This window comes from Telmatherina bonti (genome assembly GCF_933228915.1).
Source record: "Telmatherina bonti genome assembly, chromosome: 1".
Classification (NCBI taxonomy): domain Eukaryota; kingdom Metazoa; phylum Chordata; class Actinopteri; order Atheriniformes; family Telmatherinidae; genus Telmatherina; species Telmatherina bonti.
Window position 1 is genome coordinate 46052261 of NC_136619.1, and position 72089 is coordinate 46124349.

Sequence of the window (72089 nt, forward strand, 5' to 3'; positions counted from 1 at the left end):
TATTACGTAAATGAAAGAAGGCTGTTTTAGTAACCTGCTTAATATGTGGACCAAAGGACAGGTCAGGGTCAAATATTACTCCAAGGTTTCTCACTGTAGCACTGGAAGCTAAAGTAATGCCATCCAGGTTCATTACAAAACTGGAAAATTTAGCTCTGAGTTTTTCAGATCCAACGAGAATTACTTCAGTCTTATCTGAGTTTAAGAGGAGAAAATTTCTAGACATCCAAGTCTTTATGTCTATGAGAAAATTTTGTAGCCTATTGGGCTGATTTGTTTCATCTGGTTTAAAGGATAAGTATATTTGAGTATCATCTGCATAACAATGAAAGTTTATTACATGCTGTCTAATAATTTTGCCTAAAGGGAGCATATATAGCGTGAAGAGTATTGGTCCAAGTACAGAACCTTGAGGAACTCCATCAATAGATGTCTTTCAACCAGAAAGTGGGAAGATCCATTCCAGGCTTCACCTGACGACCTTATACAACTTCCCAGCAGTAAGAATTAAACAACACAAAAACACTTCTGGGGTTAATCGTGAAAACCTCATAAAAATAAAAACAATGGATCTAATAAAATCTGAAAATAAGACAATAAAGTGTGGCCTACTGAATATTAGATCCCTCCCAAATAAGTCTTTATTAGTCAATGACTTGATAGGTGATCACCACATTGATTTATTCTGTCTTACGGAAACCTGGTTACAGCAAGAGGATTATGTTAGTATTAATGAAGCTACGCCAGCTAACTATTTAAACTTTCACATTCCTAGAACTACAGGCAGAGGAGGAGGTGTTGCAGCTATTTTTAAGTCAGAATTATTAATTAATCCTAAGCACAAAACTAACTATAAATCCTTTGAATTCCTGACATTAAATTTATCTCATCCAAAATGGAATTGAGAGAAACCGCTGCTTTTAGCATTAGTGTATCGCCCACCTGGACCTTACTCCGAGTTTCTGACCGAATTCTCTGATCTCTTGTCTGAGTTAGTGCTGACTACTGATAAGGTCATTGTACTAGGTGATTTTAATATTCATGTTGACCATGAAAATGATAGTTTAAACATTTCCTTTAGCTCTATTCTAAACTCAATTGGGTTTTCACAAAATGTCCATGGTGCCACTCACTCTCATGGTCATACTCTTGATCTGGTTCTAACATCTGGTATTGAGACTGATAAGCTCAAAGTATTTCCTCAAAACCCTGTCTTGTCCGATCACTTCCTATTAACCTTTGAATTCACTTTATTTGATTACTCACTGACCAAAAATAAATTCTACTTTAGTAGATGTTTATCAGACAATAATATTACAAAATTTAAACAATCAATTGAATAAATTTTTTTCCCCTCTACCATGTGTTAGCATGACTGAGAGTCCCCCTTTAAGCCTTACTCCTGCTCAGATTGATCAACATGCTGATACTATAACAGCTTCAATGCGTACAACCTTGGATAATGTTGCTCCCCTAAAGAAGAAGAAATTAGGTAAGATTATGAAGGCTCCCTGGTTTAATTCCCAGCTTCGAGCTCTAAAACAGGCGTCTGTTCATCTCTTAAAGACAGCTTGTAGCTTGGCTGCTCTGTAAGTAGTCACCACGGAGTTGTGTGCGAATGAATGTGTATATATATATATATATATATATATATATATATATATATATATATATATATATATATATATATATGTATATATATATATATATATATATATATATATATATATATATATATATATATATATATATGTGTGTATGTATGTATGTGTGTGTGAAAATGTACACATATTGACCCATTTTAGAATTTTAGTTGAAATATTAAAACTGCCAGCCATGTTGATTCAACTACTGTTTAATTTCTGATATTTTATTATACTCTTGTATTATTGGCTGTTCTGTGATGTCGGACAACAGATGGAAATGTGCATTTCGCTAAATCTGGGAAATTTACAGCTATTTTTGCCTGTTTGTCAACATGCACTGTCCTGTTCAAATAACTGAATAAATGCTGAAAAGATAAACACTGCAGGGAAACTTAAGCCTCATGACGCGGTCTGTTCCATGTTTGTCTTTGGACAGACATGCAGGACAAATTACTTGTCTCCGTCCTCTTGCTGTCCCGTTTGAAGTGGACAAGATTTTCCCCGACGACAGAAGTTTTACTTTATTTCACCAAATCATCCGCTGCAAGGTATGCTATTGAGTGTCCTCCTCCTCTGTTACTATGGTGACGCATTCATATATCATCATCCTCTGTTACTATGGTGACGCGGTCATATATGCTCCTCTGCATCCATGGTGTCGATCCGCATTGTTCTGGAGATGTTTTTCTTCTGGTTCTAGTGAAAACCTCAACATGGCGGCTGAATCGTAGGAGTCGGCCACGCTCTGGGAGGTTTGTCCTTTATATTGTCTGTCTGGCTGAAGATCATCTCAACTGAAATGTGGTTGAAGGAAGCTGGTTTGTTGTCTCATCCATATTTTACTCTGTGAGCAGAAAACACGAGATTTCACTTTCACATGTTTAAACTTTCCTCCAAGTCTCAACCAGCTCTGAAAAACAAACCTTGTATGGAGAGTCAGGGTGGACATGAACCTCAACACGACTCCCTCAGGGTGTGTCTCCTATGGATCATTTAGCCTGAAGAACTCTGTTCAGTCCCTGTCCTTCTAAAGGACGAACCCATGTGACCTGCTGCTCATCCTGTCTCCATGGAAACAAGCTCTGATTTATGGCTTCCATGACAACAAATGGATAAATATTCTGTTCCTGCTCAGTTGATGAAGTGAGGCGTCGTCACATCACTGAGCTGTTTTCATCAGTTTCTATTGTTGCGGTGGAAGATGCCTTCCACCCGTCCAACCATCCGTCTGTCCATCCGTCCATCCATCCGTCTGTCCATCCGTCCATCCATCCGTCCGTCCATCCGTCCATCCATCCGTCCCTCCACCCGTCCAACCATCCGTCTGTCCATCCGTCCATCCATCCGTCTGTCCATCCGTCCATCCATTCGTCCATCCATCCGTCCCTCCACCCATCCAACCATCCGTCTGTCCATCCGTCCATCCATCCGTCTGTCCATCCGTCCATCCATCCGTCTGTCCATCCGTCCATCCATCCATCTGTCCATCCGTCCATCCATCCGTCTGTCCATCCGTCCATCCATCCGTCTGTCCATCCGTCCATCCATCCGTCCAACCATCTGTCCAACCATTTGTCCGTCACTAAAGTCAGTAAAGAGAAATAAAATAAATTGATTCAGAGCAGTTCACTCCAGCTGGTAAAAGATATTACTGCACATAATAAGTCTCATGTTGTCCTGTCTATTTCACAGGTGTGACAGGAACGTCTTCAGACCTCGTCAGGGACAGTAAGGGACAATCAAAGACAATCAGGGACAATCAAAGACAGTCAGGGACAATCAGAGACAATCAGGGACAGTCAGGGACAATCGGAGACAATCAAAGACAGTCAGGGACAATCAAAGACAGTCAGGGACAGTCAGGGACAATCAGAGACAATCAGGGACAATCAGGGACAATCAAAGACAATCAGGGACAATCAGGGACAATCAGGGACAGTCAGGGACAATCAGGGACAATCAGAGACAATCAGGGACAATCAAAGACAGTAAGGGACAATCAGAGACAATCAGGGACAATCAGGGACAATCAAAGACAATCAGGGACAATCAAAGACAGTCAGGGACAATCAGAGACAATCAGGGACAATCAAAGACAGTCAGGGACAATCAGAGACAATCAGGGACAATCAGGGAAAATCAGGGACAAACAAAGACAGTCAGGGACAATCAGAGACAATCAGGGACAATCAGGGACAGTCAGGGACAATCAGAGACAATCAGGGACAATCAAAGACAGTCAGGGACAATCAGAGACAATCAGGGACAGTCAGGGACAATCAGAGACAATCAAAGACAGTCAGGGACAATCAAAGACAGTCAGGGACAGTCAGGGACAATCAGAGACAATCAGGGACAATCAAAGACAATCAGGGACAATCAGGGACAATCAGGGACAGTCAGGGACAATCAGGGACAATCAGAGACAATCAGGGACAATCAAAGACAGTAAGGGCAATCAGAGACAATCAGGGACAATCAGGGACAATCAGAGACAATCAGGGACAATCAAAGACAGTCAGGGACAATCAGAGACAATCAGGGACAATCAAAGACAGTCAGGGACAATCAGAGACAATCAGGGACAATCAAAGACAGTCAGGGACAATCAGGGACAATCAAAGACAGTCATGGACAATCAGAGACAATCAGGGACAATCAGGGACAATCAGGGACAATCAAAGACAGTCAGGGACAATCAGAGACAATCAGGGACAATCAAAGACAGTCAGGGACAATCAGGGACAATCAAAGACAGTCATGGACAATCAGAGACAATCAGGGACAATCAGGGACAGTCAGGGACAATCATGGACAATCAAAGACAGTCAGGGACAATCAAATAAAGTCAGGGACAATCAGAGACAATCAGGGACAATCAAAGACAGTCAGGGACAATCAGGGACAATCAAAGACAGTCATGGACAATCAGAGACAATCAGGGACAATCAGGGACAGTCAGGGACAATCAGGGACAATCAAAGACAGTCAGGGACAATCAAAGAAAGTCAGGGACAATCAGAGACAATCAGGGACAATCAGGGACTGTTGGGGAAAATTGTTATGAGTTTGGTTTGAATTAAGTATTAGACATATATGCATTGATTTGCTGTGATCCTGCTGTGTTTTGTGTCAATGCACAAAGCTTTCTTTAAGTCATATGATCCTTGTCTGGAATGTGCAGACAAAGTCTGAGACAGGAAGAGTTTCCTGCAGGGCATCGGTTTTTGTCAACTGCTTGGTTGACCAGTTGTCTAAAGGTTAGAGGTTAAAGGTAATAAAGTAATATAGTGAGTGATTGATGCTTAGTGAGTTCAGTTTAGTCTTAAATAAGAGATAATGATTGTTTCATATGGTCTGCCCAGCAACTAGGAGGAGTTAAGCATGGTTTATAATCGGGTGTTACTTCAGCATCTGCAGAGAGCGTTCTCTCTCCAAGCTCCAGCGTGTGCTTGTATTAGTTTATAATAAAATGTTCATTGTAAGAAGACAGTTGACTCTTAGATGTATTACAACTTCTCAAGACCAGAGTATTTTCCACCACAGTTTTTGGGGGCTCGTCCGGGATCCTGCGTCAGTCCGCCCAGGTTGGGGATAGACGGGTTGGCCACCTGAATCCACAGATTCATCCTAAGAACCTCAATTAGAGAATTTCAGAGGACAGGACGTCTTTCTCCCACCCGTGGTCGACTACGCCAGGACTCCTTCTGAACCAGTGTGAAAAGGCAATGGTGAGAAGTGTTATTCTAAATTTATATTAATTTTCAGACTCAAACTGGAGTCAAACATTACTAGAAATTTATCACAAATTAATAATCAATATCTTAATTAATAATCACAATATTTTTCTGTTTTGTGGTCAATTGTCTTCATTATTCTCATTGTGACAGGGATTCTCCTCCTCACCTCCTCATCGAAAGAATAACTCAAGGGATAAGAGAATAACTTAAGACGAGATCAGGTTGACGTCATAAATAAAATCCTGTGAGTTTAAGTTAAGTTTAGGTTAAAGTTTAAGTTAAAAATCGTGAGTAACAAGACCAAGTCGTAAGTGCTGTGAGCTAGACGTAGCAAGACCAGACCAGTAAATCTTGTGAGTTACAAGACCGAGACCAGTAAATTAGTCAGTAAGTCCTGTGAGCTCGAGAAGCAAGACCAGGCCAACCTTGAGTTAGAAGACGGAGAGGAAAGCCATCTTGAGTGAGGAGGAACAGAGAAGAAACTGTGTGGGCTGGTTTCTGGAGACATTGAGAATTTTGCCTGATAATTCTACAAAGGTGTGGGATTGACCCTCTGTGTACATCCGCTGCAAACAGAACTAGTTCCTTTGCAGTAGGAGGTTGATGTACAGCACCATTAAAGAGTTGAAATCTCTGTCTTCATGTGAGGGAAACTGGGGTGGTTGTGTAAAATTTCCTGTGTTAAACTTGATTGGACTGATTGTGTGGAGAATTAAAACCACGTCTTGTGAAGCCACACCGGACTCTCGCAGGAGAGCCTAGAAGCTTGTGTGGGGGTAGACAAACGTGGGGGCACGACCCATTCACATGCATTCATCCAACTGTTGAAGTGAATTGTTTGTGTAAAATCTAATTTACTGCAGTAAAAAAAAAAAAAGAAAAAAAAACAAACAACAAAAAATGTATGAGAGAAGGAAGTGAGGAAAAGAGTGTGTTCATTAAAGGCCTTCTGCTCACTGAAGGAGATGATGTCATAGCATGTTAGGCAGAAACAAACATAAATCCTGTGTAAAATAGCTGCTTGTGCTTTTCTTCCTAAAGCTTTTATAAGAGCATAAAAGCCACTCCCTGTATGAATGTGGAAACCTTTTCCTGAGGAAAAGTATTCTTTATTATCACCTGAGAACATTTTAAAGAGCAACAACATATTAAGAATGAAAAATCTGAAATGTGAGAGATGTGATTTATAGTATTAGGAACTTACTATGTTAAATTACTGTACATTGTGTAGGCAATAAGCTTAGGTTTCTGTCTGTTCCCTTTCAGACATTCATAAGGTGATTTTTATTCCTTTACTACTGCAATTATTCATTTATGCCTAGCATGTCTAAATAAATTTAGATAGACTGGAAATAAATAATGCAGCTGAAGGATGCTGAAACTAAGCATAATGTTAGGAAAAAAGAGAAAATTCTTGACCTTAAAATAGGAATGGTGAACCAACGTAACTTTGCTAGAGTAAATTTCTCTTGCAATAAATTCACTTTAGCTAAATGTGAGCTAACGGCGAGAAGAGAAGTTCTCAGAACAAGTGTATCTTCTTAGCAAGATCATGTTCAGCTTTCCCAGGAGAGAACTGAGTTATGAATCCACTGATAATATAGTCTCTCACACACAATTACAATGTAATATTCAAGTTACATGATGTTCACAGCACAGAACATGGTCCACATAATATGTTCGCCTCAGGATTCAGAAGAAAACTATTATAATTATGAGGCTATGATCTTTATTTTCCCCTTACTGGAGAAGAAAATACACCACATGACCAAATGGTTCAGTCTCAAAAGCTCGTCTGCTGTATGGTGTTGGACACATTGCAGCGTTCCCTTCTAAACACTTGTCAGCATGCAGCTTGGTCCACAGGGTCCTAAAATTGTCTATCCTGCCTGAAGGGGATTCAGAGGAGGGGCTGGGGGAGAGTGAGTTCTTGATCCGGGTCACTGCAGAGTTCTGGGTGTCACACATGTGGTCAGTCAGGAGAATGGAGCAGAAACGGTCCCTACAACCTACAGCATCATTCCACCTCCCTTCTGTGTCAGCTCTGAGTCCTGGAGCAGAACCTGATATGCAGATGTGGCTGCATGGACCCGGCCGCTGCTGATGGGGCCCGGAGATCCCAGAACCAGAGGGTCTGGCAGAGCCCTGTTGGTTGTGACTGTGAACAGTGTGGATATGGCTCCTATGGTGGACATGTGAGCTGGATTTTCACCTTTGACCTCTGGAGGTGATGGATCCTCCTTGTCCTCAGACTGTGTTTCAGTTGTGGGATTTTCTGGAAGTAAAAGACTAACGAATGTGGCCGGCAGGCAGCACAAGATCCCACCCCGACTACAGAGTCAGATGATGTTTTCTGGAATAAGCTGCACCCTGATTCTGTCAGAAAGACTGTTGTGTTCACTCAGTTCTCTGTGGAAAACCTGGATCTCCTTCCTTGAACTTTTGCCTACTTTCTGATCCTTTACATGTTACTCTTAATTAATTACACATATGAATCTGATTTATCTACCAGGAAGCTTTGATGAACATGTGTTGGGCACTTCCTGGCATGAATTTCTGATTGTATGCTGATTGGAGGGGAGCATGGTGGCTGTGGCGTGTCTGACTCCTGAGCAGATCGAGTGATACAAGCTGAATGATTATCCACAAGACCAGGCCAAGAAATGAGGCCCTACAACCAAACATTTACTCACTGTTTCTGGTTAGCTTTATACCACATTTATGAGCATGTATAAAATTTCGCACCCCTGCAGACTTCTGCAAGTGAACAATGTCACAGACATCTCTGCTCTGCTGCAGGGAAGCTGAACAGTTCATACAGACAAGTTAACTTCTGGCACGCTGTGCCTTATAAAAAACAAACAAAAAAAAAAAAAGTGATGAATACTAAGTTTTTAATGTTTGAGACAGAATAGATGTCAAAAGAGAAAAAATAAGCCGCTGTATGACATTAAATAAGAAGGTAGCTTTGTAATTTCCTGACTTCAGCGAATGCAACACAAGTACAACAATCTCCGTGTTTTATTTGCTGACAGCTGGTGTTTTATCCCTAATCTGAATTCATTATTTTGAATTAAAGCAGATATGCTCAGCGGTTAAAATACACATCAGATGACTTTTGTTTAAAGAGTAGAAGCAACTCTTGCGATGGCTGCCAGTAAACAGACCAGTCTCTTAGTTAACACGCTTAATAAGTAAACAAACAAGTCATTTAAGCCCTGTATGTCCTCAAAATAACATGAATATGAGGCAGATTATTTGTAACAGTATTGATACTTCCAAAGTTAACTATGCTAAACCGTTAGCCTTGGCCTTTTCTGTTACACACGTTTGCATTAAAATCATTAAGGAAGAAGTGCTGCTGTGAGTGTGTGCACGTACATGTGTGCGTCGTGTTGTTGTAGATGAAAACAGCTTTGCCATCAGTATTAGAAGTTTGTTTCTAAATGCTGCTTTAGTTCAAATGTAGATAGAAAACAAACAGCTTTATTATGACCTGAAGGTCTCTGGCTGTTCAGTACCTGAAGTCCAGCTGTTAAAGATGGGTTTACATCTTGTTGCTTTATGCTTATGCTTATGTTTACAATATATTTGGAATAGAAAGCCAGTCTTATTATGATCTCAGTTTTGTGTGTGTTGCTCCTGAATGGGTCTGTTGGAGTCTAAGAGAGACAAACCAGAGTAAACCATGAGACTAAACTAGACTACATTACTGATTAAATCAACAGTTCTGAATGAGCTTTATTTAATATATGCAGAGATTCTTCAGTGTGGTTCTGCTTCTGTCATTTAGCAGACATGACATAAACAACACGAGCAGTAAATCAGAAAGGAGATTCCAGCATGGATAAGTGTTGGTCAGACCGCTGGGAGTCCAGTTTGACACATGTCCTGCTATGCAGTACTAGAGGATTTTTTCTGGTTGTTGGTTAAGATGAGACGACCTGATAGGAACTTTGCAATAATTAATTAAATGAATTTGGTTACTTTGAATGATTACCTACCAGATAAACGAGTGGCCCTAACTGTTGCTTTGTATTGTTCATGTTTTACTCCATGACTGTTTAGCTGAAACTGACTATCCTCTGCACCCCCCAGGCCTGGCCCCTGACCGACCTCTAGTTGACCCTGACTTGATTTTCCTTTTGATGCTGTTTGCTCTGACTGTGACGCGGTGGAGGCTGCAGCTCTCCCGTCTCAGTTCTCGTTACTTGAGCTTACTCTTTAGCTGAAAACAAGTCCATGTTTTGGCGCTCTCTTATGAATGACTTTCTGGATGCCATTTTCCTGAATGTTTTCCTCCCACAGGTTGCAGACGGGGAAATTTCCTTCTGGCTCTCTTTTCAGGTCTTCCTTGGACCAAAAGTACTTTTTCTGGTTCTGATGTACATGCGCATGCGTAACATGGAAACATGGGCCTTTTTGTGATTCTTTTTGCAGGACCCTCACCCAAGTGGGCATGGTTCCTTCCAAGACTGCCTGTTCAGACACAGCTCTGTGTGAAAGTAATGTTTTAACATACTGTCCTAACCTCATAAGAACCCTTTTCAGGCATTTGCACACAGGTGAAAGCTGCCCTTCATGAATCAGCATCTACGCAGCTCTATTCACTTCAGCCTGGAGATTTGTCCTGATAAGAAGCTTTAAACATCAGCGCTGGAACCAACATCGATGGTTTAGGCCATTTCAGGTTTTCCTGACGACCCAGACAGCGGTAAAGGTCGCAGAGTGAGCTGCTTGGCACTACAGATTGCTTGAACCTCCTGAAGCGCTTCAGTCTGAAATTACAGAAGAATAACGCACTATTGTAATTTCTGAAAGATTCTTTTAAAACCTTATAGGCATGAGGCTCCTGATGTTTTAAGAATGTTGTCTTCTGTATGTATTTTTGCGTTCTGATAACAATTTCTCTTCTTATTGTTGGTCCTGTAGGACCAAGAGGAGGGAGAGTGTTGGAGAAATTATTATGAGTTTAGTTTGTATTAAGTATAAAATCAAAGAAAGTCAGGGACAATCAGAGACAATCAGGGACAATCAGGGACAATCAAAGACAGTCAGGGACAATCAGAGACAATCAGGGACAATCAAAGACAGTCAGGGACAATCAGAGACAATCAGGGACAGTCAGGGACAGTCAGGGACAATCAGAGACAACCAGGGACAATCAAAGACAGTCAGGGACAATCAGGGACAGTCAGGGACAATCAGAGACAACCAGGGCCCATCAGGGACAGTCAGGGACAATCAGAGACAATCAGGGACAATCAAAGAAAGTCAGGGACAATCAGAGACAATCAGGGACAATCAAAGACAATCAAAGAAAGTCAGGGAAAATCAGAGACAATCAGGGACAGTCAGGGACAATCAGAGACAATCAAAGACAGTCAGGGACAATCAGGGACAATCAGAGACAATCAGGGACAATCAGGGACAATCAAAGACAATCAGGGACAATCAAAGACAGTCAGGGACAATCAGAGACAATCAGGGACAATCAAAGACAGTCAGGGACAATCAGAGACAATCAGGGACAATCAGGGAAAATCAGGGACAAACAGACAGTCAGGGACAATCAGAGACAATCAGGGACAATCAGGGACAGTCAGGGACAATCAGAGACAATCAGGGACAATCAAAGACAGTCAGGGACAATCAGAGACAATCAGGGACAGTCAGGGACAATCAGAGACAATCAAAGACAGTCAGGGACAATCAAAGACAGTCAGGGACAGTCAGGGACAATCAGAGACAATCAGGGACAATCAAAGACAATCAGGGACAATCAGGGACAATCAGGGACAGTCAGGGACAATCAGGGACAATCAGAGACAATCAGGGACAATCAAAGACAGTAAGGGCAATCAGAGACAATCAGGGACAATCAGGGACAATCAGAGACAATCAGGGACAATCAAAGACAGTCAGGGACAATCAGAGACAATCAGGGACAATCAAAGACAGTCAGGGACAATCAGAGACAATCAGGGACAATCAAAGACAGTCAGGGACAATCAGGGACAATCAAAGACAGTCATGGACAATCAGAGACAATCAGGGACAATCAGGGACAATCAGGGACAATCAAAGACAGTCAGGGACAATCAGAGACAATCAGGGACAATCAAAGACAGTCAGGGACAATCAGGGACAATCAAAGACAGTCATGGACAATCAGAGACAATCAGGGACAATCAGGGACAGTCAGGGACAATCATGGACAATCAAAGACAGTCAGGGACAATCAAATAAAGTCAGGGACAATCAGAGACAATCAGGGACAATCAAAGACAGTCAGGGACAATCAGGGACAATCAAAGACAGTCATGGACAATCAGAGACAATCAGGGACAATCAGGGACAGTCAGGGACAATCAGGGACAATCAAAGACAGTCAGGGACAATCAAAGAAAGTCAGGGACAATCAGAGACAATCAGGGACAATCAGGGACTGTTGGGGAAAATTGTTATGAGTTTGGTTTGAATTAAGTATTAGACATATATGCATTGATTTGCTGTGATCCTGCTGTGTTTTGTGTCAATGCACAAAGCTTTCTTTAAGTCATATGATCCTTGTCTGGAATGTGCAGACAAAGTCTGAGACAGGAAGAGTTTCCTGCAGGGCATCGGTTTTTGTCAACTGCTTGGTTGACCAGTTGTCTAAAGGTTAGAGGTTAAAGGTAATAAAGTAATATAGTGAGTGATTGATGCTTAGTGAGTTCAGTTTAGTCTTAAATAAGAGATAATGATTGTTTCATATGGTCTGCCCAGCAACTAGGAGGAGTTAAGCATGGTTTATAATCGGGTGTTACTTCAGCATCTGCAGAGAGCGTTCTCTCTCCAAGCTCCAGCGTGTGCTTGTATTAGTTTATAATAAAATGTTCATTGTAAGAAGACAGTTGACTCTTAGATGTATTACAACTTCTCAAGACCAGAGTATTTTCCACCACAGTTTTTGGGGGCTCGTCCGGGATCCTGCGTCAGTCCGCCCAGGTTGGGGATTGACGGGTTGGCCACCTGAATCCACAGATTCATCCTAAGAACCTCAATTAGAGAATTTCAGAGGACAGGACGTCTTTCTCCCACCCGTGGTCGACTACGCCAGGACTCCTTCTGAACCAGTGTGAAAAGGCAATGGTGAGAAGTGTTATTCTAAATTTATATTAATTTTCAGACTCAAACTGGAGTCAAACATTACTAGAAATTTATCACAAATTAATAATCAATATCTTAATTAATAATCACAATATTTTTCTGTTTTGTGGTCAATTGTCTTCATTATTCTCATTGTGACAGGGATTCTCCTCCTCACCTCCTCATCGAAAGAATAACTCAAGGGATAAGAGAATAACTTAAGACGAGATCAGGTTGACGTCATAAATAAAATCCTGTGAGTTTAAGTTAAGTTTAGGTTAAAGTTTAAGTTAAAAATCGTGAGTAACAAGACCAAGTCGTAAGTGCTGTGAGCTAGACGTAGCAAGACCAGACCAGTAAATCTTGTGAGTTACAAGACCGAGACCAGTAAATTAGTCAGTAAGTCCTGTGAGCTCGAGAAGCAAGACCAGGCCAACCTTGAGTTAGAAGACGGAGAGGAAAGCCATCTTGAGTGAGGAGGAACAGAGAAGAAACTGTGTGGGCTGGTTTCTGGAGACATTGAGAATTTTGCCTGATAATTCTACAAAGGTGTGGGATTGACCCTCTGTGTACATCCGCTGCAAACAGAACTAGTTCCTTTGCAGTAGGAGGTTGATGTACAGCACCATTAAAGAGTTGAAATCTCTGTCTTCATGTGAGGGAAACTGGGGTGGTTGTGTAAAATTTCCTGTGTTAAACTTGATTGGACTGATTGTGTGGAGAATTAAAACCACGTCTTGTGAAGCCACACCGGACTCTCGCAGGAGAGCCTAGAAGCTTGTGTGGGGGTAGACAAACGTGGGGGCACGACCCATTCACATGCATTCATCCAACTGTTGAAGTGAATTGTTTGTGTAAAATCTAATTTACTGCAGTAAAAAAAAAAAAAGAAAAAAAAACAAACAACAAAAAATGTATGAGAGAAGGAAGTGAGGAAAAGAGTGTGTTCATTAAAGGCCTTCTGCTCACTGAAGGAGATGATGTCATAGCATGTTAGGCAGAAACAAACATAAATCCTGTGTAAAATAGCTGCTTGTGCTTTTCTTCCTAAAGCTTTTATAAGAGCATAAAAGCCACTCCCTGTATGAATGTGGAAACCTTTTCCTGAGGAAAAGTATTCTTTATTATCACCTGAGAACATTTTAAAGAGCAACAACATATTAAGAATGAAAAATCTGAAATGTGAGAGATGTGATTTATAGTATTAGGAACTTACTATGTTAAATTACTGTACATTGTGTAGGCAATAAGCTTAGGTTTCTGTCTGTTCCCTTTCAGACATTCATAAGGTGATTTTTATTCCTTTACTACTGCAATTATTCATTTATGCCTAGCATGTCTAAATAAATTTAGATAGACTGGAAATAAATAATGCAGCTGAAGGATGCTGAAACTAAGCATAATGTTAGGAAAAAAGAGAAAATTCTTGACCTTAAAATAGGAATGGTGAACCAACGTAACTTTGCTAGAGTAAATTTCTCTTGCAATAAATTCACTTTAGCTAAATGTGAGCTAACGGCGAGAAGAGAAGTTCTCAGAACAAGTGTATCTTCTTAGCAAGATCATGTTCAGCTTTCCCAGGAGAGAACTGAGTTATGAATCCACTGATAATATAGTCTCTCACACACAATTACAATGTAATATTCAAGTTACATGATGTTCACAGCACAGAACATGGTCCACATAATATGTTCGCCTCAGGATTCAGAAGAAAACTATTATAATTATGAGGCTATGATCTTTATTTTCCCCTTACTGGAGAAGAAAATACACCACATGACCAAATGGTTCAGTCTCAAAAGCTCGTCTGCTGTATGGTGTTGGACACATTGCAGCGTTCCCTTCTAAACACTTGTCAGCATGCAGCTTGGTCCACAGGGTCCTAAAATTGTCTATCCTGCCTGAAGGGGATTCAGAGGAGGGGCTGGGGGAGAGTGAGTTCTTGATCCGGGTCACTGCAGAGTTCTGGGTGTCACGCGTGGTCAGTCAGGAGACTGGAGCAGAAACGGTCCCTACAACCTACAGCATCATTCCACCTCCCTTCTGTGTCAGCTCTGAGTCCTGGAGCAGAACCTGATATGCAGATGTGGCTGCATGGACCCGGCCGCTGCTGATGGGGCCCGGAGATCCCAGAACCAGAGGGTCTGGCAGAGCCCTGTTGGTTGTGACTGTGAACAGTGTGGATATGGCTCCTATGGTGGACATGTGAGCTGGATTTTCACCTTTGACCTCTGGAGGTGATGGATCCTCCTTGTCCTCAGACTGTGTTTCAGTTGTGGGATTTTCTGGAAGTAAAAGACTAACGAATGTGGCCGGCAGGCAGCACAAGATCCCACCCCGACTACAGAGTCAGATGATGTTTTCTGGAATAAGCTGCACCCTGATTCTGTCAGAAAGACTGTTGTGTTCACTCAGTTCTCTGTGGAAAACCTGGATCTCCTTCCTTGAACTTTTGCCTACTTTCTGATCCTTTACATGTTACTCTTAATTAATTACACATATGAATCTGATTTATCTACCAGGAAGCTTTGATGAACATGTGTTGGGCACTTCCTGGCATGAATTTCTGATTGTATGCTGATTGGAGGGGAGCATGGTGGCTGTGGCGTGTCTGACTCCTGAGCAGATCGAGTGATACAAGCTGAATGATTATCCACAAGACCAGGCCAAGAAATGAGGCCCTACAACCAAACATTTACTCACTGTTTCTGCTTAGCTTTATACCACATTTATGAGCATGTATAAAATTTCGCACCCCTGCAGACTTCTGCAAGTGAACAATGTCACAGACATCTCTGCTCTGCTGCAGGGAAGCTGAACAGTTCATACAGACAAGTTAACTTCTGGCACGCTGTGCCTTATAAAAAACAAACAAAAAAAAAAAAAGTGATGAATACTAAGTTTTTAATGTTTGAGACAGAATAGATGTCAAAAGAGAAAAAATAAGCCGCTGTATGACATTAAATAAGAAGGTAGCTTTGTAATTTCCTGACTTCAGCGAATGCAACACAAGTACAACAATCTCCGTGTTTTATTTGCTGACAGCTGGTGTTTTATCCCTAATCTGAATTCATTATTTTGAATTAAAGCAGATATGCTCAGCGGTTAAAATACACATCAGATGACTTTTGTTTAAAGAGTAGAAGCAACTCTTGCGATGGCTGCCAGTAAACAGACCAGTCTCTTAGTTAACACGCTTAATAAGTAAACAAACAAGTCATTTAAGCCCTGTATGTCCTCAAAATAACATGAATATGAGGCAGATTATTTGTAACAGTATTGATACTTCCAAAGTTAACTATGCTAAACCGTTAGCCTTGGCCTTTTCTGTTACACACGTTTGCATTAAAATCATTAAGGAAGAAGTGCTGCTGTGAGTGTGTGCACGTACATGTGTGCGTCGTGTTGTTGTAGATGAAAACAGCTTTGCCATCAGTATTAGAAGTTTGTTTCTAAATGCTGCTTTAGTTCAAATGTAGATAGAAAACAAACAGCTTTATTATGACCTGAAGGTCTCTGGCTGTTCAGTACCTGAAGTCCAGCTGTTAAAGATGGGTTTACATCTTGTTGCTTTATGCTTATGCTTATGTTTACAATATATTTGGAATAGAAAGCCAGTCTTATTATGATCTCAGTTTTGTGTGTGTTGCTCCTGAATGGGTCTGTTGGAGTCTGAGAGAGACAAACCAGAGTAGACCATGAGACTAAACTAGACTACATTACTGATTAAATCAACAGTTCTGAATGAGCTTTATTTAATATATGCAGAGATTCTTCAGTGTGGTTCTGCTTCTGTCATTTAGCAGACATGACATAAACAACACGAGCAGTAAATCAGAAAGGAGATTCCAGCATGGATAAGTGTTGGTCAGACCGCTGGGAGTCCAGTTTGACACATGTCCTGCTATGCAGTACTAGAGGATTTTTCTGGTTGTTGGTTAAGATGAGACGACCTGATAGGAACTTTGCAATAATTAATTAAATGAATTTGGTTACTTTGAATGATTACCTACCAGATAAACGAGTGGCCCTAACTGTTGCTTTGTATTGTTCATGTTTTACTCCATGACTGTTTAGCTGAAACTGACTATCCTCTGCACCCCCCAGGCCTGGCCCCTGACCGACCTCTAGTTGACCCTGACTTGATTTTCCTTTTGATGCTGTTTGCTCTGACTGTGACGCGGTGGAGGCTGCAGCTCTCCCGTCTCAGTTCTCGTTACTTGAGCTTACTCTTTAGCTGAAAACAAGTCCATGTTTTGGCGCTCTCTTATGAATGACTTTCTGGATGCCATTTTCCTGAATGTTTTCCTCCCACAGGTTGCAGACGGGGAAATTTCCTTCTGGCTCTCTTTTCAGGTCTTCCTTGGACCAAAAGTACTTTTTCTGGTTCTGATGTACATGCGCATGCGTAACATGGAAACATGGGCCTTTTTGTGATTCTTTTTGCAGGACCCTCACCCAAGTGGGCATGGTTCCTTCCAAGACTGCCTGTTCAGACACAGCTCTGTGTGAAAGTAATGTTTTAACATACTGTCCTAACCTCATAAGAACCCTTTTCAGGCATTTGCACACAGGTGAAAGCTGCCCTTCATGAATCAGCATCTACGCAGCTCTATTCACTTCAGCCTGGAGATTTGTCCTGATAAGAAGCTTTAAACATCAGCGCTGGAACCAACATCGATGGTTTAGGCCATTTCAGGTTTTCCTGACGACCCAGACAGCGGTAAAGGTCGCAGAGTGAGCTGCTTGGCACTACAGATTGCTTGAACCTCCTGAAGCGCTTCAGTCTGAAATTACAGAAGAATAACGCACTATTGTAATTTCTGAAAGATTCTTTTAAAACCTTATAGGCATGAGGCTCCTGATGTTTTAAGAATGTTGTCTTCTGTATGTATTTTTGCGTTCTGATAACAATTTCTCTTCTTATTGTTGGTCCTGTAGGACCAAGAGGAGGGAGAGTGTTGGAGAAATTATTATGAGTTTAGTTTGTATTAAGTATAAAATCAAAGAAAGTCAGGGACAATCAGAGACAATCAGGGACAATCAGGGACAATCAAAGACAGTCAGGGACAATCAGAGACAATCAGGGACAATCAAAGACAGTCAGGGACAATCAGAGACAATCAGGGACAGTCAGGGACAGTCAGGGACAATCAGAGACAACCAGGGACAATCAAAGACAGTCAGGGACAATCAGGGACAGTCAGGGACAATCAGAGACAACCAGGGCCCATCAGGGACAGTCAGGGACAATCAGAGACAATCAGGGACAATCAAAGAAAGTCAGGGACAATCAGAGACAATCAGGGACAATCAAAGACAATCAAAGAAAGTCAGGGAAAATCAGAGACAATCAGGGACAGTCAGGGACAATCAGAGACAATCAAAGACAGTCAGGGACAATCAGGGACAATCAGAGACAATCAGGGACAATCAAAGACATTCAGGGACAATCAGAGACAATCAGGGACAGTCAGAGACAATCAAAGACAGTAAGGGACAATCAGGGACAATCAAAGACAGTCAGGGAAAATCAGAGACAATCAAAGACAGTCAGGGACAATCAGAGACAATCAGGGACAATCAGGGACAATCAGGGACAATAAAAGACAGTCAGGGACAATCAGAGACAATCAGGGACAATCAGAGACAATCAGGGACAATCAAAGACATTCAGGGACAATCGGAGACAATCAGGGACAGTCAGAGACAATCAAAGACAGTCAGGGACAATCAGGGACAATCAGGGACAGTCAGGGACAATCAGAGACAATCAGGGACAATCAAAGACAGTCAGGGACAATCAGAGACAATCAGGGACAGTCAGGGACAATCAGGGAAAATCAGGGACAAACAAAGACAGTCAGGGACACTCAGGGAAAATCAGGGACAAACAAAGACAGTCAGGGACAATCAGGGACAATCAGGGACAATCAAAGAAAGTCAGGGACAATCAGAGACAATCAGGGACAATCAAAGACAATCAAAGAAAGTCAGGGAAAATCAGAGACAATCAAAGACAGTCAGGGACAATCAGGGACAATCAGAGACAATCAGGGACAATCAAAGACAGTCAGGGACAATCAGAGACAATCAGGGAAAGTCAGAGACAATCAAAGACAGTCAGGGACAATCAGGGACAATCAAAGACAGTCAGGGACAATCAGAGACAATCAGGGACAATCAAAGACATTCAGGGACAATCGGAGACAATCAGGGACAGTCAGAGACAATCAAAGACAGTCAGGGACAATCAGGGACAATCAGGGACAGTCAGGGACAATCAGAGACAATCAGGGACAATCAAAGACAGTCAGGGACAATCAGAGACAATCAGGGACAATCAGGGACAATCAGGGAAAATCAGGGACAAACAAAGACAGTCAGGGACACTCAGGGAAAATCAGGGACAAACAAAGACAGTCAGGGACAATCAGGGACAATCAGGGACAATCATGGACAATCAGAGACAATCAAAGACAGTCAGGGACAATCAGAGACAATCAGGGACAATCTGGGACAATCAAAGACAATCAGGGACAATCAGGGACAGTCAGGGACAATCAGAGACAATCAGGGACAATCAGGGACAATCAAAGACAGTCAGGGACAATCAGAGACAATCAGGGACAATCAGGGACAATCAAACACAATCAAAGACAGTCAGGGACAATCAAAGACAGTCAGGGACAATCAGGGACAATCAGAGACAATCAGGGACAATCAGAGACAATCAAAGACAGTCAGGGACAATCAGAGACAATCAGGGACAATCAGGGACAATCAAAGACAGTCAGGGACAATCAGAGACAATTAGGGAAAATCAGAGACAATCAGAGACAATCAAAGACAGTCAGGGACAATAAAAGACAGTCAGGGACAATCAGGGACAATCAGAGACAATCAGAGACAATCAGGGAAAGGTCAGGGACAATCAGGGACAATCAAAGACAGTCATGGACAATCAGAGACAATCAGGGACAATCAGGGACAGTCAGGGACAATCAGAGACAATCAGGGACAATCAGGGACAATCAGAGACAATCAGGGACAATCAGGGACAATCAAAGACAGTCAGGGACAATCAGAGACTATCAGGGACAATCAAAGACAGTCAGGGACAATCAGAGATAATCAGGGACAATCAAAGACAGTCAGGGAATATCAGAGACAATCAGGGACAATCAGGGACAATCAGGGAAAATCAAAGACAGTCAGGGACAATCAGAGACAGTCAGGGACAATCAGGGACAGTCAGGGACAATCAGGGACAGTCAGGGACAGTCAGGGACAATCAGAGACAATCAGGGACAATCAAAGAAAGTCAGGGACAATCAGAGACAATCAGGGACAATCAGAGACAATCAGAGACAATCAGGAAAAGGTCAGGGACAATCAGGGACAATCAAAGACAGTCATGGACAATCAGAGACAATCAGGGACAATCAGGGACAGTCAGGGACAATCAGAGACAATCAGGGACAATCAGGGACAATCAGAGACAATCAGGGACAATCAGGGACAATCAAAGACAGTCAGGGACAATCAGAGACTATCAGGGACAATCAAAGACAGTCAGGGACAATCAGAGATAATCAGGGACAATCAAAGACAGTCAGGGAATATCAGAGACAATCAGGGACAATCAGGGACAATCAGGGACAATCAAAGACAGTCAGGGACAATCAGAGACAGTCAGGGACAATCAGGGACAGTCAGGGACAATCAGAGACAATCAGGGACAATCAGGGACAATCAAAGACAGTCAGGGACAATCAGAGACAATCAGGGACAATCAAAGACAGTCAGGGACAATCAGAGACAATCAGGGACAATCAGGGACTGTTGGGGAAAATTGTTATGAGTTTGGTTTGAATTAAGTATTAGACATATATGCATTGATTTGCTGTGATCCTGCTGTGTTTTGTGTCAATGCACAAAGCTTTCTTTAAGTCATATGATCCTTGTCTGGAATGTGCAGACAAAGTCTGAGACAGGAAGAGTTTCCTGCAGGGCATCGGTTTTTGTCAACTGCTTGGTTGACCAGTTGTCTAAAGGTTAGAGGTTAAAGGTAATAAAGTAATATAGTGAGTGATTGATGCTTAGTGAGTTCAGTTTAGTCTTAAATAAGAGATAATGATTGTTTCATATGGTCTGCCCAGCAACTAGGAGGAGTTAAGCATGGTTTATAATCGGGTGTTACTTCAGCATCTGCAGAGAGCGTTCTCTCTCCAAGCTCCAGCGTGTGCTTGTATTAGTTTATAATAAAATGTTCATTGTAAGAAGACAGTTGACTCTTAGATGTATTACAACTTCTCAAGACCAGAGTATTTTCCACCACAGTTTTTGGGGGCTCGTCCGGGATCCTGCGTCAGTCCGCCCAGGTTGGGGATAGACGGGTTGGCCACCTGAATCCACAGATTCATCCTAAGAACCTCAATTAGAGAATTTCAGAGGACAGGACGTCTTTCTCCCACCCGTGGTCGACTACGCCAGGACTCCTTCTGAACCAGTGTGAAAAGGCAATGGTGAGAAGTGTTATTCTAAATTTATATTAATTTTCAGACTCAAACTGGAGTCAAACATTACTAGAAATTTATCACAAATTAATAATCAATATCTTAATTAATAATCACAATATTTTTCTGTTTTGTGGTCAATTGTCTTCATTATTCTCATTGTGACAGGGATTCTCCTCCTCACCTCCTCATCGAAAGAACAACTCAAGGGATAAGAGAATAACTTAAGACGAGATCAGGTTGACGTCATAAATAAAATCCTGTGAGTTTAAGTTAAGTTTAGGTTAAAGTTTAAGTTAAAAATCGTGAGTAACAAGACCAAGTCGTAAGTGCTGTGAGCTAGACGTAGCAAGACCAGACCAGTAAATCTTGTGAGTTACAAGACCGAGACCAGTAAATTAGTCAGTAAGTCCTGTGAGCTCGAGAAGCAAGACCAGGCCAACCTTGAGTTAGAAGACGGAGAGGAAAGCCATCTTGAGTGAGGAGGAACAGAGAAGAAACTGTGTGGGCTGGTTTCTGGAGACATTGAGAATTTTGCCTGATAATTCTACAAAGGTGTGGGATTGACCCTCTGTGTACATCCGCTGCAAACAGAACTAGTTCCTTTGCAGTAGGAGGTTGATGTACAGCACCATTAAAGAGTTGAAATCTCTGTCTTCATGTGAGGGAAACTGGGGTGGTTGTGTAAAATTTCCTGTGTTAAACTTGATTGGACTGATTGTGTGGAGAATTAAAACCACGTCTTGTGAAGCCACACCGGACTCTCGCAGGAGAGCCTAGAAGCTTGTGTGGGGGTAGACAAACGTGGGGGCACGACCCATTCACATGCATTCATCCAACTGTTGAAGTGAATTGTTTGTGTAAAATCTAATTTACTGCAGTAAAAAAAAAAAAAGAAAAAAAAACAAACAACAAAAAATGTATGAGAGAAGGAAGTGAGGAAAAGAGTGTGTTCATTAAAGGCCTTCTGCTCACTGAAGGAGATGATGTCATAGCATGTTAGGCAGAAACAAACATAAATCCTGTGTAAAATAGCTGCTTGTGCTTTTCTTCCTAAAGCTTTTATAAGAGCATAAAAGCCACTCCCTGTATGAATGTGGAAACCTTTTCCTGAGGAAAAGTATTCTTTATTATCACCTGAGAACATTTTAAAGAGCAACAACATATTAAGAATGAAAAATCTGAAATGTGAGAGATGTGATTTATAGTATTAGGAACTTACTATGTTAAATTACTGTACATTGTGTAGGCAATAAGCTTAGGTTTCTGTCTGTTCCCTTTCAGACATTCATAAGGTGATTTTTATTCCTTTACTACTGCAATTATTCATTTATGCCTAGCATGTCTAAATAAATTTAGATAGACTGGAAATAAATAATGCAGCTGAAGGATGCTGAAACTAAGCATAATGTTAGGAAAAAAGAGAAAATTCTTGACCTTAAAATAGGAATGGTGAACCAACGTAACTTTGCTAGAGTAAATTTCTCTTGCAATAAATTCACTTTAGCTAAATGTGAGCTAACGGCGAGAAGAGAAGTTCTCAGAACAAGTGTATCTTCTTAGCAAGATCATGTTCAGCTTTCCCAGGAGAGAACTGAGTTATGAATCCACTGATAATATAGTCTCTCACACACAATTACAATGTAATATTCAAGTTACATGATGTTCACAGCACAGAACATGGTCCACATAATATGTTCGCCTCAGGATTCAGAAGAAAACTATTATAATTATGAGGCTATGATCTTTATTTTCCCCTTACTGGAGAAGAAAATACACCACATGACCAAATGGTTCAGTCTCAAAAGCTCGTCTGCTGTATGGTGTTGGACACATTGCAGCGTTCCCTTCTAAACACTTGTCAGCATGCAGCTTGGTCCACAGGGTCCTAAAATTGTCTATCCTGCCTGAAGGGGATTCAGAGGAGGGGCTGGGGGAGAGTGAGTTCTTGATCCGGGTCACTGCAGAGTTCTGGGTGTCACACATGTGGTCAGTCAGGAGAATGGAGCAGAAACGGTCCCTACAACCTACAGCATCATTCCACCTCCCTTCTGTGTCAGCTCTGAGTCCTGGAGCAGAACCTGATATGCAGATGTGGCTGCATGGACCCGGCCGCTGCTGATGGGGCCCGGAGATCCCAGAACCAGAGGGTCTGGCAGAGCCCTGTTGGTTGTGACTGTGAACAGTGTGGATATGGCTCCTATGGTGGACATGTGAGCTGGATTTTCACCTTTGACCTCTGGAGGTGATGGATCCTCCTTGTCCTCAGACTGTGTTTCAGTTGTGGGATTTTCTGGAAGTAAAAGACTAACGAATGTGGCCGGCAGGCAGCACAAGATCCCACCCCGACTACAGAGTCAGATGATGTTTTCTGGAATAAGCTGCACCCTGATTCTGTCAGAAAGACTGTTGTGTTCACTCAGTTCTCTGTGGAAAACCTGGATCTCCTTCCTTGAACTTTTGCCTACTTTCTGATCCTTTACATGTTACTCTTAATTAATTACACATATGAATCTGATTTATCTACCAGGAAGCTTTGATGAACATGTGTTGGGCACTTCCTGGCATGAATTTCTGATTGTATGCTGATTGGAGGGGAGCATGGTGGCTGTGGCGTGTCTGACTCCTGAGCAGATCGAGTGATACAAGCTGAATGATTATCCACAAGACCAGGCCAAGAAATGAGGCCCTACAACCAAACATTTACTCACTGTTTCTGCTTAGCTTTATACCACATTTATGAGCATGTATAAAATTTCGCACCCCTGCAGACTTCTGCAAGTGAACAATGTCACAGACATCTCTGCTCTGCTGCAGGGAAGCTGAACAGTTCATACAGACAAGTTAACTTCTGGCACGCTGTGCCTTATAAAAAACAAACAAAAAAAAAAAAGTGATGAATACTAAGTTTTTAATGTTTGAGACAGAATAGATGTCAAAAGAGAAAAAATAAGCCGCTGTATGACATTAAATAAGAAGGTAGCTTTGTAATTTCCTGACTTCAGCGAATGCAACACAAGTACAACAATCTCCGTGTTTTATTTGCTGACAGCTGGTGTTTTATCCCTAATCTGAATTCATTATTTTGAATTAAAGCAGATATGCTCAGCGGTTAAAATACACATCAGATGACTTTTGTTTAAAGAGTAGAAGCAACTCTTGCGATGGCTGCCAGTAAACAGACCAGTCTCTTAGTTAACACGCTTAATAAGTAAACAAACAAGTCATTTAAGCCCTGTATGTCCTCAAAATAACATGAATATGAGGCAGATTATTTGTAACAGTATTGATACTTCCAAAGTTAACTATGCTAAACCGTTAGCCTTGGCCTTTTCTGTTACACACGTTTGCATTAAAATCATTAAGGAAGAAGTGCTGCTGTGAGTGTGTGCACGTACATGTGTGCGTCGTGTTGTTGTAGATGAAAACAGCTTTGCCATCAGTATTAGAAGTTTGTTTCTAAATGCTGCTTTAGTTCAAATGTAGATAGAAAACAAACAGCTTTATTATGACCTGAAGGTCTCTGGCTGTTCAGTACCTGAAGTCCAGCTGTTAAAGATGGGTTTACATCTTGTTGCTTTATGCTTATGCTTATGTTTACAATATATTTGGAATAGAAAGCCAGTCTTATTATGATCTCAGTTTTGTGTGTGTTGCTCCTGAATGGGTCTGTTGGAGTCTAAGAGAGACAAACCAGAGTAAACCATGAGACTAAACTAGACTACATTACTGATTAAATCAACAGTTCTGAATGAGCTTTATTTAATATATGCAGAGATTCTTCAGTGTGGTTCTGCTTCTGTCATTTAGCAGACATGACATAAACAACACGAGCAGTAAATCAGAAAGGAAATTCCAGCATGGATAAGTGTTGGTCAGACCGCTGGGAGTCCAGTTTGACACATGTCCTGCTATGCAGTACTAGAGGATTTTTCTGGTTGTTGGTTAAGATGAGACGACCTGATAGGAACTTTGCAATAATTAATTAAATGAATTTGGTTACTTTGAATGATTACCTACCAGATAAACGAGTGGCCCTAACTGTTGCTTTGTATTGTTCATGTTTTACTCCATGACTGTTTAGCTGAAACTGACTATCCTCTGCACCCCCCAGGCCTGGCCCCTGACCGACCTCTAGTTGACCCTGACTTGATTTTCCTTTTGATGCTGTTTGCTCTGACTGTGACGCGGTGGAGGCTGCAGCTCTCCCGTCTCAGTTCTCGTTACTTGAGCTTACTCTTTAGCTGAAAACAAGTCCATGTTTTGGCGCTCTCTTATGAATGACTTTCTGGATGCCATTTTCCTGAATGTTTTCCTCCCACAGGTTGCAGACGGGGAAATTTCCTTCTGGCTCTCTTTTCAGGTCTTCCTTGGACCAAAAGTACTTTTTCTGGTTCTGATGTACATGCGCATGCGTAACATGGAAACATGGGCCTTTTTGTGATTCTTTTTGCAGGACCCTCACCCAAGTGGGCATGGTTCCTTCCAAGACTGCCTGTTCAGACACAGCTCTGTGTGAAAGTAATGTTTTAACATACTGTCCTAACCTCATAAGAACCCTTTTCAGGCATTTGCACACAGGTGAAAGCTGCCCTTCATGAATCAGCATCTACGCAGCTCTATTCACTTCAGCCTGGAGATTTTGTCCTGATAAGAAGCTTTAATCATCAGCACTGGAACCAACATCGATGGTTTAGGCCATTTCAGGTTTTCCTGACGACCCAGACAGCGGTAAAGGTCGCAGAGTGAGCTGCTTGGCACTACAGATTGCTTGAACCTCCTGAAGCGCTTCAGTCTGAAATTACAGAAGAATAACGCACTATTGTAATTTCTGAAAGATTCTTTTAAAACCTTATAGGCATGAGGCTCCTGATGTTTTAAGAATGTTGTCTTCTGTATGTATTTTTGCGTTCTGATAACAATTTCTCTTCTTATTGTTGGTCCTGTAGGACCAAGAGGAGGGAGAGTGTTGGAGAAATTATTATGAGTTTAGTTTGTATTAAGTATAAAATCAAAGAAAGTCAGGGACAATCAGAGACAATCAGGGACAATCAGGGACAATCAAAGACAGTCAGGGACAATCAGAGACAATCAGGGACAATCAAAGACAGTCAGGGACAATCAGAGACAATCAGGGACAGTCAGGGACAGTCAGGGACAATCAGAGACAACCAGGGACAATCAAAGACAGTCAGGGACAATCAGGGACAGTCAGGGACAATCAGAGACAACCAGGGCCCATCAGGGACAGTCAGGGACAATCAGAGACAATCAGGGACAATCAAAGAAAGTCAGGGACAATCAGAGACAATCAGGGACAATCAAAGACAATCAAAGAAAGTCAGGGAAAATCAGAGACAATCAGGGACAGTCAGGGACAATCAGAGACAATCAAAGACAGTCAGGGACAATCAGGGACAATCAGAGACAATCAGGGACAATCAAAGACATTCAGGGACAATCAGAGACAATCAGGGACAGTCAGAGACAATCAAAGACAGTAAGGGACAATCAGGGACAATCAAAGACAGTCAGGGAAAATCAGAGACAATCAAAGACAGTCAGGGACAATCAGAGACAATCAGGGACAATCAGGGACAATCAGGGACAATAAAAGACAGTCAGGGACAATCAGAGACAATCAGGGACAATCAGAGACAATCAGGGACAATCAAAGACATTCAGGGACAATCGGAGACAATCAGGGACAGTCAGAGACAATCAAAGACAGTCAGGGACAATCAGGGACAATCAGGGACAGTCAGGGACAATCAGAGACAATCAGGGACAATCAAAGACAGTCAGGGACAATCAGAGACAATCAGGGACAGTCAGGGACAATCAGGGAAAATCAGGGACAAACAAAGACAGTCAGGGACACTCAGGGAAAATCAGGGACAAACAAAGACAGTCAGGGACAATCAGGGACAATCAGGGACAATCAAAGAAAGTCAGGGACAATCAGAGACAATCAGGGACAATCAAAGACAATCAAAGAAAGTCAGGGAAAATCAGAGACAATCAAAGACAGTCAGGGACAATCAGGGACAATCAGAGACAATCAGGGACAATCAAAGACAGTCAGGGACAATCAGAGACAATCAGGGAAAGTCAGAGACAATCAAAGACAGTCAGGGACAATCAGGGACAATCAAAGACAGTCAGGGACAATCAGAGACAATCAGGGACAATCAAAGACATTCAGGGACAATCGGAGACAATCAGGGACAGTCAGAGACAATCAAAGACAGTCAGGGACAATCAGGGACAATCAGGGACAGTCAGGGACAATCAGAGACAATCAGGGACAATCAAAGACAGTCAGGGACAATCAGAGACAATCAGGGACAATCAGGGACAATCAGGGAAAATCAGGGACAAACAAAGACAGTCAGGGACACTCAGGGAAAATCAGGGACAAACAAAGACAGTCAGGGACAATCAGGGACAATCAGGGACAATCATGGACAATCAGAGACAATCAAAGACAGTCAGGGACAATCAGAGACAATCAGGGACAATCTGGGACAATCAAAGACAATCAGGGACAATCAGGGACAGTCAGGGACAATCAGAGACAATCAGGGACAATCAGGGACAATCAAAGACAGTCAGGGACAATCAGAGACAATCAGGGACAATCAGGGACAATCAAACACAATCAAAGACAGTCAGGGACAATCAAAGACAGTCAGGGACAATCAGGGACAATCAGAGACAATCAGGGACAATCAGAGACAATCAAAGACAGTCAGGGACAATCAGAGACAATCAGGGACAATCAGGGACAATCAAAGACAGTCAGGGACAATCAGAGACAATTAGGGAAAATCAGAGACAATCAGAGACAATCAAAGACAGTCAGGGACAATAAAAGACAGTCAGGGACAATCAGGGACAATCAGAGACAATCAGAGACAATCAGGGAAAGGTCAGGGACAATCAGGGACAATCAAAGACAGTCATGGACAATCAGAGACAATCAGGGACAATCAGGGACAGTCAGGGACAATCAGAGACAATCAGGGACAATCAGGGACAATCAGAGACAATCAGGGACAATCAGGGACAATCAAAGACAGTCAGGGACAATCAGAGACTATCAGGGACAATCAAAGACAGTCAGGGACAATCAGAGATAATCAGGGACAATCAAAGACAGTCAGGGAATATCAGAGACAATCAGGGACAATCAGGGACAATCAGGGAAAATCAAAGACAGTCAGGGACAATCAGAGACAGTCAGGGACAATCAGGGACAGTCAGGGACAATCAGGGACAGTCAGGGACAGTCAGGGACAATCAGAGACAATCAGGGACAATCAAAGAAAGTCAGGGACAATCAGAGACAATCAGGGACAATCAGAGACAATCAGAGACAATCAGGGAAAGGTCAGGGACAATCAGGGACAATCAAAGACAGTCATGGACAATCAGAGACAATCAGGGACAATCAGGGACAGTCAGGGACAATCAGAGACAATCAGGGACAATCAGGGACAATCAGAGACAATCAGGGACAATCAGGGACAATCAAAGACAGTCAGGGACAATCAGAGACTATCAGGGACAATCAAAGACAGTCAGGGACAATCAGAGATAATCAGGGACAATCAAAGACAGTCAGGGAATATCAGAGACAATCAGGGACAATCAGGGACAATCAGGGAAAATCAAAGACAGTCAGGGACAATCAGAGACAGTCAGGGACAATCAGGGACAGTCAGGGACAATCAGAGACAATCAGGGACAATCAGGGACAATCAAAGACAGTCAGGGACAATCAGAGACAATCAGGGACAATCAAAGACAGTCAGGGACAATCAGAGACAATCAGGGACAATCAGGGACAATCAGAGACAATCAAAGACAGTCAGGGACAATAAAAGACAGTCAAGGACAATCAGGGACAATCAGAGACAATCAAAGACAGTCAGGGACAATCAGAGACAATCAGGGACAATCAGGGACAATCAAAGACAATCAGGGACAATCAGGGACAGTCAGGGACAGTCAGGGACAGTCAGGGACAATCAGAGACAATCAGGGACAATCAAAGACAGTCAGGGACAATCAAAGACAATCAAAGACAGTCAGGGAAAATCAGAGACAATCAGGGAAGATCAGGGACAATCAAAGACAATCAGGGACAATCAGAGACAATCAGGGACAATTAAAGAAAGTCAGGGACAATCAGAGACAATCAGGGACAATCAGGTACAATCAGGGACAATCAAAGACAGTCAGGGACAATCAGAGACAATCAGGGACAATCAAAGACAATCAAAGACAGTCAGGGACAATCAGAGACAATCAGAGACAATCAGGGACAATCAAAGACAATCAGGGACAATCAGAGACAATCAGGGACAATCAGTGACAATCAAAGACAGTCAGGGACAATCAGAGACAATCAGGGACAATCAAAGACAGTCAGGGACAATCAGAGACAATCAGGGACAGTCAGGGACAGTCAGGGACAATCAGAGACAACCAGGGACAATCAAAGACAGTCAGGGACAATCAGGGACAGTCAGGGACAATCAGAGACAACCAGGGCCCATCAGGGACAGTCAGGGACAATCAGAGACAATCAGGGACAATCAGGGACAGTCAGGGACAATCAGGGACAATCAGAGACAATCAGGGACAATCAAAGAAAGTCAGGGACAATCAGAGACAATCAGGGACAATCAAAGACAATCAAAGAAAGTCAGGGAAAATCAGAGACAATCAGGGACAGTCAGGGACAATCAGAGACAATCAAAGACAATCAGGGACAATCAAAGACATTCAGGGACAATCAGAGACAATCAGGGACAGTCAGAGACAATCAAAGACAGTCAGGGACAATCAGAGACAATCAAAGACAGTCAGGGAAAATCAGAGACAATCAAAGACAGTCAGGGACAATCAGAGATAATCAGGGACAATCAGGGACAATCAGGGACAATAAAAGACAGTCAGGGACAATCAGAGACAATCAGGGACAATCAGAGACAATCAGGGACAATCAAAGACATTCAGGGACAATCGGAGACAATCAGGGACAGTCAGAGACAATCAAAGACAGTCAGGGACAATCAGGGACAATCAGGGACAGTCAGGGACAATCAGAGACAATCAGGGACAATCAAAGACAGTCAGGGACAATCAGAGACAATCAGGGACAATCAGGGACAATCAGGGAAAATCAGGGACAAACAAAGACAGTCAGGGACACTCAGGGAAAATCAGGGACAAACAAAGACAGTCAGGGACAATCAGGGACAATCAGGGACAGTCATGGACAATCAGAGACAATCAAAGACAGTCAGGGACAATCAGAGACAATCAGGGACAATCTGGGACAATCAGAGACAATCAGGGACAATCAGGGACAGTCAGGGACAATCAGAGACAATCAGGGACAATCAGGGACAATCAAAGACAGTCAGGGACAATCAGAGACAATCAGGGACAATCAGGGACAATCAAACACAATCAAAGACAGTCAGGGACAATAAAAGACAATCAGGGACAATCAGAGACAATCAGGGACAATCAGGGACAATCAAAGACAGTCAGGGACAATAAAAGACAGTCAGGGACAATCAGGGACAGTCAAAGACAGTCAGGGACAATCAGAGATATTTAGGGAAAATCAGGGACAATCAGAGACAATCAAAGACAGTCAGGGACAATAAAAGACAGTCAGGGACAATCAGGGACAATCAGAGACAATCAGAGACAATCAGGGAAAGGTCAGGGACAATCAGGGACAATCAAAGACAGTCATGGACAATCAGAGACAATCAGGGACAATCAGGGACAGTCAGGGACAATCAGAGACAATCAGGGACAATCAGGGACAATCAGAGACAATCAGGGACAATCAGGGAAAATCAAAGACAGTCAGGGACAATCAGAGACTATCAGGGACAATCAAAGACAGTCAGGGACAATCAGAGACAATCAGGGACAATCAGGGACAATCAGAGACAATCAGGGACAATCAGGGACAATCAAAGACAGTCAGGGACAATCAGAGACTATCAGGGACAATCAAAGACAGTCAGGGACAATCAGAGATAATCAGGGACAATCAAAGACAGTCAGGGAATATCAGAGACAATCAGGGACAATCAGGGACAATCAGGGAAAATCAAAGACAGTCAGGGACAATCAGAGACAGTCAGGGACAATCAGGGACAGTCAGGGACAATCAGGGACAGTCAGGGACAGTCAGGGACAATCAGAGACAATCAGGGACAATCAAAGAAAGTCAGGGACAATCAGAGACAATCAGGGACAATCAGAGACAATCAGAGACAATCAGGGAAAGGTCAGGGACAATCAGGGACAATCAAAGACAGTCATGGACAATCAGAGACAATCAGGGACAATCAGGGACAGTCAGGGAAAATCAGAGACAATCAGGGACAATCAGGGACAATCAGAGACAATCAGGGACAATCAGGGACAATCAAAGACAGTCAGGGACAATCAGAGACTATCAGGGACAATCAAAGACAGTCAGGGACAATCAGAGATAATCAGGGACAATCAAAGACAGTCAGGGAATATCAGAGACAATCAGGGACAATCAGGGACAATCAGGGAAAATCAAAGACAGTCAGGGACAATCAGAGACAGTCAGGGACAATCAGGGACAGTCAGGGACAATCAGAGACAATCAGGGACAATCAGGGACAATCAAAGACAGTCAGGGACAATCAGAGACAATCAGGGACAATCAAAGACAGTCAGGGACAATCAGAGACAATCAGGGACAATCAGGGACAATCAGAGACAATCAAAGACAGTCAGGGACAATAAAAGACAGTCAAGGACAATCAGGGACAATCAGAGACAATCAAAGACAGTCAGGGACAATCAGAGACAATCAGGGACAATCAGGGACAATCAAAGACAGTCAGGGACAATCAGAGACAATCAGGGACAATCAGGGACAGTCAGGGACAGTCAGGGACAATCAGAGACAATCAGGGACAATCAAAGAAAGTCAGGGACAATCAGAGACAATCAGGGACAATCAAAGACAATCAAAGACAGTCAGGGAAAATCAGAGACAATCAGGGACAATCAGGGACAATCAAAGACAATCAGGGACAATCAGAGACAATCAGGGACAATTAAAGAAAGTCAGGGACAATCAGAGACAATCAGGGACAATCAGGTACAATCAGGGACAATCAAAGACAGTCAGGGACAATCAGAGACAATCAGGGACAATCAAAGACAATCAAAGACAGTCAGGGACAATCAGAGACAATCAGAGACAATCAGGGACAATCAAAGACAATCAGGGACAATCAGAGACAATCAGGGAAAATCAAAGAAAGTCAGGGACAATCAGAGACAATCAGGGACAATCAGTGACAATCAAAGACAGTCAGGGACAATCAGAGACAATCAGGGACAATCAAAGACAGTCAGGGACAATCAGAGACAATCAGGGACAGTCAGGGACAGTCAGGGACAATCAGAGACAACCAGGGACAATCAAAGACAGTCAGGGACAATCAGGGACAGTCAGGGACAATCAGAGACAACCAGGGCCCATCAGGGACAGTCAGGGACAATCAGAGACAATCAGGGACAATCAGGGACAGTCAGGGACAGTCAGGGACAATCAGAGACAATCAGGGACAATCAAAGAAAGTCAGGGACAATCAGAGACAATCAGGGACAATCAAAGACAATCAAAGAAAGTCAGGGAAAATCAGAGACAATCAGGGACAGTCAGGGACAATCAGAGACAATCAAAGACAGTCAGGGACAATCAGGGACAATCAAAGACATTCAGGGACAATCAGAGACAATCAGGGACAGTCAGAGACAATCAAAGACAGTCAGGGACAATCAGAGACAATCAAAGACAGTCAGGGAAAATCAGAGACAATCAAAGACAGTCAGGGACAATCAGAGATAATCAGGGACAATCAGGGACAATCAGGGACAATAAAAGACAGTCAGGGACAATCAGAGACAATCAGGGACAATCAGAGACAATCAGGGACAATCAAAGACATTCAGGGACAATCGGAGACAATCAGGGACAGTCAGAGACAATCAAAGACAGTCAGGGACAATCAGGGACAATCAGGGACAGTCAGGGACAATCAGAGACAATCAGGGACAATCAAAGACAGTCAGGGACAATCAGAGACAATCAGGGACAATCAGGGACAATCAGGGAAAATCAGGGACAAACAAAGACAGTCAGGGACACTCAGGGAAAATCAGGGACAAACAAAGACAGTCAGGGACAATCAGGGACAATCACGGACAGTCAGGGACAATCAGAGACAATCAAAGACAGTCAGGGACAATCAGAGACAATCAGGGACAATCTGGGACAATCAGAGACAATCAGGGACAATCAGGGACAGTCAGGGACAATCAGAGACAATCAGGGACAATCAGGGACAATCAAAGACAGTCAGGGACAATCAGAGACAATCAGGGACAATCAGGGACAATCAAACACAATCAAAGACAGTCAGGGACAATAAAAGACAATCAGGGACAATCAGAGAAAATCAGGGACAATCAGGGACAATCAAAGACAGTCAGGGACAATAAAAGACAGTCAGGGACAATCAGGGACAGTCAAAGACAGTCAGGGACAATCAGAGATATTTAGGGAAAATCAGGGACAATCAGAGACAATCAAAGACAGTCAGGGACAATAAAAGACAGTCAGGGACAATCAGGGACAATCAGAGACAATCAGAGACAATCAGGGAAAGGTCAGGGACAATCAGGGACAATCAAAGACAGTCATGGACAATCAGAGACAATCAGGGACAATCAGGGACAGTCAGGGACAATCAGAGACAATCAGGGACAATCAGGGACAATCAGAGACAATCAGGGACAATCAGGGAAAATCAAAGACAGTCAGGGACAATCAGAGACTATCAGGGACAATCAAAGACAGTCAGGGACAATCAGAGACAATCAGGGACAATCAGGGACAATCAGGGAAAATCAGGGACAAACAAAGACAGTCAGGGACAATCAGAGACAATCAGGGACAATCAGGGACAGTCAGGGACAATCAGAGACAATCAGGGACAATCAAAGACAATCAGGGACAATCAGGGACAATCAGGGAAAATCAGGGACAAACAAAGACAGTCAGGGACAATCAGGGACAATCAGGGACAATCAGAGACAATCAAAGACAGTCAGGGACAATCAGAGACAATCAGGGACAATCATAGACAATCAAAGACAATCAGGGAAAATCAGGGACAGTCAGGGACAATCAGAGACAATCAGGGACAATCAGGGACAATCAAAGACAATCAGGGACAATCAGAGACAATCAGGGACAATCAAAGACAGTCAGGGACAATCAGAGACAATCAGGGACAATCAGGGAAAATAAGGGACAATCAGGGACAATCAGAGACAATCAAAGATAGTCAGGGACAATCAGAGACAATCAGGGACAATCAGGGACAATCAGAGACAATCATGGACAGTCAGGGACAATCAAAGACAGTCAGGGACAGTCAGGGACAATCAAAGACAGTCAGGGACAGTCAGGGACAATCAAAGACAGTCAGGGACAATCAGAGACAATCAGGGACAATCAAAGACAGTCAGGGACAATCAGAGACAATCAGGGACAGTCAGGGACAATCAAAGACAGTCAGGGACAATCAGGGAAAATCAGGGACAATCAAAGACAGTCAGGGACAATCAGGGACAATCAGGGACAGTCAGAGACAATCAAAGACAGTCAGGGACAATCAGGGACAGTTAGGGACAATCAGAGACAATCTGGGACAATCAGGGACAATCAAAGACAGTCAGGGACAATCAGAGACAATCAGGGACAATCAGGGACAATCAAAGACAACCAGGGACAATCAGAGACAATCAGGGACAATCAGAGACAATCAGGGACAGTCAGGGACAATCAGAGACAATCAGGGACAATCAGGGACAATCAAAGACAGTCAGGGACAATCAGAGACAATCAGGGACAATCAAAGACAGTCAGGGACAATCAGAGACAACCAGGGACAGTCAGGGACAGTCAGGGACAATCAGAGACAACCAGGGACAATCAAAGACAGTCAGGGACAATCAGGGACAGTCAGGGACAATCAGAGACAACCAGGGCCCATCAGGGACAGTCAGGGACAATCAAAGACAGTCAGGGACAATCAGAGACAATCAGGGACAATCAGGGACAATCATGGACAGTCAGGGACAATCAGAGACAATCAGGGACAATCAGGGACAATCAAAGACAGTCAGGGACAATCAGAGACAATCAGGGACAATCAGGGACAATCAAAGACAGTCAGGGACAATCAAAGACAGTCAGGGACAATCAGGGACAGTCACGGACAATCAGAGACAATCAGGGACAATCAGGGAAAATCAAAGACAGTCAGGGACAATCAGAGACAGTCAGGGACAATCAGGGACAGTCAGGGACAATCAGAGACAATCAGGGACAATCAAAGACAGTCAGGGACAATCAGAGACAATCAGGGACAATCAGGGACAATCAAAGACAGTCAGGGACAATCAGAGACAATCAGGGACAATCAGGGACAGTCAGGGACAGTCAGGGAAAATCAGAGACAATCAGGGACAATCAAAGACAGTCAGGGACAATCAGAGACAATCAGGGACAATCAGAGACAATCAAAGACGGTCAGGGACAATAAAAGACAGTCAGGGACAATCAGGGACAATCAGACACAATCAGGGACAATCAGGGACAATCAAAGACAGTCAGGGACAATCAGAGACAATCAGGGACAATCAGGGACAGTCAGGGACAGTCAGGGACAATCAGAGTCAATCAGGCACAATCAAAGAAAGTCTGGGACAATCAGAGACAATCAGGGACAATCAGGGACAGTCAGGGACAATCAGAGACAATCAGGGACAATCAGGGAAAATCAAAGACAGTCAGGGACAATCAGAGACAGTCAGGGACAATCAGGGACAGTCAGGGACAATCAGAGACAATCAGGGACAATCAGGGACAATCAAAGACAGTCAGGGACAATCAGAGACAATCAGGGACAATCAGGGACAATCAAAGACAGTCAGGGACAATCAGAGACAATCAGGGACAACCAGGGACAGTCAGGGACAGTCAGGGAAAATCAGAGACAATCAGGGACAATCAAAGACAGTCAGGGACAATCAGAGACAATCAAAGACGGTCAGGGACAATAAAAGACAGTCAGGGACAATCAGGGACAATCAGAGACAATCAGGGACAATCAGGGACAATCAAAGACAGTCAGGGACAATCAGAGACAATCAGGGACAATCAGGGACAATCAAAGACAGTCAGGGAAAATCAGAGACAATCAGGGACAATCAAAGACAATCAGGGACAATCAGAGACGATCAGGGACAATCAAAGACAGTCAGGGACAATCAGAGAAAATCAGGGACAATCAGGTACAATCAGGGACAGTCAGGGACAATCAGGGACAATCAGGGACAATCAAAGACAGTCAGGGACAATCAGAGACAATCAGGGACAGTCAGAGACAATCAAAGACAGTCAGGGACAATCAGGGACAGTCAGGGACAATCAGAGACAATCTGGGACAATCAGGGACAATCAAAGACAGTCAGGGACAATCAGAGACAATCAGGGACAATCAGGGACAATCAAAGACAACCAGGGACAATCAGAGACAATCAGGGACAATCAGAGACAATCAGGGACAGTCAGGGACAATCATAGACAATCAGGGACAATCAGGGACAATCAAAGACAGTCAGGGACAATCAGAGACAATCAGGGACAATCAAAGACAGTCAGGGACAATCAGAGACAATCAGGGACAGTCAGGGACAGTCAGGGACAATCAGAGACAACCAGGGACAATCAAAGACATGATTGTCTCTGAGGTACAATCAGGGACAATCAAAGACAGTCAGGGAAAATCAGAGACAATCAAAGACAGTCAGGGACAATCAGAGACAATCAGGGACAATCAGGGACAATCAAAGAATGTCAGGGACAATCAGAGACAATCAGGGACAATCAGGGACAATCAGAGACAATCAGGGACAATCAAAGAAAGTCAGGGACAATCAGAGACAATCAGGGACAGTCAGGGACAATCAGGGACAACCAGGGACAATCAAAGACAGTCAAAAACAATAAAAGACAGTCAGGGACAATCAGGGACAATCAAAGACAGTCAGGGACAATCAGAGACAAACAGGGAAAATCAGGGACAATCAGAGACAATCAAAGACAGTCAGGGACAATAAAAGACAGTCAGGGACAATCAGGGACAATCAGAGACAATCAGAGACAATCAGGGAAAGGTCAGGGACAATCAGAGACAATCAGGGACAATCAAAGACAGTCAGGGACAATCAGAGACAATCAGGGACAATCAGGGACAATCAAAGACAGTCAGGGACAATCAGAGACAATCAGGGACAATCAGAGACAATCAGGGACAATCAAAGACATTCAGGGACAATCAGAGACAATCAGGGACAATCAGAGACAATCAGGGACAGTCAGGAACAATCAGAGACAATCAGGGACAATCAAAGACAGTCAGAGACAATCAGAGACAGTCAGGGACAATCAGAGACAATCAGGGACAATCAGGGACAATCAGAGACAGTCAGGGACAATAAAAGACAGTCAGGGACAATCAGGGACAGTCAGGGACAATCAGAGACAATCAGGGAGAATCAAAGACAGTCAGGGACAATCAGAGACAATCAGGGACAATCAGGGACAATCAAAGACAGTCAGGGACAATCAGAGACAATCAGAGACAATCAGGGACAATCAGGGACAATCAAGGACAGTCAGGGACAATCAGAGACAATCAGGGACAATCAAAGACAGTCAGGGACAATAAGAGACAATCAGGGACAATCAAAGACAATCAAAGACAGTCAGGGACAATTAGAGACAATCAGGGACAATCAGGGACAATCAAAGACAATCAGGGACAATCAGAGACAATCAGGGACAATCAAAGAATGTCAGGGACAATCAGAGACAATCAGGGACAATCAGGGACAATCAGAGACAATCAGGGACAATCAAAGAAAGTCAGGGACAATCAGAGACAATCAGGGACAATCAGAGACAATCAGGGACAATCAGGGACAATTAATGACAGTCAGGGACAATCAGGGACAGTCAGGGACAGTCAGGGACAATCAGGGACAACCAGGGACAATCAAAGACAGTCAGGGACAATCAGGGACAGTCAGGGACAATAAAAGACAGTCAGGGACAATCAGGGACAATCAGGGACAACCAGGGACAATCAAAGACAGTCAGGGACAATCAGGGACAGTCAGGGACAGTCAGGGACAATCAGGGACAATCAAAGACAGTCAGGGACAATCAGAGACAATCAGGGACAATCAAAGACAATCAGGGACAGTCAGGGACAATCAGGGATATTCAAAGACAGTCAGGGACAATCAGAGACAATCAGGGACAATCAAAGACAGTCAGGGACAATCAGAGACAATCAGGGACAGTCAGGGACAATCAAAGACAGTCAGGGACAATCAGAGACAATCAGGGACAATCAAAGACAGTCAGGGACAATCAGAGACAATCAGGGACAGTCAGGGACAATCAAAGACAGTCAGGGACAATCAGGGACAACCAGGGACAATCAGAGACAATCAGGGACAATCAGAGACAATCAGGGACAGTCAGAGACAATCAAAGACAGTCAGGGACAATCAGGGACAGTCAGGGACAATCAGAGACAATCTGGGACAATCAGGGACAATCAAAGAGAGTCAGGGACAATCAGAGACAATCAGGGACAATCAGGGACAATCAAAGACAACCAGGGACAATCAGAGACAATCAGGGACAATCAGAGACAATCAGGGACAGTCAGGGACAATCAGAGACAATCAGGGACAATAAAAGACAGTCAGGGACAATCAGGGACAATCAAAGACAGTCAGGGACAATCAGAGACAATCAGGGAAAATCAGGGACAATCAGAGACAATCAAAGACAGTCAGGGACAATCAAAGACATTCAGGGACAATCAGAGACAATCAGGGACAATCAGAGACAATCAGGGACAGTCAGGAACAATCAGAGACAATCAGGGACAATCAAAGACAGTCAGAGACAATCAGAGACAGTCAGGGACAATCAGAGACAATCAGGGACAATCAGGGACAATCAGAGACAGTCAGGGACAATAAAAGACAGTCAGGGACAATCAGAGACAATCAGGGAGAATCAAAGACAGTCAGGGACAATCAGAGACAATCAGGGACAATCAGGGACAATCAAAGACAGTCAGGGACAATCAGAGACAATCAGAGACAATCAGGGACAATCAGGGACAATCAAGGACAGTCAGGGACAATCAGAGACAATCAGGGACAATCAAAGACAGTCAGGGACAATAAGAGACAATCAGGGACAATCAAAGACAATCAAAGACAGTCAGGGACAATTAGAGACAATCAGGGACAATCAGGGACAATCAAAGACAATCAGGGACAATCAGAGACAATCAGGGACAATCAAAGAATGTCAGGGACAATCAGAGACAATCAGGGACAATCAGGGACAATCAGAGACAATCAGGGACAATCAAAGAAAGTCAGGGACAATCAGAGACAATCAGGGACAGTCAGGGACAGTCAGGGACAATCAGGGACAACCAGGGACAATCAAAGACAGTCAGGGACAATCAGGGACAGTCAGGGACAATAAAAGACAGTCAGGGACAATCAGGGACAATCAGGGACAACCAGGGACAATCAAAGACAGTCAGGGACAATCAGGGACAGTCAGGGACAATAAAAGACAGTCAGGGACAATCAGGGACAATCAGGGACAACCAGGGACAATCAAAGACAGTCAGGGACAATCAGGGACAATCAGAGACAATCAAAGACAGTCAGGGACAATAAAAGACAGTCAGGGACAATCAGGGACAATCAAAGACAGTCAGGGACAATCAGGGACAATCAGAGACAATCAAAGACAGTCAGGGACAATCAAAGACAATCAGGGACAATCAGAGACAATCAAAGACGGTCAGGGACAATAAAAGACAGTCAGGGACAATCAGGGACAATCAGAGACAATCAGGGACAATCAGGGACAATAAAAGACAGTCAGGGACAATCAGGGACAGTCAGGGACAGTCAGGGACAATCAGAGTCAATCAGGGACAATCAAAGAAAGTCAGGGACAATCAGAGACAATCAGGGACAATCAGGGACAGTCAGGGACAATCAGAGACAATCAGGGACAATCAAAGACAGTCAGGGAAAATCAGAGACAATCAGGGACAATCAAAGACAATCAGGGACAGTCAGGGACAATCAGGGATATTCAAAGACAATCAGGGACAATCAGAGACAATCAGGGACAATCAAAGACAGTCAGGGACAATCAGAGACAATCAGGGACAGTCAGGGACAATCAAAGACAGTCAGGGACAATCAGAGACAATCAGGGACAATCAAAGACAGTCAGTGACAATCAGAGACAATCAGGGACAGTCAGGGACAATCAAAGACAGTCAGGGACAATCAGGGACAATCAGGGACAATCAAAGACAGTCAGGGACAATCAGAGACAATCAGGGACAGTCAGAGACAATCAAAGACAGTCAGGGACAATCAGGGACAGTCAGGGACAATCAGAGACAATCTGGGACAATCAGGGACAATCAAAGACAGTCAGGGACAATCAGAGACAATCAGGGACAATCAGGGACAATCAAAGACAACCAGGGACAATCAGAGACAATCAGGGACAATCAGAGACAATCAGGGACAGTCAGGGACAATCAGAGACAATCAGGGACAATCAGGGACAATCAAAGACAGTCAGGGACAATCAGAGACAATCAGGGACAATCAAAGACAGTCAGGGACAATCAGAGACAATCAGGGACAGTCAGGGACAGTCAGGGACAATCAGAGACAACCAGGGACAATCAAAGACAGTCAGGGACAATCAGGGACAGTCAGGGACAATCAGAGACAACCAGGGCCCATCAGGGACAGTCAGGGACAATCAGGGACAGTCAGGGAAAATCAGAGACAATCAGGGACAGTCAGGGACAATCAGAGACAATCAAAGACATTCAGGGACAATCAGGGACAATCAGAGACAATCAGGGACAATCAAAGACATTCAGGGACAATCAGAGACAATCAGGGACAGTCAGAGACATTTAAAGACAGTCAGGTACAATCAGGGACAATCAAAGACAGTCAGGGAAAATCAGAGACAATCAAAGACAGTCAGGGACAATCAGAGACAATCAGGGACAATCAGGGACAATCAGGGACAATAAAAGACAGTCAGGGACAATCAGAGACAATCAGGGATATTCAGAGACAATCAGGGACAATCAAAGACATTCAGGGACAATCGGAGACAATCAGGGACAGTCAGAGACAATCAAAGACAGTCAGGGACAATCAGGGACAATCAGGGACAGTCAGGGATAATCAGAGACAATCAGGGACAATCAAAGACAGTCAGGGACAATCAGAGAACATCAGGGAAAATCAGGGACAAACAAAGACAGTCAGGGACAATCAGAGACAATCAGGGACAATCAGGGACAGTCAGGGACAATCAGAGAAAATCAGGGACAATCAAAGACAATCAGGGACAATCAGAGACAATCAGGGACAATCAGGGACAATCAGGGAAAATCAGGGACAAACAAAGACAGTCAGGGACAATCAGGGACAATCAGGGACAATCATGGACAATCAGAGACAATCAAAGACAGTCAGGGACAATCAGAGACAATCAGGGAAAATCAGGGACAAACAAAGACAGTCAGGGACAATCAGGGACAATCAGGGACAATCATGGACAATCAGAGACAATCAAAGACAGTCAGGGACAATCAGAGACAATCAGGGACAATCAGGGACAATCAAAGACAGTCAGGGACAATCAGAGACAATCAGGGACAGTCAGGGACAGTCAGGGACAATCAGAGACAACCAGGGACAATCAAAGACAGTCAGGGACAATCAGGGACAGTCAGGGACAATCAGAGACAACCAGGGCCCATCAGGGACAGTCAGGGACAATCAGGGACAGTCAGGGAAAATCAGAGACAATCAGGGACAGTCAGGGACAATCAGAGACAATCAGGGAGAATCAAAGACAGTCAGGGACAATCAGAGACAATCAGGGACAATCAAAGACAATCAGGGACAATCAGAGACAATCAGGGACAATCAGGGACAATCAGGGAAAATCAGGGACAAACAAAGACAGTCAGGGACAATCAGGGACAATCAGGGACAATCTTGGACAATCAGAGACAATCAAAGACAGTCAGGGACAATCAGAGACAATCAGGGAAAATCAGGGACAAACAAAGACAGTCAGGGACAATCAGGGACAATCAGGGACAATCATGGACAATCAGAGACAATCAAAGACAGTCAGGGACAATCAGAGACAATCAGGGACAATCAGGGACAATCAAAGACAATCAGGGACAATCAAAGACATTCAGGGACAATCGGAGACAATCAGGGACAGTCAGAGACAATCAAAGACAGTCAGGGACAATCAGGGACAATCAGGGACAGTCAGGGATAATCAGAGACAATCAGGGACAATCAAAGACAGTCAGGGACAATCAGAGAACATCAGGGAAAATCAGGGAAAATCAGGGACAAACAAAGACAGTCAGGGACAATCAGAGACAATCAGGGACAATCAGGGACAGTCAGGGACAATCAGAGACAATCAGGGACAATCAAAGACAATCAGGGACAATCAGAGACAATCAGGGACAATCAGGGACAATCAGGGAAAATCAGGGACAAACAAAGACAGTCAGGGACAATCAGGGACAATCAGGGACAATCATGGACAATCAGAGACAATCAAAGACAGTCAGGGACAATCAGAGACAATCAGGGAAAATCAGGGACAAACAAAGACAGTCAGGGACAATCAGGGACAATCAGGGACAATCATGGACAATCAGAGACAATCAAAGACAGTCAGGGACAATCAGGGAATATCAGGGACAATCAGGGACAATCAAAGACAATCAGGGACAATCAGGGACAGTCAGGGACAATCAGAGACAATCAGGTACAATCAGGGACAATCAAAGACAGTCAGGGACAATCAGAGACAATCAGGGACAGTCAGGGACAGTCAGGGACAATCAGAGACAACCAGGGACAATCAAAGACAGTCAGGGACAATCAGGGACAGTCAGGGACAATCAGAGACAACCAGGGCCCATCAGGGACAGTCAGGGACAATCAGGGACAGTCAGGGAAAATCAGAGACAATCAGGGACAGTCAGGGACAATCAGAGACAATCAGGGAGAATCAAAGACAGTCAGGGACAATCAGAGACAATCAGGGACAATCAGGGACAATCAAAGACAGTCAGGGACAATCAGAGACAATCAGGGACAATCAAAGACAATCAAAGACAGTCAGGGACAATTAGAGACAATCAGGGACAATCAGGGACAATCAAAGACAATCAGGGACAATCAGAGACAATCAGGGACAGTCAGAGACAATCAAAGACAGTCAGGGACAATCAGGGACAGTCAGGGACAATCAGAGACAATCTGGGACAACCAGGGACAATCAGAGACAATCAGGGACAATCAGAGACAATCAGGGACAGTCAGGGACAATCAGAGACAATCAGGGACAATCAGGGACAATCAAAGACAGTCAGGGACAATCAGAGACAATCAGGGACAATCAAAGACAGTCAGGGACAATCAGAGACAATCAGGGACAGTCAGGGACAGTCAGGGACAATCAGAGACAACCAGGGACAATCAAAGACAGTCAGGGACAATCAGAGACAACCAGGGCCCATCAGGGACAGTCAGGGACAGTCAGGGACAGTCAGGGAAAATCAGAGACAATCAGGGACAGTCAGGGACAATCAGAGACAATCAGGGAGAATCAAAGACAGTCAGGGACAATCAGAGACAATCAGGGACAATCAAAGACAATCAGGGACAATCAGAGACAATCAGGGACAATCAGGGACAATCAGGGAAAATCAGGGACAAACAAAGACAGTCAGGGACAATCAGGGACAATCAGGGACAATCATGGACAATCAGAGACAATCAAAGACAGTCAGGGACAATCAGAGACAATCAGGGAAAATCAGGGACAAACAAAGACAGTCAGGGACAATCAGGGACAATCAGGGACAATCATGGACAATCAGAGACAATCAACGACAGTCAGGGACAATCAGAGACAATCAGGGACAATCAGGGACAATCAAAGACATTCAGGGACAATCGGAGACAATCAGGGACAGTCAGAGACAATCAAAGACAGTCAGGGACAATCAGGGACAATCAGGGACAATCAAAGACAGTCAGGGACAATCAGAGAACATCAGGGAAAATCAGGGAAAATCAGGGACAAACAAAGACAGTCAGGGACAATCAGAGACAATCAGGGACAATCAGGGACAGTCAGGGACAATCAGAGACAATCAGGGACAATCAAAGACAATCAGGGACAATCAGAGACAATCAGGGACAATCAGGGAAAATCAGGGACAAACAAAGACAGTCAGGGACAATCAGGGACAATCAGAGACAATCAAAGACAGTCAGGGACAATCAGAGACAATCAGGGAAAATCAGGGACAAACAAAGACAGTCAGGGACAATCAGGGACAATCAGGGACAATCATGGACAATCAGAGACAATCAAAGACAGTCAGGGACAATCAGGGACAATCAGGGACAATCAGGGACAATCAAAGACAATCAGGGACAATCAGGGACAGTCAGGGACAATCAGAGACAATCAGGGACAATCAGGGACAATCAAAGACAGTCAGGGACAATCAGAGACAATCAGGGACAGTCAGGGACAGTCAGGGACAATCAGAGACAACCAGGGACAATCAAAGACAGTCAGGGACAATCAGGGACAGTCAGGGACAATCAGAGACAACCAGGGCCCATCAGGGACAGTCAGGGACAATCAGGGACAGTCAGGGAAAATCAGAGACAATCAGGGACAGTCAGGGACAATCAGAGAAAATCAGGGAGAATCAAAGACAGTCAGGGACAATCAGAGACAATCAGGGACAATCAGGGACAATCAAAGACAGTCAGGGACAATCAGAGACAATCAGAGACAATCAGGGAAAATCAGGGACAATCAAGGACAGTCAGGGACAATCAGAGACAATCAGGGACAATCAAAGACAATCAAAGACAGTCAGGGACAATTAGAGACAATCAGGGACAATCAGGGACAATCAAAGACAATCAGGGACAATCAGAGACAATCAGGGACAATCAAAGAATGTCAGGGACAATCAGAGACAATCAGGGACAATCAGGGACAATCAGAGACAATCAGGGACAATCAAAGAAAGTCAGGGACAATCAGAGACAATCAGGGACAGTCAGGGACAATCAGGGACAACCAGGGACAATCAAAGACAGTCAAAAACAATAAAAGACAGTCAGGGACAATCAGGGACAATCAAAGACAGTCAGGGACAATCAGAGACAATCAGGGAAAATCAGGGACAATCAGAGACAATCAAAGACAGTCAGGGACAATAAAAGACAGTCAGGGACAATCAGGGACAATCAGAGACAATCAGAGACAATCAGGGAAAGGTCAGGGACAATCAGAGACAATCAGGGACAATCAGGGACAATCAAAGACAGTCAGGGACAATCAGAGACAATCAGGGACAATCAAAGACATTCAGGGACAATCAGAGACAATCAGGGACAATCAGAGACAATCAGGGACAGTCAGGAACAATCAGAGACAATCAGGGACAATCAAAGACAGTCAGGGACAATCAGAGACAATCAGGGACAATCAAAGACATTCAGGGACAATCAGAGACAATCAGGGACAATCAGGGACAATCAAAGACAGTCAGGGACAATCAGAGACAATCAGGGACAATCAAAGACATTCAGGGACAATCAGAGACAATCAGGGACAATCAGAGACAATCAGGGACAGTCAGGAACAATCAGAGACAATCAGGGACAATCAAAGACAGTCAGAGACAATCAGAGACAGTCAGGGACAATCAGAGACAATCAGGGACAATCAGGGACAATCAGAGACAATCAGGGACAATAAAAGACAGTCAGGGACAATCAGGGACAGTCAGGGACAATCAGAGACAATCAGGGAGAATCAAAGACAGTCAGGGACAATCAGAGACAATCAGGGACAATCAGGGACAATCAAAGACAGTCAGGGACAATCAGAGACAATCAGAGACAATCAGGGACAATCAGGGACAATCAAGGACAGTCAGGGACAATCAGAGACAATCAGGGACAATCAAAGACAGTCAGGGACAATAAGAGACAATCAGGGACAATCAAAGACAATCAAAGACAGTCAGGGACAATTAGAGACAATCAGGGACAATCAGGGACAATCAAAGACAATCAGGGACAATCAGAGACAATCAGGGACAATCAAAGAATGTCAGGGACAATCAGAGACAATCAGGGACAGTCAGGGACAGTCAGGGACAATCAGGGACAACCAGGGACAATCAAAGAATGTCAGGGACAATCAGAGACAATCAGGGACAATCAGGGACAATCAGGGACAATCAAAGAATGTCAGGGACAATCAGAGACAATCAGGGACAATCAGGGACAATCAGAGACAATCAGGGACAATCAGAGACAATCAGGGACAACCAGGGACAATCAAAGAATGTCAGGGACAATCAGAGACAATCAGGGACAATCAGAGACAATCAGGGACAATCAAAGAATGTCAGGGACAATCAGAGACAATCAGGGACAATCAGAGACAATCAGGGACAATCAAAGAAAGTCAGGGACAATCAGAGACAATCAGGGACAGTCAGGGACAGTCAGGGACAATCAGGGACAACCAGGGACAATCAAAGACAGTCAGGGACAATCAGGGACAGTCAGGGACAATAAAAGACAGTCAGGGACAATCAGGGACAATCAGGGACAACCAGGGACAATCAAAGACAGTCAGGGACAATCAGGGACAGTCAGGGACAGTCAGGGACAATCAGGGACAATCAAAGACAGTCAGGGACAATCAGAGACAATCAGGGACAATCAAAGACAATCAGGGACAGTCAGGGACAATCAGGGATATTCAAAGACAATCAGGGACAATCAGAGACAATCAGGGACAATCAAAGACAGTCAGGGACAATCAGAGACAATCAGGGACAGTCAGGGACAATCAAAGACAGTCAGGGACAATCAGAGACAATCAGGGACAATCAAAGACAGTCAGGGACAATCAGAGACAATCAGGGACAGTCAGGGACAATCAAAGACAGTCAGGGACAATCAGGGACAATCAGGGACAATCAAAGACAGTCAGGGACAATCAGAGACAATCAGGGACAGTCAGAGACAATCAAAGACAGTCAGGGACAATCAGGGACAGTCAGGGACAATCAGAGACAATCTGGGAAAATCAGGGACAATCAAAGACAGTCAGGGACAATCAGAGACAATCAGGGACAATCAGGGACAATCAAAGACAACCAGGGACAATCAGAGACAATCAGGGACAATCAGAGACAATCAGGGACAGTCAGGGACAATCAGAGACAATCAGGGACAATCAGGGACAATCAAAGACAGTCAGGGACAATCAGAGACAATCAGGGACAATCAAAGACAGTCAGGGACAATCAGAGACAATCAGGGACAGTCAGGGACAGTCAGGGACAATCAGAGACAACCAGGGACAATCAAAGACAGTCAGGGACAATCAGGGACAGTCAGGGACAATCAGAGACAACCAGGGCCCATCAGGGACAGTCAGGGACAATCAGGGACAGTCAGGGAAAATCAGAGACAATCAGGGACAGTCAGGGACAATCAGAGACAATCAAAGACATTCAGGGACAATCAGGGACAATCAGAGACAATCAGGGACAATCAAAGACATTCAGGGACAATCAGAGACAATCAGGGACAGTCAGAGACATTTAAAGACAGTCAGGTACAATCAGGGACAATCAAAGACAGTCAGGGAAAATCAGAGACAATCAAAGACAGTCAGGGACAATCAGAGACAATCAGGGACAATCAGGGACAATCAGGGACAATAAAAGACAGTCAGGGACAATCAGAGACAATCAGGGACAATCAGGGACAGTCAGGGACAATCAGAGACAATCAGGGACAATCAGGGAAAATCAAAGACAGTCAGGGACAATCAGAGACAGTCAGGGACAATCAGGGACAGTCAGGGACAATCAGAGACAATCAGGGACAATCAGAGACAATCAGGGACAATCAGAGACAATCAGGGACAGTCAGGAACAATCAGAGACAATCAGGGACAATCAGAGACAGTCAGGGACAATAAAAGACAGTCAGGGACAATCAGGGACAGTCAGGGACAATCAGAGACAATCAGGGAGAATCAAAGACAGTCAGGGACAATCAGAGACAATCAGGGACAATCAGGGACAATCAAAGACAGTCAGGGACAATCAGAGACAATCAGAGACAATCAGGGACAATCAGGGACAATCAAGGACAGTCAGGGACAATCAGAGACAATCAGGGACAATCAAAGACAGTCAGGGACAATAAGAGACAATCAGGGACAATCAAAGACAATCAAAGACAGTCAGGGACAATTAGAGACAATCAGGGACAATCAGGGACAATCAAAGACAATCAGGGACAATCAGGGACAATCAAAGACAATCAGGGACAATCAGAGACAATCAGGGACAATCAAAGAATGTCAGGGACAATCAGAGACAATCATGGACAATCAGGGACAATCAGAGACAATCAGGGACAATCAAAGAAAGTCAGGGACAATCAGAGACAATCAGGGACAGTCAGGGACAGTCAGGGACAATCAGGGACAACCAGGGACAATCAAAGACAGTCAGGGACAATCAGGGACAGTCAGGGACAATAAAAGACAGTCAGGGACAATCAGGGACAATCAGGGACAACCAGGGACAATCAAAGACAGTCAGGGACAATCAGGGACAGTCAGGGACAGTCAGGGACAATCAGGGACAATCAAAGACAGTCAGGGACAATCAGAGACAATCAGGGACAATCAAAGACAATCAGGGACAGTCAGGGACAATCAGGGATATATTGAAAGACAATCAGGGACAATCAGAGACAATCAGGGACAATCAAAGACAGTCAGGGACAATCAGAGACAATCAGGGACAGTCAGGGACAATCAAAGACAGTCAGGGACAATCAGAGACAATCAGGGACAATCAAAGACAGTCAGGGACAATCAGAGACAATCAGGGACAGTCAGGGACAATCAAAGACAGTCAGGGACAATCAGGGACAATCAGGGACAATCAAAGACAGTCAGGGACAATCAGAGACAATCAGGGACAATCAGGGACAATCAGGGACAATAAAAGACAGTCAGGGACAATCAGAGACAATCAGGGACAATCAGGGACAGTCAGGGACAATCAGAGACAATCAGGGACAATCAGGGACAATCAAAGACAGTCAGGGACAATCAGAGACAATCAGGGACAATCAGGGACAATCAAAGACAGTCAGGGACAATCAGAGACAATCAGGGACAACCAGGGACAGTCAGGGACAGTCAGGGAAAATCAGAGACAATCAGGGACAATCAAAGACAGTCAGGGACAATCAGAGACAATCAAAGACGGTCAGGGACAATAAAAGACAGTCAGGGACAATCAGGGACAATCAGAGACAATCAGGGACAATCAGGGACAATCAAAGACAGTCAGGGACAATCAGAGACAATCAGGGACAATCAGGGACAATCAAAGACACTCAGGGAAAATCAGAGACAATCAGGGACAATCAAAGACAATCAGGGACAATCAGAGACGATCAGGGACAATCAGAGACGATCAGGGACAATCAAAGACAGTCAGGGACAATCAGAGACAATCAGGGACAATCAGGTACAATCAGGGACAGTCAGGGACAATCAGGGACAATCAAAGACAGTCAGGGACAATCAGAGACAATCAGGGACAATCAAAGACAATCAGGGACAGTCAGGGACAATCAGGGATATTCAAAGACAGTCAGGGACAATCAGAGACAATCAGGGACAGTCAGGGACAATCAAAGACAGTCAGGGACAATCAGAGACAATCAGGGACAATCAAAGACAGTCAGGGACAATCAGAGACAATCAGGGACAGTCAAGGACAATCAAAGAGAGTCAGGGACAATCAGGGACAATCAGGGACAATCAAAGACAGTCAGGGACAATCAGAGACAATCAGGGACAGTCAGAGACAATCAAAGACAGTCAGGGACAATCAGGGACAGTCAGGGACAATCAGAGAAAATCTGGGACAATCAGGGACAATCAAAGACAGTCAGGGACAATCAGAGACAATCAGGGACAATCAGGGACAATCAAAGACAACCAGGGACAATCAGAGACAATCAGGGACAATCAGAGACAATCAGGGACAGTCAGGGACAATCAGAGACAATCAGGGACAATCAGGGACAATCAAAGACAGTCAGGGACAATCAGAGACAATCAGGGACAATCAAAGACAGTCAGGGACAATCAGAGACAATCAGGGACAGTCAGGGACAGTCAGGGACAATCAGAGACAACCAGGGACAATCAAAGACAGTCAGGGACAATCAGGGACAGTCAGGGACAATCAGAGACAACCAGGGCCCATCAGGGACAGTCAGGGACAATCAGGGACAGTCAGGGAAAATCAGAGACAATCAGGGACAGTCAGGGACAATCAGAGACAATCAAAGACATTCAGGGACAATCAGGGACAATCAGAGACAATCAGGGACAATCAAAGACATTCAGGGACAATCAGAGACAATCAGGGACAGTCAGAGACATTTCAAGACAGTCAGGTACAATCAGGGACAATCAAAGACAGTCAGGGAAAATCAGAGACAATCAAAGACAGTCAGGGACAATCAGAGACAATCAGGGACAATCAGGGACAATCAGGGACAATAAAAGACAGTCAGGGACAATCAGAGACAATCAGGGATAATCAGAGACAATCAGGGACAATCAAAGACATTCAGGGACAATCGGAGACAATCAGGGACAGTCAGAGACAATCAAAGACAGTCAGGGACAATCAGGGACAATCAGGGACAGTCAGGGATAATCAGAGACAATCAGGGACAATCAAAGACAGTCAGGGACAATCAGAGAACATCAGGGAAAATCAGGGAAAATCAGGGACAAACAAAGACAGTCAGGGACAATCAGAGACAATCAGGGACAATCAGGGACAGTCAGGGACAATCAGAGACAATCAGGGACAATCAAAGACAATCAGGGACAATCAGAGACAATCAGGGACAATCAGGGACAATCAGGGAAAATCAGGGACAAACAAAGACAGTCAGGGACAATCAGGGACAATCAGGGACAATCATGGACAATCAGAGACAATCAAAGACAGTCAGGGACAATCAGAGACAATCAGGGAAAATCAGGGACAAACAAAGACAGTCAGGGACAATCAGGGACAATCATGGACAATCAGAGACAATCAAAGACAGTCAGGGACAATCAGAGACAATCAGGGACAATCAGGGACAATCAAAGACAATCAGGGACAATCAGGGACAGTCAGGGACAATCAGAGACAATCAGGGACAATCAGGGACAATCAAAGACAGTCAGGGACAATCAGAGACAATCAGGGACAGTCAGGGACAGTCAGGGACAATCAGAGACAACCAGGGACAATCAAAGACAGTCAGGGACAATCAGGGACAGTCAGGGACAATCAGAGACAACCAGGGCCCATCAGGGACAGTCAGGGACAATCAGGGACAGTCAGGGAAAATCAGAGACAATCAGGGACAGTCAGGGACAATCAGAGACAATCAGGGAGAATCAAAGACAGTCAGGGACAATCAGAGACAATCAGGGACAATCAAAGACAATCAGGGACAATCAGAGACAATCAGGGACAATCAGGGACAATCAGGGAAAATCAGGGACAAACAAAGACAGTCAGGGACAATCAGGGACAATCATGGACAATCAGAGACAATCAAAGACAGTCAGGGACAATCAGAGACAATCAGGGAAAATCAGGGACAAACAAAGACAGTCAGGGACAATCAGGGACAATCATGGACAATCAGAGACAATCAAAGACAGTCAGGGACAATCAGAGACAATCAGGGACAATCAGGGACAATCAAAGACAATCAGGGACAATCAAAGACATTCAGGGACAATCGGAGACAATCAGGGACAGTCAGAGACAATCAAAGACAGTCAGGGACAATCAGGGACAATCAGGGACAGTCAGGGATAATCAGAGACAATCAGGGACAATCAAAGACAGTCAGGGACAATCAGAGAACATCAGGGAAAATCAGGGAAAATCAGGGACAAACAAAGACAGTCAGGGACAATCAGAGACAATCAGGGACAATCAGGGACAGTCAGGGACAATCAAAGACAGTCAGGGAAAATCAGAGACAATCAGAGACAATCAGGGACAATCAGGGACAATCAAGGACAGTCAGGGACAATCAGAGACAATCAGGGACAATCAAAGACAGTCAGGGACAATAAGAGACAATCAGGGACAATCAAAGACAATCAAAGACAGTCAGGGACAATTAGAGACAATCAGGGACAATCAGGGACAATCAAAGACAATCAGGGACAATCAGAGACAATCAGGGACAATCAAAGAAAGTCAGGGACAATCAGAGACAATTAGGGACAGTCAGGGACAGTCAGGGACAATCAGGGACAACCAGGGACAATCAAAGACAGTCAGGGACAATCAGGGACAGTCAGGGACAATAAAAGACAGTCAGGGACAATCAGAGACAATCAGGGACAACCAGGGACAATCAAAGACAGTCAGGGACAATCAGGGACAGTCAGGGACAATAAAAGACAGTCAGGGACAATCAGGGACAATCAGGGACAACCAGGGACAATCAAAGACAGTCAGGGACAATCAGGGACAATCAGAGACAATCAAAGACAGTCAGGGACAATAAAAGACAGTCAGGGACAATCAGGGACAATCAAAGACAGTCAGGGACAATCAGGGACAATCAGAGACAATCAAAGACAGTCAGGGACAATCAGAGACAATCAGGGACAATCAGAGACAATCAAAGACGGTCAGGGACAATAAAAGACAGTTAGGGACAATCAGGGACAATCAGAGACAATCAGGGACAATCAGGGACAATAAAAGACAGTCAGGGACAATCAGAGACAATCAGGGACAATCAGGGACAGTCAGGGACAGTCAGGGACAATCAGAGTCAATCAGGGACAATCAAAGAAAGTCAGGGACAATCAGAGACAATCAGGGACAATCAGGGACAGTCAGGGACAATCAGAGACAATCAGGGACAATCAGGGAAAATCAAAGACAGTCAGGGACAATCAGAGACAGTCAGGGACAATCAGGGACAGTCAGGGACAATCAGAGAAAATCAGGGACAATCAGGGACAATCAAAGACAGTCAGGGACAATCAGAGACAATCAGGGACAATCAGGGACAATCAAAGACAGTCAGGGACAATCAGAGACAATCAGGGACAACCAGGGACAGTCAGGGACAGTCAGGGACAATCAGAGACAATCAGGGACAATCAGGGACAATCAAAGACAGTCAGGGAAAATCAGAGACAATCAGGGACAATCAAAGACAGTCAGGGACAATCAGAGACAATCAAAGACGGTCAGGGACAATAAAAGACAGTCAGGGACAATCAGGGACAATCAAAGACAGTCAGGGACAATCAGAGACAATCAGGGACAATCAGGGACAATCAAAGACAGTCAGGGAAAATCAGAGACAATCAGGGACAATCAAAGACAGTCAGGGACAATCAGAGACAATCAAAGACGGTCAGGGACAATAAAAGACAGTCAGGGACAATCAGGGACAATCAGAGACAATCAGGGACAATCAGGGACAATCAAAGACAGTCAGGGACAATCAGAGACAATCAGGGACAATCAAAGACAGTCAGGGAAAATCAGAGACAATCAGGGACAATCAAAGACAATCAGGGACAATCAGAGACGATCAGGGACAATCAAAGACAGTCAGGGACAATCAGAGACAATCAGGGACAATCAGGTACAATCAGGGACAGTCAGGGACAATCAGGGACAATCAAAGACAGTCAGGGACAATCAGAGACAATCAGGGACAATCAAAGACAATCAGGGACAGTCAGGGACAATCAGGGATATTCAAAGACAATCAGGGACAATCAGAGACAATCAGGGACAATCAAAGACAGTCAGGGACAATCAGAGACAATCAGGGACAGTCAGGGACAATCAAAGACAGTCAGGGACAATCAGAGACAATCAGGGACAATCAAAGACAGTCAGGGACAATCAGAGAGTATCAGGGACAGTCAGGGACAATCAAAGACAGTCAGGGACAATCAGGGACAATCAGGGACAATCAAAGACAGTCAGGGACAATCAGAGACAATCAGGGACAGTCAGAGACAATCAAAGACAGTCAGGGACAATCAGGGACAGTCAGGGACAATCAGAAACAATCTGGGACAATCAGGGACAATCAAAGACAGTCAGGGACAATCAGAGACAATCAGGGACAATCAGGGACAATCAAAGACAACCAGGGACAATCAGAGACAATCAGGGACAATCAGAGACAATCAGGGACAGTCATGGACAATCAGAGACAATCAGGGACAATCAGGGAAATTCAAAGACAGTCAGGGACAATCAGAGACAATCAGGGACAATCAAAGACAGTCAGGGACAATCAGAGACAATCAGGGACAGTCAGGGACAGTCAGGGACAATCAGAGACAACCAGGGACAATCAAAGACAGTCAGGGACAATCAGGGACAGTCAGGGACAATCAGAGACAACCAGGGCCCATCAGGGACAGTCAGGGACAATCAGGGACAGTCAGGGAAAATCAGAGACAATCAGGGACAGTCAGGGACAATCAGAGACAATCAAAGACATTCAGGGACAATCAGGGACAATCAGAGACAATCAGGGACAATCAAAGACATTCAGGGACAATCAGAGACAATCAGGGACAGTCAGAGACATTTAAAGACAGTCAGGTACAATCAGGGACAATCAAAGACAGTCAGGGAAAATCAGAGACAATCAAAGACAGTCAGGGACAATCAGAGACAATCAGGGACAATCAGGGACAATCAGGGACAATAAAAGACAGTCAGGGACAATCAGAGACAATCAGGGATAATAAGAGACAATCAGGGACAATCAAAGACATTCAGGGACAATCGGAGACAATCAGGGACAGTCAGAGACAATCAAAGACAGTCAGGGACAATCAGGGACAATCAGGGACAGTCAGGGATAATCAAAGACAATCAGGGACAATCAAAGACAGTCAGGGACAATCAGAGAACATCAGGGAAAATCAGGGAAAATCAGGGACAAACAAAGACAGTCAGGGACAATCAGAGACAATCAGGGACAATCAGGGACAGTCAGGGACAATCAGAGACAATCAGGGACAATCAAAGACAATCAGGGACAATCAGAGACAATCAGGGACAATCAGGGACAATCAGGGAAAATCAGGGACAAACAAAGACAGTCAGGGACAATCAGGGACAATCAGGGACAATCATGGACAATCAGAGACAATCAAAGACAGTCAGGGACAATCAGAGACAATCAGGGAAAATCAGGGACAAACAAAGACAGTCAGGGACAATCAGGGACAATCAGGGACAATCATGGACAATCAGAGACAATCAAAGACAGTCAGGGACAATCAGAGACAATCAGGGACAATCAGGGACAATCAAAGACAATCAGGGACAATCAGGGACAGTCAGGGACAATCAGAGACAATCAGGGACAATCAGGGACAATCAAAGACAGTCAGGGACAATCAGAGACAATCAGGGACAGTCAGGGACAGTCAGGGACAATCAGAGACAACCAGGGACAATCAAAGACAGTCAGGGACAATCAGGGACAGTCAGGGACAATCAGAGACAACCAGGGCCCATCAGGGACAGTCAGGGACAATCAGGGACAGTCAGGGAAAATCAGAGACAATCAGGGACAGTCAGGGACAATCAGAGACAATCAGGGAGAATCAAAGACAGTCAGGGACAATCAGAGACAATCAGGGACAATCAAAGACAATCAGGGACAATCAGAGACAATCAGGGACAATCAGGGACAATCAAAGACAGTCAGGGACAATCAGAGACAATCAGGGACAGTCAGGGACAGTCAGGGACAATCAGAGACAACCAGGGACATTCAAAGACAGTCAGGGACAATCAGGGACAGTCAGGGACAATCAGAGACAACCAGGGCCCATCAGGGACAGTCAGGGACAATCAGGGACAGTCAGGGAAAATCAGAGACAATCAGGGACAGTCAGGGACAATCAGAGACAATCAGGGAGAATCAAAGACAGTCAGGGACAATCAGAGACAGTCAGGGACAATCAAAGACAATCAGGGACAATCAGAGACAATCAGGGACAATCAGGGACAATCAGGGAAAATCAGGGACAAACAAAGACAGTCAGGGACAATCAGGGACAATCAGGGACAATCATGGACAATCAGAGACAATCAAAGACAGTCAGGGACAATCAGAGACAATCAGGGAAAATCAGGGACAAACAAAGACAGTCAGGGACAATCAGGGACAATCAGGGACAATCATGGACAATCAGAGACAATCAAAGACAGTCAGGGACAATCAGAGACAATCAGGGACAATCAGGGACAATCAAAGACAATCAGGGACAATCAAAGACATTCAGGGACAATCGGAGACAATCAGGGACAGTCAGAGACAATCAAAGACAGTCAGGGACAATCAGGGACAATCAGAGACAATCAGGGATAATCAGAGACAATCAGGGACAATCAGAGACAGTCAGGGAAAATCAGGGAAAATCAGGGACAAACAAAGACAGTCAGGGACAATCAGAGACAATCAGGGACAATCAGGGACAGTCAGGGACAATCAGAGACAATCAGGGACAATCAAAGACAATCAGGGACAATCAGAGACAATCAGGGACAATCAGGGACAATCAGGGAAAATCAGGGACAAACAAAGACAGTCAGGGACAATCAGGGACAATCAGGGACAATCATGGACAATCAGAGACAATCAAAGACAGTCAGGGACAATCAGAGACAATCAGGGAAAATCAGGGACAAACAAAGACAGTCAGGGACAATCAGGGACAATCAGGGACAATCATGGACAATCAGAGACAATCAAAGACAGTCAGGGACAATCAGGGACAATCAGGGACAATCAGGGACAATCAAAGACAATCAGGGACAATCAGGGACAGTCAGGGACAATCAGAGACAATCAGGGACAATCAGGGACAATCAAAGACAGTCAGGGACAATCAGAGACAATCAGGGACAGTCAGGGACAGTCAGGGACAATCAGAGACAACCAGGGACAATCAAAGACAGTCAGGGACAATCAGGGACAGTCAGGGACAATCAGAGACAACCAGGGCCCATCAGGGACAGTCAGGGACAATCAGGGACAGTCAGGGAAAATCAGAGACAATCAGGGACAGTCAGGGACAATCAGAGACAATCAGGGAGAATCAAAGACAGTCAGGGACAATCAGAGACAATCAGGGACAATCAGGGACAATCAAAGACAGTCAGGGACAATCAGAGACAATCAGAGACAATCAGGGAAAATCAGGGACAATCAAGGACAGTCAGGGACAATCAGAGACAATCAGGGACAATCAAAGACAATCAAAGACAGTCAGGGACAATTAGAGACAATCAGGGACAATCAGGGACAATCAAAGACAATCAGGGACAATCAGAGACAATCAGGGACAATCAAAGAATGTCAGGGACAATCAGAGACAATCAGGGACAATCAGGGACAATCAGAGACAATCAGGGACAATCAAAGAAAGTCAGGGACAATCAGAGACAATCAGGGACAGTCAGGGACAATCAGGGACAACCAGGGACAATCAAAGACAGTCAAAAACAATAAAAGACAGTCAGGGACAATCAGGGACAATCAAAGACAGTCAGGGACAATCAGAGACAATCAGGGAAAATCAGGGACAATCAGAGACAATCAAAGACAGTCAGGGACAATAAAAGACAGTCAGGGACAATCAGGGACAATCAGAGATAATCAGAGACAATCAGGGAAAGGTCAGGGACAATCAGAGACAATCAGGGACAATCAAAGACAGTCAGGGACAATCAGAGACAATCAGGGACAATCAGGGACAATCAAAGACAGTCAGGGACAATCAGAGACAATCAGGGACAATCAGAGACAATCAGGGACAATCAAAGACATTCAGGGACAATCAGAGACAATCAGGGACAATCAGAGACAATCAGGGACAGTCAGGAACAATCAGAGACAATCAGGGACAATCAAAGACAGTCAGAGACAATCAGAGACAGTCAGGGACAATCAGAGACAATCAGGGACAATCAGGGACAATCAGAGACAGTCAGGGACAATAAAAGACAGTCAGGGACAATCAGGGACAGTCAGGGACAATCAGAGACAATCAGGGAGAATCAAAGACAGTCAGGGACAATCAGAGACAATCAGGGACAATCAGGGACAATCAAAGACAGTCAGGGACAATCAGAGACAATCAGAGACAATCAGGGACAATCAGGGACAATCAAGGACAGTCAGGGACAATCAGAGACAATCAGGGACAATCAAAGACAGTCAGGGACAATAAGAGACAATCAGGGACAATCAAAGACAATCAAAGACAGTCAGGGACAATTAGAGACAATCAGGGACAATCAGGGACAATCAAAGACAATCAGGGACAATCAGAGACAATCAGGGACAATCAAAGAATGTCAGGGACAATCAGAGACAATCAGGGACAATCAGGGACAATCAGAGACAATCAGGGACAATCAAAGAAAGTCAGGGACAATCAGAGACAATCAGGGACAGTCAGGGACAGTCAGGGACAATCAGGGACAACCAGGGACAATCAAAGACAGTCAGGGACAATCAGGGACAGTCAGGGACAATAAAAGACAGTCAGGGACAATCAGGGAAAATCAAAGACAGTCAGGGACAATCAGAGACAGTCAGGGACAATCAGGGACAGTCAGGGACAATCAGAGACAATCAGGGACAATCAGGGACAATCAAAGACAGTCAGGGACAATCAGAGACAATCAGGGACAATCAGGGACAATCAAAGACAGTCAGGGACAATCAGAGACAATCAGGGACAACCAGGGACAGTCAGGGACAGTCAGGGAAAATCAGAGACAATCAGGGACAATCAAAGACAGTCAGGGACAATCAGAGACAATCAAAGACGGTCAGGGACAATAAAAGACAGTCAGGGACAATCAGGGACAATCAGAGACAATCAGGGACAATCAGGGACAATCAAAGACAGTCAGGGACAATCAGAGACAATCAGGGACAATCAGGGACAATCAAAGACAGTCAGGGAAAATCAGAGACAATCAGGGACAATCAAAGACAATCAGGGACAATCAGAGACGATCAGGGACAATCAAAGACAATCAGGGACAATCAGAGACAATCAGGGACAATCAAAGACAGTCAGGGACAATCAGAGACAATCAGGGACAGTCAGGGACAATCAAAGACAGTCAGGGACAATCAGAGACAATCAGGGACAATCAAGGACAGTCAGGGACAATCAGAGACAATCAGGGACAGTCAGGGACAATCAAAGACAGTCAGGGACAATCAGGGAAAATCAGGGACAATCAAAGACAGTCAGGGACAATCAGAGACAATCAGGGACAGTCAGAGACAATCAAAGACAGTCAGGGACAATCAGGGACAGTCAGGGACAATCAGAGACAATCTGGGACAATCAGGGACAATCAAAGACAGTCAGGGACAATCAGAGACAATCAGGGACAATCAGGGACAATCAAAGACAACCAGGGACAATCAGAGACAATCAGGGACAATCAGAGACAATCAGGGACAGTCAGGGACAATCAGAGACAATCAGGGACAATCAGGGACAATCAAAGACAGTCAGGGACAATCAGAGACAATCAGGGACAATCAAAGACAGTCAGGGACAATCAGAGACAACCAGGGATAGTCAGGGACAGTCAGGGACAATCAGAGACAACCAGGGACAATCAAAGACAGTCAGGGACAATCAGGGACAGTCAGGGACAATCAGAGACAACCAGGGCCCATTAGGGACAGTCAGGGACAATCAGGGACAGTCAGGGAAAATCAGAGACAATCAGGGACAGTCAGGGACAATCAGAGACAATCAAAGACATTCAGGGACAATCAGGGACAATCAGAGACAATCAGGGACAATCAAAGACATTCAGGGACAATCAGAGACAATCAGGGACAGTCAGAGACATTTAAAGACAGTCAGGTACAATCAGGGACAATCAAAGACAGTCAGGGAAAATCAGAGACAATCAAAGACAGTCAGGGACAATCAGAGACAATCAGGGACAAACAGGGACAATCAGGGACAATAAAAGACAGTCAGGGACAATCAGAGACAATCAGGGATAATCAGAGACAATCAGGGACAATCAAAGACATTCAGGGACAATCGGAGACAATCAGGGACAGTCAGAGACAATCAAAGACAGTCAGGGACAATCAGGGACAATCAGGGACAGTCAGGGATAATCAGAGACAATCAGGGACAATCAAAGACAGTCAGGGACAATCAGAGAACATCAGGGAAAATCAGGGAAAATCAGGGACAAACAAAGACAGTCAGGGACAATCAGAGACAATCAGGGACAATCAGGGACAGTCAGGGACAATCAGAGACAATCAGGGACAATCAAAGACAATCAGGGACCATCAGAGACAATCAGGGACAATCAGGGACAATCAGGGAAAATCAGGGACAAACAAAGACAGTCAGGGACAATCAGGGACAATCAGGGACAATCATGGACAATCAGAGACAGTCAAAGACAGTCAGGGACAATCAGAGACAATCAGGGAAAATCAGGGACAAACAAAGACAGTCAGGGACAATCGGAGACATTCAGGGACAGTCAGAGACAATCAAAGACAGTCAGGGACAATCAGGGACAATCAGGGATAATCAGAGACAATCAGGGACAATCAAAGACATTCAGGGACAATCGGAGACATTCAGGGACAGTCAGAGACAATCAAAGACAGTCAGGGACAATCAGGGACAATCAGGGACAGTCAGGGATAATCAGAGACAATCAGGGACAATCAAAGACAGTCAGGGACAATCAGAGAACATCAGGGAAAATCAGGGAAAATCAGGGACAAACAAAGACAGTCAGGGACAATCAGAGACAATCAGGGACAATCAGGGACAGTCAGGGACAATCAGAGACAATCAGGGACAATCAAAGACAATCAGGGACAATCAGAGACAATCAGGGACAATCAAAGACAATCAGGGACAATCAGAGACAATCAGGGACAATCAGGGACAATCAGGGACAATCATGGACAGTCAGGGACAATCAGGGACAATCAGGGACAATCATGGACAATCAGAGACAATCAAAGACAGTCAGGGACAATCAGAGACAATCAGGGAAAATCAGGGACAAACAAAGACAGTCAGGGACAATCAGGGACAATCAGGGACAATCATGGACAATCAGAGACAATCAAAGACAGTCAGGGACAATCAGAGACAATCAGGGACAATCAGGGACAATCAAAGACAATCAGGGACAATCAGGGACAATCAGAGACAATCAAAGACATTCAGGGACAATAAAAGACAGTCAGGGACAATCAGGGACAATCAGAGACAATCAGAGACAATCAGGGAAAGGTCAGGGACAATCAGAGACAATCAGGGACAATCAAAGACAGTCAGGGACAATCAGAGACAATCAGGGACAATCAGGGACAATCAAAGACAGTCAGGGACAATCAGAGACAATCAGGGACAATCAGAGACAATCAGGGACAATCAGAGACATTCAGGGACAATCAGAGACAATCAGGGACAATCAGAGACAATCAGGGACAGTCAGGAACAATCAGAGACAATCAGGGACAATCAAAGACAGTCAGAGACAATCAGAGACAGTCAGGGACAATCAGAGACAATCAGGGACAGTCAGGGACAATCAGAGACAGTCAGGGACAATAAAAGACAGTCAGGGACAATCAGGGACAGTCAGGGACAATCAGAGACAATCAGGGAGAATCAAAGACAGTCAGGGACAATCAGAGACAATCAGGGACAATCAGGGACAATCAAAGACAGTCAGGGACAATCAGAGACAATCAGAGACAATCAGGGACAATCAAGAACAGTCAGGGACAATCAGAGACAATCAGGGACAATCAAAGACAGTCAGGGACAATAAGAGACAATCAGGGACAATCAAAGACAATCAAAGACAGTCAGGGACAATTAGAGACAATCAGGGACAATCAGGGACAATCAAAGACAATCAGGGACAATCAGAGACAATCAGGGACAATCAAAGAATGTCAGGGACAATCAGAGACAATCAGGGACAATCAGGGACAATCAGAGACAATCAGGGACAATCAAAGAAAGTCAGGGACAATCAGAGACAATCAGGGACAGTCAGGGACAGTCAGGGACAATCAGGGACAACCAGGGACAATCAAAGACAGTCAGGGACAATCAGGGACAGTCAGGGACAATAAAAGACAGTCAGGGACAATCAGGGACAATCAGGGACAACCAGGGACAATCAAAGACAGTCAGGGACAATCAGGGACAGTCAGGGACAATAAAAGACAGTCAGGGACAATCAGGGACAATCAGGGACAACCAGGGACAATCAAAGACAGTCAGGGACAATCAGGGACAATCAGGGACAATCAGAGACAATCAAAGACAGTCAGGGACAATAAAAGACAGTCAGGGACAATCAGGGACAATCAAAGACAGTCAGGGACAATCAGGGACAATCAGAGACAATCAAAGACAGTCAGGGACAATAAAAGACAATCAGGGACAATCAAAGACAGTCAGGGACAATCAGAGACAATCAGGGACAATCAGAGACAATCAGGGACAATCAGGGACAGTCAGGGACAATCAGGGACAATCAAAGACAGTCAGGGACAATCAGAGACAATCAGGGACAATCAAAGACATTTAGGGACAATCAGGGACCATCAAAGACAGTCAGGGACAATCAGGAACAATCAGAGACAATCAGGGACAATCAGAGACAATCAGGGACAATCAAAGACAGTCAGGGACAATCAGGAACAATCAGAGACAATCAGGGACAATCAGGGACAGTCAGGGACAATCAGAGACAATCAGGGACAATCAGTGACAATCAGGGACAATCAAAGACAGTCAGGGACAATCAGGGACAACCAAAGACAGTCAGGGACAATCAGAGACAATCAGGGACAATCAAAGACAGTCAGGGACAATCAGAGACAATCAGGGACAATCAGAGACAGTCAGGGACAATCAGAGACAATCAGGGACAATCAAAGACAGTCAGGCACAATCAGAGACAATCAGGGACAGTCAGGGACAGTCAGGGACAATCAGAGACAATCAGAGACAGTCAGGGACAATCAGAGAAAATCAGGGACAATCAAAGACAGTCAGGCACAATCAGAGACAATCAGGGACAGTCAGGGACAGTCAGGGACAATCAGGGACAATCAGGGACAACCAGGGACAATCAAAGACAGTCAGGGACAATCAGGGACAATCAGGGACAAACAAAGACAGTCAGGGACAATCAGGGACAATCAGGGACAATCATGGACAATCAGAGACAATCAAAGACAGTCAGGGACAATCAGAGACAATCAGGGACAATCAGGGACAATCAAAGACAATCAGGGACAATCAAAGACATTCAGGGACAATCGGAGACAATCAGGGACAGTCAGAGACAATCAAAGACAGTCAGGGACAATCAGGGACAATCAGAGACAGTCAGGGATAATCAGAGACAATCAGGGACAATCAAAGACAGTCAGGGACAATCAGAGAACATCAGGGAAAATCAGGGAAAATCAGGGACAAACAAAGACAGTCAGGGACAATCAGAGACAATCAGGGACAATCAGGGACAGTCAGGGACAATCAGAGACAATCAGGGACAATCAAAGACAATCAGGGACAATCAGAGACAATCAGGGAAAATCAGGGACAATCAGGGAAAATCAGGGACAAACAAAGACAGTCAGGGACAATCAGGGACAATCAGGGACAATCATGGACAATCAGAGACAATCAAAGACAGTCAGGGACAATCAGAGACAATCAGGGAAAATCAGGGACAAACAAAGACAGTCAGGGACAATCAGGGACAATCAGGGACAATCATGGACAATCAGAGACAATCAAAGACAGTCAGGGACAATCAGGGACAATCAGGGACAATCAGGGACAATCAAAGACAATCAGGGACAATCAGGGACAGTCAGGGACAATCAGAGACAATCAGGGACAATCAGGGACAATCAAAGACAGTCAGGGACAATCAGAGACAATCAGGGACAGTCAGGGACAGTCAGGGACAATCAGAGACAACCAGGGACAATCAAAGACAGTCAGGGACAATCAGGGACAGTCAGGGACAATCAGAGACAACCAGGGCCCATCAGGGACAGTCAGGGACAATCAGGGACAGTCAGGGAAAATCAGAGACAATCAGGGACAGTCAGGGACAATCAGAGACAATCAGGGAGAATCAAAGACAGTCAGGGACAATCAGAGACAATCAGGGACAATCAGGGACAATCAAAGACAGTCAGGGACAATCAGAGACAATCAGAGACAATCAGGGAAAATCAGGGACAATCAAGGACAGTCAGGGACAATCAGAGACAATCAGGGACAATCAAAGACAATCAAAGACAGTCAGGGACAATTAGAGACAATCAGGGACAATCAGGGACAATCAAAGACAATCAGGGACAATCAGAGACAATCAGGGACAATCAAAGAATGTCAGGGACAATCAGAGACAATCAGGGACAATCAGGGACAATCAGAGACAATCAGGGACAATCAAAGAAAGTCAGGGACAATCAGAGACAATCAGGGACAGTCAGGGACAATCAGGGACAACCAGGGACAATCAAAGACAGTCAAAAACAATAAAAGACAGTCAGGGACAATCAGGGACAATCAAAGACAGTCAGGGACAATCAGAGACAATCAGGGAAAATCAGGGACAATCAGAGACAATCAAAGACAGTCAGGGACAATAAAAGACAGTCAGGGACAATCAGGGACAATCAGAGATAATCAGAGACAATCAGGGAAAGGTCAGGGACAATCAGAGACAATCAGGGACAATCAAAGACAGTCAGGGACAATCAGAGACAATCAGGGACAATCAGGGACAATCAAAGACAGTCAGGGACAATCAGAGACAATCAGGGACAATCAGAGACAATCAGGGACAATCAAAGACATTCAGGGACAATCAGAGACAATCAGGGACAATCAGAGACAATCAGGGACAGTCAGGAACAATCAGAGACAATCAGGGACAATCAAAGACAGTCAGAGACAATCAGAGACAGTCAGGGACAATCAGAGACAATCAGGGACAATCAGGGACAATCAGAGACAGTCAGGGACAATAAAAGACAGTCAGGGACAATCAGGGACAGTCAGGGACAATCAGAGACAATCAGGGAGAATCAAAGACAGTCAGGGACAATCAGAGACAATCAGGGACAATCAGGGACAATCAAAGACAGTCAGGGACAATCAGAGACAATCAGAGACAATCAGGGACAATCAGGGACAATCAAGGACAGTCAGGGACAATCAGAGACAATCAGGGACAATCAAAGACAGTCAGGGACAATAAGAGACAATCAGGGACAATCAAAGACAATCAAAGACAGTCAGGGACAATTAGAGACAATCAGGGACAATCAGGGACAATCAAAGACAATCAGGGACAATCAGAGACAATCAGGGACAATCAAAGAATGTCAGGGACAATCAGAGACAATCAGGGACAATCAGGGACAATCAGAGACAATCAGGGACAATCAAAGAAAGTCAGGGACAATCAGAGACAATCAGGGACAGTCAGGGACAGTCAGGGACAATCAGGGACAACCAGGGACAATCAAAGACAGTCAGGGACAATCAGGGACAGTCAGGGACAATAAAAGACAGTCAGGGACAATCAGGGAAAATCAAAGACAGTCAGGGACAATCAGAGACAGTCAGGGACAATCAGGGACAGTCAGGGACAATCAGAGACAATCAGGGACAATCAGGGACAATCAAAGACAGTCAGGGACAATCAGAGACAATCAGGGACAATCAGGGACAATCAAAGACAGTCAGGGACAATCAGAGACAATCAGGGACAACCAGGGACAGTCAGGGACAGTCAGGGAAAATCAGAGACAATCAGGGACAATCAAAGACAGTCAGGGACAATCAGAGACAATCAAAGACGGTCAGGGACAATAAAAGACAGTCAGGGACAATCAGGGACAATCAGAGACAATCAGGGACAATCAGGGACAATCAAAGACAGTCAGGGACAATCAGAGACAATCAGGGACAATCAGGGACAATCAAAGACAGTCAGGGAAAATCAGAGACAATCAGGGACAATCAAAGACAATCAGGGACAATCAGAGACGATCAGGGACAATCAAAGACAATCAGGGACAATCAGAGACAATCAGGGACAATCAAAGACAGTCAGGGACAATCAGAGACAATCAGGGACAGTCAGGGACAATCAAAGACAGTCAGGGACAATCAGAGACAATCAGGGACAATCAAGGACAGTCAGGGACAATCAGAGACAATCAGGGACAGTCAGGGACAATCAAAGACAGTCAGGGACAATCAGGGAAAATCAGGGACAATCAAAGACAGTCAGGGACAATCAGAGACAATCAGGGACAGTCAGAGACAATCAAAGACAGTCAGGGACAATCAGGGACAGTCAGGGACAATCAGAGACAATCTGGGACAATCAGGGACAATCAAAGACAGTCAGGGACAATCAGAGACAATCAGGGACAATCAGGGACAATCAAAGACAACCAGGGACAATCAGAGACAATCAGGGACAATCAGAGACAATCAGGGACAGTCAGGGACAATCAGAGACAATCAGGGACAATCAGGGACAATCAAAGACAGTCAGGGACAATCAGAGACAATCAGGGACAATCAAAGACAGTCAGGGACAATCAGAGACAACCAGGGATAGTCAGGGACAGTCAGGGACAATCAGAGACAACCAGGGACAATCAAAGACAGTCAGGGACAATCAGGGACAGTCAGGGACAATCAGAGACAACCAGGGCCCATTAGGGACAGTCAGGGACAATCAGGGACAGTCAGGGAAAATCAGAGACAATCAGGGACAGTCAGGGACAATCAGAGACAATCAAAGACATTCAGGGACAATCAGGGACAATCAGAGACAATCAGGGACAATCAAAGACATTCAGGGACAATCAGAGACAATCAGGGACAGTCAGAGACATTTAAAGACAGTCAGGTACAATCAGGGACAATCAAAGACAGTCAGGGAAAATCAGAGACAATCAAAGACAGTCAGGGACAATCAGAGACAATCAGGGACAAACAGGGACAATCAGGGACAATAAAAGACAGTCAGGGACAATCAGAGACAATCAGGGATAATCAGAGACAATCAGGGACAATCAAAGACATTCAGGGACAATCGGAGACAATCAGGGACAGTCAGAGACAATCAAAGACAGTCAGGGACAATCAGGGACAATCAGGGACAGTCAGGGATAATCAGAGACAATCAGGGACAATCAAAGACAGTCAGGGACAATCAGAGAACATCAGGGAAAATCAGGGAAAATCAGGGACAAACAAAGACAGTCAGGGACAATCAGAGACAATCAGGGACAATCAGGGACAGTCAGGGACAATCAGAGACAATCAGGGACAATCAAAGACAATCAGGGACAATCAGAGACAATCAGGGACAATCAGGGACAATCAGGGAAAATCAGGGACAAACAAAGACAGTCAGGGACAATCAGGGACAATCAGGGACAATCATGGACAATCAGAGACAGTCAAAGACAGTCAGGGACAATCAGAGACAATCAGGGAAAATCAGGGACAAACAAAGACAGTCAGGGACAATCGGAGACATTCAGGGACAGTCAGAGACAATCAAAGACAGTCAGGGACAATCAGGGACAATCAGGGATAATCAGAGACAATCAGGGACAATCAAAGACATTCAGGGACAATCGGAGACATTCAGGGACAGTCAGAGACAATCAAAGACAGTCAGGGACAATCAGGGACAATCAGGGACAGTCAGGGATAATCAGAGACAATCAGGGACAATCAAAGACAGTCAGGGACAATCAGAGAACATCAGGGAAAATCAGGGAAAATCAGGGACAAACAAAGACAGTCAGGGACAATCAGAGACAATCAGGGACAATCAGGGACAGTCAGGGACAATCAGAGACAATCAGGGACAATCAAAGACAATCAGGGACAATCAGAGACAATCAGGGACAATCAAAGACAATCAGGGACAATCAGAGACAATCAGGGACAATCAGGGACAATCAGGGACAATCATGGACAGTCAGGGACAATCAGGGACAATCAGGGACAATCATGGACAATCAGAGACAATCAAAGACAGTCAGGGACAATCAGAGACAATCAGGGAAAATCAGGGACAAACAAAGACAGTCAGGGACAATCAGGGACAATCAGGGACAATCATGGACAATCAGAGACAATCAAAGACAGTCAGGGACAATCAGAGACAATCAGGGACAATCAGGGACAATCAAAGACAATCAGGGACAATCAGGGACAATCAGAGACAATCAAAGACATTCAGGGACAATAAAAGACAGTCAGGGACAATCAGGGACAATCAGAGACAATCAGAGACAATCAGGGAAAGGTCAGGGACAATCAGAGACAATCAGGGACAATCAAAGACAGTCAGGGACAATCAGAGACAATCAGGGACAATCAGGGACAATCAAAGACAGTCAGGGACAATCAGAGACAATCAGGGACAATCAGAGACAATCAGGGACAATCAGAGACATTCAGGGACAATCAGAGACAATCAGGGACAATCAGAGACAATCAGGGACAGTCAGGAACAATCAGAGACAATCAGGGACAATCAAAGACAGTCAGAGACAATCAGAGACAGTCAGGGACAATCAGAGACAATCAGGGACAGTCAGGGACAATCAGAGACAGTCAGGGACAATAAAAGACAGTCAGGGACAATCAGGGACAGTCAGGGACAATCAGAGACAATCAGGGAGAATCAAAGACAGTCAGGGACAATCAGAGACAATCAGGGACAATCAGGGACAATCAAAGACAGTCAGGGACAATCAGAGACAATCAGAGACAATGAGGGACAATCAAGAACAGTCAGGGACAATCAGAGACAATCAGGGACAATCAAAGACAGTCAGGGACAATAAGAGACAATCAGGGACAATCAAAGACAATCAAAGACAGTCAGGGACAATTAGAGACAATCAGGGACAATCAGGGACAATCAAAGACAATCAGGGACAATCAGAGACAATCAGGGACAATCAAAGAATGTCAGGGACAATCAGAGACAATCAGGGACAATCAGGGACAATCAGAGACAATCAGGGACAATCAAAGAAAGTCAGGGACAATCAGAGACAATCAGGGACAGTCAGGGACAGTCAGGGACAATCAGGGACAACCAGGGACAATCAAAGACAGTCAGGGACAATCAGGGACAGTCAGGGACAATAAAAGACAGTCAGGGACAATCAGGGACAATCAGGGACAACCAGGGACAATCAAAGACAGTCAGGGACAATCAGGGACAGTCAGGGACAATAAAAGACAGTCAGGGACAATCAGGGACAATCAGGGACAACCAGGGACAATCAAAGACAGTCAGGGACAATCAGGGACAATCAGAGACAATCAAAGACAGTCAGGGACAATAAAAGACAGTCAGGGACAATCAGGGACAATCAAAGACAGTCAGGGACAATCAGGGACAATCAGAGACAATCAAAGACAGTCAGGGACAATAAAAGACAATCAGGGACAATCAAAGACAGTCAGGGACAATCAGAGACAATCAGGGACAATCAGAGACAATCAGGGACAATCAGGGACAGTCAGGGACAATCAGGGACAATCAAAGACAGTCAGGGACAATCAGAGACAATCAGGGACAATCAAAGACATTTAGGGACAATCAGGGACCATCAAAGACAGTCAGGGACAATCAGGAACAATCAGAGACAATCAGGGACAATCAGAGACAATCAGGGACAATCAAAGACAGTCAGGGACAATCAGGAACAATCAGAGACAATCAGGGACAATCAGGGACAGTCAGGGACAATCAGAGACAATCAGGGACAATCAGTGACAATCAGGGACAATCAAAGACAGTCAGGGACAATCAGGGACAACCAAAGACAGTCAGGGACAATCAGAGACAATCAGGGACAATCAAAGACAGTCAGGGACAATCAGAGACAATCAGGGACAGTCAGGGACAGTCAGGGACAATCAGAGACAATCAGGGACAATCAGGGACAATCAAAGACATTCAGGGACAATCAGGGACAATCAAAGACAGTCAGGGACAATCAGAGACAATCAGGGACAATCAAAGACAGTCAGGGACAATCAGAGACAATCAGGGACAATCAGAGACAATCAGGGACAATCAGGGACAATCAGGGACAATTAAAGACAGTCAGGGACAATCAGGGACAATCAGGGACAATCAGGGACAATCAGAGACAATCAGGGACAATCAGGGACAATCAGGGACAATCAAAGACAATCAGGGACAATCAGAGACAATCAGGGACAATCAGGGACAATCAGGGAAAATCAGGGACAAACAAAGACAGTCAGGGACAATCAGGGACAATCAGGGACAGTCAGGGACAATCAGAGACAATCAGGGACAATCAAAGACAATCAGGGACAATCAGAGACAATCAGGGACAATCAGAGACAATCAGGGAAAATCAGGGACAATCAAGGACAGTCAGGGACAATCAGAGACAATCAGGGACAATCAAAGACAATCAAAGACAGTCAGGGACAATTAGAGACAATCAGGGACAATCAGGGACAATCAAAGACAATCAGGGACAATCAGAGACAATCAGGGACAATCAAAGAATGTCAGGGACAATCAGAGACAATCAGGCACAATCAGGGACAATCAGAGACAATCAGGGACAGTCAGGGACAGTCAGGGACAATCAGGGACAACCAGGGACAATCAAAGACAGTCAAAAACAATAAAAGACAGTCAGGGACAATCAGGGACAATCAAAGACAGTCAGGGACAATCAGAGACAATCAGGGAAAATCAGGGACAATCAGAGACAATCAAAGACAGTCAGGGACAATAAAAGACAGTCAGGGACAATCAGGGACAATCAGAGACAATCAGAGACAATCAGGGAAAGGTCAGGGACAATCAGAGACAATCAGGGACAATCAGGGACAATCAAAGACAGTCAGGGACAATCAGAGAATATCAGGGACAATCAGGGACAATCAAAGACAGTCAGGGACAATCAGAGACAATCAGGGACAATCAGAGACAATCAGGGACAATCAAAGACATTCAGGGACAAGCAGAGACAATCAGGGACAATCAGAGACAATCAGGGACAGTCAGGAACAATCAGAGACAATCAGGGACAATCAGAGACAATCAGAGACAATCAGAGACAGTCAGGGACAATCAGAGACAATCAGGGACAATCAGGGACAATCAGAGACAATCAGGGACAATAAAAGACAGTCAGGGACAATCAGGGACAGTCAGGGACAATCAGAGACAATCAGGGAGAATCAAAGACAGTCAGGGACAATCAGAGACAATCAGGGACAATCAGGGACAATCAAAGACAGTCAGGGACAATCAGAGACAATCAGAGACAATCAGGGACAATCAAGGACAGTCAGGGACAATCAGAGACAATCAGGGACA